Source organism: Fundulus heteroclitus, chromosome 3 (genome assembly GCF_011125445.2).
Source record: "Fundulus heteroclitus isolate FHET01 chromosome 3, MU-UCD_Fhet_4.1, whole genome shotgun sequence".
Taxonomy (NCBI): domain Eukaryota; kingdom Metazoa; phylum Chordata; class Actinopteri; order Cyprinodontiformes; family Fundulidae; genus Fundulus; species Fundulus heteroclitus.
In genome coordinates, this window is record NC_046363.1 from 25,712,292 (window position 1) to 25,784,380 (window position 72,089).

At 40.4% G+C, this 72,089-nt stretch overlaps 2 protein-coding genes across 4 annotated transcripts in view; one reads left to right on the forward strand and one right to left on the reverse strand.

The window, feature by feature from the left end:
- The first annotated feature begins 24,363 nt into the window (after positions 1-24,363).
- On the forward strand, positions 24,364-41,648 carry snx27b (sorting nexin 27b). Of its 3 annotated transcripts, none has more exons than XM_012865811.3 (13): positions 24,364-24,820; positions 28,563-28,794; positions 30,961-31,153; positions 31,507-31,571; positions 31,695-31,799; positions 31,883-31,961; positions 33,791-33,954; positions 34,034-34,123; positions 37,505-37,654; positions 37,749-37,877; positions 38,944-39,003; positions 39,080-39,142; positions 39,235-41,648. In XM_012865811.3, exons 1-13 carry the CDS (start codon positions 24,486-24,488, stop codon positions 39,277-39,279), a joined length of 1,710 nt encoding a protein of 569 aa, XP_012721265.2. In that variant the 5' UTR covers positions 24,364-24,485; the 3' UTR covers positions 39,280-41,648. The 3 variants fall into 3 exon arrangements, with proteins under 3 accessions (XP_012721265.2, XP_012721264.2, XP_021173839.2); XM_012865810.3 differs by having other exon boundaries at positions 39,080-39,128; XM_021318164.2 differs by having other exon boundaries at positions 39,080-39,128; positions 39,654-41,648.
- Positions 41,649-52,289: 10,641 nt separating this feature from the next.
- The window catches only part of LOC105928478 (neuronal acetylcholine receptor subunit alpha-7), a 19,911-nt gene continuing 111 nt past the window's right edge, over positions 52,290-72,089 (reverse strand). The window contains exons 2-11 of the mRNA XM_012865748.3: positions 71,765-71,827; positions 67,331-67,470; positions 65,208-65,252; positions 64,655-64,764; positions 63,263-63,342; positions 62,853-63,020; positions 62,332-62,526; positions 60,000-60,086; positions 59,808-59,917; positions 52,290-55,834 (exon numbers count right to left, since the gene is read on the reverse strand). Coding sequence (XP_012721202.2) covers positions 54,983-55,834; positions 59,808-59,917; positions 60,000-60,086; positions 62,332-62,526; positions 62,853-63,020; positions 63,263-63,342; positions 64,655-64,764; positions 65,208-65,252; positions 67,331-67,470; positions 71,765-71,816 — 1,839 coding nt within the window. The 5' untranslated portion in view covers positions 71,817-71,827 and the 3' untranslated portion in view covers positions 52,290-54,982. The remainder of the gene's footprint in view (positions 55,835-59,807; positions 59,918-59,999; positions 60,087-62,331; positions 62,527-62,852; positions 63,021-63,262; positions 63,343-64,654; positions 64,765-65,207; positions 65,253-67,330; positions 67,471-71,764; positions 71,828-72,089) is intronic.

Sequence of the window (72,089 nt, forward strand, 5' to 3'; positions counted from 1 at the left end):
TTGTAGGAGAATATTGTGATCAACTGTATCAAACGCAGCACTGAGATCTAACAGGACAAGTACAGACACAAGTCCATTATCTGAGGCCATGAGAATATCATTAGTGACCTTCACCAGAGCTGTTTCAGTGCTATGATGAGCTCTGAAGCCTGACTGAAACTCCTCAAGTAGGTCATTATTTGTAAATGTTCACAAAGTTGATTAGCAACTACTTTCTCAAGAATTTTAGATAAGAAAAGAAGATTAGATATAGGTCTGTAATTTACTAACTCATCTTGATCAAGAGATGGTTTCTTAAGTAAAGGTTTAATAACAGCTACTTTAAAAGCCTGTGGTACATATCCATTTACTAAGGACAGATTAATGATGTATAAAATAGTGCCACTGATCAAAGGGAATATCTCTTTAAGCAACTTGGTTGGGATTGGGTCTAACATACAGGTAGAAGGTTTAGATCAGGGGCGTCAAACATACGGCCCGCGGGCCGTTTTTTTTTTTTTTTTTTTCCAGTGTCGTTGCTGGCAATGTGGCAATAAGAATTGTTGTCCTAATTGCCAAAAAGAGCTCATCAGATTTGACTTTCACAAGTGGAGCATTACTGCTTTTGCCATAGTGCTCCGCTTGATTTATGAATGTGAATAGTTTTATTATGATTCATGGGGGGGAATATCTCAAATGATATGGACACTACAATGGGAAAGTAGGAGATGAAAGGAAGAACAAGAATATAATATGATTGATTTTGACTTTGACATGTTTCACGAATTGGCGCTATATAAATAAAATAAAATTGAATTGAATTGAATTGAATTTAATTGAATTGAAGAAAAAAAGAAAAGGTGAAAGAAAGAGGAGATAACAGGAAGAGAATGATAAAACAATTATTGAAAAAAACATGTACTTCGTTTAATTGAAAATCTGCAGTTCCTATATTGTCCACGAGGGCGCTGTGTTTTAATCAGTGACGTGCGGTGAGGTTCATAGCTGGTGAGGCACTGACGTCATCAGAATCAGATTTGCAAATAGATGCATAGATTGACAGCAGTTTACAGGTTATGTTTCACTTCTGCATCCTTACACATACAAACTGTAGCTCACAAAACACACATTTCCTTAAAAAACAAAACAAAATAAATGTTATTACTGTCTTACCTTTACTTATAAATGAAGTCCATGCGTCGCTCCTTCTGCACAAAAACATCCGTCACTTTGCGGTAGAAGTCCTCCTTATTTTCCTTCAGTTTTAAAAGTCTCTCTGTTTCAATGGAGATCACAGCCAGGGAAGAAAGCCTCCCTTGATCCGTCCTGTTCCTACTGTATGTTTTTAGCCTCTTCAGGGCTGAGAATGACCGCTCCACTGACGCTGTTGTAGCTGGCACCGTGAGCACGAGCTGGAGCAACTTTGTCGCCTCAGGAACAGTCACAACAAGATCCTTCTCGGCCAAAAAGTTGAGAAGCTGTCCAGGAGATTTGCATTCATCCCTCACCGTTTTTGAGCTATACAGTCCAATGAGATCAGCCTTCAGTCTGACAAAGTCAAAAAACTTGGCATACTTTGACAGGCTCTGCAGTTTCGTGTCATCAAAATGTTGTGACATTTCATAGAACTTTGCGCAATCCACCAAACCGAGGAAAGCAAGTTCATCAAAATGGCCAAACCTAGCCTTCATTTGATCGCTGATGTTGTCAAGAATGTTACAGAACAGGTGTCTCCGTTCATCTCTAGCCGAATGTCTGTCTGTACCATCTGTCAAACCAAGTGCGCCGCATTTCTGCTCGAATCGGAGGTAGTAACTGTCAAACTCCAGTCTCATGCGCTCCATGACTGAAACTGTGTCCCGGATGCGCGCAACACAGTATTCAATGTCCGTCACTTTGTTTTGCAGCACTCTGAAAAGTGCGTCGGTCTCATTGAAAATGCCATCAAATGTATGGATAAGAAAGCATGTAGATGCTTTTGACAGCCACCGATCATATCCTGCTGCCATCATCAGCGTGTCATTATCCCAGCTATCGGGATTTTCCATAATGACATTGAACACAGCACGCAGATCGTTTTGGTGCATGCTTATTGTCTGCAGCAGCCGAGAATTTGAATTCCACCTTGTCGGCGCTGCTCTGGGTAAACGGCGCTTGACAACATCATCCAACAAACGAGTGCGCTTTGTGGACTTGCTGAAAAACGCCCCGAGTCCCTCAGCTGTTTTAAAAAACGCACGACACTTGGGCATGCACTTTGCTGAATGCAATAGCACCAGGTTCAGCTTGTGTGCGTAACAGTGTGTAAACATGGCCTCAGGCACCTTTTCCTTAATTTTAGCCTGCACCCCATTAAGCTCTGATGCCATTACAGCTGCCCCATCATATGTCTGAGCTACAAGCTTATCAACACAGCCGTATTTCTCCAGCACACTCAGGACATACTCAGCTATGGCAGGTGCACGTCTGTCCGCACTCACATCATCGAACCCCAAAAATGCCTCCTTCACCTTACAGCCTGCTTCAGGTTGAGTCACATAGCGCAATATGACGGAGATCTGAGCTTTGCTTGTGACATCTGTGGTCTCGTCTACTTCTACAGCTACAAATGGGGCTGCACTTATGTCCTGCTTAATATCATTTCTAATGACATCGCCGACTGCTTCAATTAATTCATTCTGTATTCTATTGGACAAGCCGGAAAATACAGTGGATGTCTCCAAATGTCTAGCTAGTCTGTCATCTTTCTCAGCAAGGACATGCAAGAGTTCAACATAGTTGCCACGATTAGCAGAGCCCGTGCTCTCATCATTTCCACGAAATGCTAGCTGCTGTCTAGCGAGAAAGCAGGTCGCATTGATGAGATCTTTTAAAATCTCTCGGTTCTCCTTTACCTTAGCGTTGTGGATGCTGATGTTGAGTCTCCGCTGTTCATCCAAAGCCAAATCTATCCTGGACAGGCCGAAGGTTTTTAGCGCAATTTGGCTTTGAATATGAGTGGTGGACCGCTCATGTTTGGTGAGGGATCTTTGCAAGTTCTTCAAGTCACCAAATCCCATCTGAGTCCACACAGTGCCACACGTTGAAAAAAGAAGGCAAGGAAAGCAGAAAAGACGGTTTCGAGCAGGACATCCACAAAGCCAGTCTTTTCGTGAATACCACTCGGTTTGAAAAGAGCGGTTAACCTTCTGTCCCGTAGTCTGAAACAAACCTTTCAGCTCCGGCGTTGGTCTTCCTTTGGTTATTATCTCCTGCTTCGATTGAAAGTCCACTTGAGAAAACTTTTTTAGTGTTGTAATGTAGTCATCCATGTCGAAAGTCGGGATAAGCGAGAGGGAAAAAAATCACTATCTATCGCTGCACTTGACTTGCTTCCCGAATCATTTAGCCCATAGACATCATATACGTAGACGCGTCATAGGGCGCAGGTTCGCGCGTCAACGTCACCGCCATATTGTATGTGGCAGAAAAAAAGTTGAGTTCTGTTATTTGTGTGTGTATGTGTTATGAATACAAGGATCGATTTCTTAAATCTAAACATTGTGGTCTTCATTATTTCATTAAACCGTGTCACATGTGAACCTTTAGGAACAGACTTTTTGGGGGAGTATTAAAGAGGTAAAATTAATAATATGATAAAAAAAAAAGTCCTAGGTCAGTAAAGTAAAAAAAAAAAACACACAAAAGTGATAATGTTATTAGAAAAACGTCATATTATGAGAATTAAGAGGGAACATTTCCAGAATAGTCACAGTTTGCAGAATTATTTCACTCCTGGAGTAATAGGGCCAGGTTAGATTATTTTAAATATTTGTATTCTTTTGGAAAATAAATTCAGAATGAAGCTAAAGAGATACGAAAAATAAACTTGTAATATTACAAAAACAAAAATACTACGAATACAAAGTATATTCAGAGATTAAAGTCCCTCTGATACTGTTTAAGTGACTAACTGCAGATTTGCCACATTTAAGATGGCGGACGCTCTGACGCATCGCAGCATAGTCAGAACCCGCCCAATGACACGTCTACGTATATAATGTCTATGGTTTAGCCTAGCTCGCTGTCACTTACTCGGCAGTTGAGGAGTGGGATCTTGAGCACCCCCTGCCATGAGGCAAGAGAACTGCCTGCCTCACCTCGAACCTGTTCTCTGCCGTTTATAATCGCTCATTACACGAAACACGTTACACAAACACAGTTGGTGACAAAAAGCACTGTACATTATATACATAAGCTAAATTATTGGAAATAAGTTCACATATTAAACTTGTTTAAACCATTTTATTGACGCCGTACAGCAACATGCTCTCTCCGCTGAGCAGCCAGCGCAGAGCCAGGGGTTGCGCAATCCAAGGTGAGGCAGAGCTCGCTGCTGCCTCACCGGCATCGCTTCCAAGCATTTGAATGGGAAAATAAGAAAATTCAGCGATTTTGAACAAATAAAAATCGAAATTGGTGAAGCTACATGAAAAATGAATATTTTTTAGTACAAACCACCGGATGAATATAACAATTTAAATTACTTTATGATTATATATTTTCTTTCTTTCCATGATGGCTGGTGAGGCACTGCCTCACCTGCCTCCCCTGACCGCACGTCACTGGTTTTAATCATCAGATGTAGCACTGAGTTTCAGATGTGGAAAATCGACTTTAAATAATTTCTTAATTTTTATCTGTTTGATGTATTTTGTCATGCAGGACAGTGTTTTTAAGTTCCAAAAAATGTGAATAAATGTTTTTCAACATTGTACAATCACTGTGATGAGTTCTTGCACAAGTAAATGTTTAACTGAGTAAAAGTATTGTTGAAATTGCACATACTTTTCTTAAAAACGCTGAGGTTATTCATAATGTGTAAAAGTGAAATTCATTCAATATAAAAATCAACAACAAGTCCACTTTTATCAGTTCTATTTAATCTTGCAATGAGTTTACTCGTGTGGCCCTCTTGAGATCAGATTAAGCTGTATGCTGCCCCTAAACCAAAATGAGTTTGACACCCCTGGTTTAGATGAAGCTAAAATTTTAGATAGCTCAGAAAGCCCTACTGATTCTAAACAGTTCAGACACTGCGCAGGTTCTAAAGATTCCTCCAAAGCTGCTTCACTTACTGAGGACGAGGTAATCATGTTTGGGAGGGTGCCAGTTATTTTATTTTTAATGGAATCAATTTTATTTATGAAGAATCCCATAAAGTCATTACTGCTAAGAGCTAAGGGAATGGTTGGATCAACGGAGCTGTGACTCTGAGTAAATTTGGCAACTGTACTGAAGAGAAATCTGGGATTATTGTTATTCTCCTCAATTATTGATGAAAATATGCTGCTCTAACTCTGTGAAGGGTCTTTTTATACAGCAATAGTCTGTCCCTCCAGATTAGGTAGGATTCCTCTTGATGTGTAGCGCGCCATTTTCTCTCCAATTTCCTAACATTGTGCTTCAAGGAACGCAGCTCTGAATTAAACCAGGGAGCCAGCTTCCTGTGAATAATCACCTTCTTTTTCAAGGGAGCTACAATGTCTAATGCAGAACACAATGACGAAGTCACACCGTTAACAAAGACATCTATTTGTGAATGGGAAGAAACAACATTGCTTTTATCTGCAGGGTATTTCTGCAATACTGACAATATTAAAGGCATACTATGCAACATTTTTCAGTTAATTAATGTGTTCCATACCGTTTTAGATGATTAAATGAGTCATTTCAGGTCGAACAAAGGTTTTCTCGGCCGCCCGAGTGGTCTGTCGGGGAAATACCGTACTTGCAATTGCAAGAGCCCTCGGCCCGCACCCACAGGCTCAGAAGTCTCATGCAAGACCGCGAGAGTCGGTTTTGCTTTACGGCGAGAACTCCATGTGTTTTTGCCCTGCCATTCACTATATGCACGCGCGAAAGCAACAACAAAGAACCCTGTGTTAACGTCAAATAAACATGCAACCGTATCAAGTTTTTTTTAAATTATTATTAGTGAGTCACGTGGGACCGCCGAGGAAGATGGCAGCACGCTAGGAGAGCTCCGGAAACTGACAATTTTTTTTCACATTTAAATGATATATATACCTCTCAATCTATCCGGACATAAATACATTCGATACGCTAAATCCTAAAGTCATTTTACAAAACCAGATATTAATAATTCACCGACGAAATGTCAAGCAACAACAAAGCTAACTTTTTCAAAGGTGCGACAACGAGGGGTAAGCTAGCAGCGAGGACCAGCCCCACACCTGAAAGCACTGCTGCAGAATTAAGCTGCGTTACAGAGAAACATACCGACTCCAACTTCATGGAAGAAATACGGAAAATGAGTGCAACACTACAAGTTGTGGCGGCAGATGTTGTCTTGATTAAAGAAACAACTAAAGAGCTTAAAGACTCCGTGGAGAATATTCTAATTAGGCTGGGTGAGGTCGAACAGCGAGTGTCCGACATTGAAGATGCTAGTGCCCAGATGGAGAAATGTGTGGAGGTATGTGACAAGAAGCTGGCGACTCTTTGGGAACGAGTGGAGGACTTGGAGAACCGGAGTCGGAGGAACAATGTGAGAATGGTGGGGTTGAAAGAAGACAAAGAAGAAAAAGGAAACGTGCGTCAGTATGTGGAAAGGATCATTGCTCAAGGGCTCGGCCTCACGGGCGGCGAGTTCGAAGTGGAGCGGGCCCACCGCTCACTGGCGCCTAAGCCTGATGTCAATAAACCACCGCGAACCATCCTGATTCGGTTCCTGCGCTCATCGGCTCGGGACAAGGTGCTGCAGATGGCCAAAGAAAAGCGTGGGCTGGAGTGGGAAGGCTGCAAACTATCTTTCTTTGAGGACCTGTCGAAGGAGCTGGTGGAGAAAAGGAGAGCTTTCAACACTGTAAAGAAACGCCTCCGGGAAATGGAGGTGAAACACCGGCTGCTGTTTCCAGCGACACTCCTCTTCACCTGGAAGGGCGAGAGGAAGACTTTCCGGGATAATTCAGAGGCCGAACGGTTCCTGCAAGAAGCTAAGTGAAAAACGAGCGTTACTATTTGAGGTGTATACTTATCAAAACATTATGTAAAATTGATGTCGGTTTTGTGCGTCGGAGTTCGGATGGCTGTGCTGCCCAAGGACGATTTTCAAGGCGTTTCACGGACCAAGTTTAGAGGGGTTAAGAAAAGGACTAACAGCGGCAGCATGTTCTGTGTCGCCTTGCTTAGTTCTGTGTTATATTTCTTTTCTTTTTTTCTGCACCAGGCCAGTGTTCTTAAGTTTGCGAATGTTGTTAGTATTAGTTATTATGTTGTTGTGTATGTACCTCGTTAAGTGGCAGATTAAATCACGCAAAGTACCAAGTAGCAAAAGATGTCTAAGGGATATATAAACATAATATCGTGGAATATTAATGGATGCGGGCACCCAATTAAGAGACAAAAAGTTTTGACTTATCTAAAATCCAAGGGTGCTGATATTGCACTCATTCAGGAATCACATATAACTGGGGAGGAAGAAGCTGCCAAGTTTAAAAGAGGCTGGGTGGGTAAAGTGTACCACAGCTCATTTTCAAGCAAACGAAATGGTGTAATGATTCTTGTTAATAAAAATATAAGTTTTGTTATGCTTAAACAACATAATGATAAGGAAGGGCGTTTCATATGTATTGAAGCCTTGCTGAATGGAATTAGGACTGTCCTTTGCAACATTTATGCTCCTAACCAGGAAGAACCAGACTTCTTTCATGAAATTAATAATATAATAGGAAACACTGAGGGACATATTATTCTGGGAGGCGATTTCAACCAGGTGATGGACGGATTTATTGACAAAAGTACGCCGGGGAGGAACTCAGCACCTAAGGATAGGGCTGCCATCCAAATGGTAGCACAGGACTGGAATTTGGTTGATATATGGAGACTGATAAACCCAAGAGAGAGAGAATATACCTTCTACTCTCACAGTCATAAGACATATTCTAGAATTGACTTTTTCTTAATATCTAATAAGCTAGTGGAATCCGTAATGGGCTGTGAAATAGGAGCAATTATTATAAGTGACCATGGCACAGTGGAGTTACATATAGACTTCAAGGTGGAAAAAGAAAGAAGAGGACGTTGGAGACTTAATACTATGCTACTTCAAGATGAGGCATTTAGTAATTCTATTCTGGAGGACCTTAATTTTTTTCTTCAAGTAAATAAGGGTTCCACAGATAATATAGCCTCAGTGTGGGAAGCCTCGAAAGCGTACATTCGGGGTAAATTCATTGCGTATGCATCAAAAATTAAAAAAGAAAATAATGAGAAAGAAAAAAAGTTGGAAAAAGAAATTTTTGTGTTAGAGAAAAAAATAGCACAGAAATACTCAAATCTTCTATATCAAACACTATGTAATCTTAAATATCAGTTACATGAGCTATATAATAAGAAAGCTGAATATGCATTATTCAGACTTAAAACAAAATTTTATGAAGGTGGGGAAAAAAATGGCAAATTATTAGCAAGACAACTTAAACAACAAAATAATTCGAATAACATTCCAATAATTAGAAAAGATGGCAAGACATTTACTGCAGTCAAAGACATAAATAGGATATTTGTAGAGTTTTATAAAAACCTTTACACATCTGCTAATGAACCTGACTCAGAAGAAATGAATGCCTTTTTCTCATTACTGAAGTTACCTACCATCTCCAATGAGCAAAGAGAAAAATTGGATTCTCCTATCACTCTAGAAGAAATCAAAGCTACGATCTTGTCAATGAAACCTGGAAAATCGCCGGGCCTGGATGGCTTCCCAGTCGAATATTATAAGAAATATATCGACAGCATTGCCCCAATATTATATGATGTGTATAGAGAAGCCTTTGATTCAGGCTCTCTACCTGGCACTTTAAATGAGGCTCTGATATCACTTATTCCTAAAAAAGACAGAGACATTTCAGATCCATCTAACTTTAGACCCATCAGTCTTATAGGAGTAGATTGTAAAATACTAACAAAAACACTAGCATCGCGATTAGAAAAAGTACTTCCGGATATCATAAATGAAGATCAGGTAGGCTTTATTAAGAACAGATCTTCAGTCGACAATATGAGAAGGCTTACTCATCTAATACATTTGAATAATTCTAATCCAACCCCTGTTGCGACATTTTCTTTAGATGCTGAGAAAGCCTTTGACCGCGTGGAATGGGGCTTTCTTAAAACAACACTTCTAAAATTTGGATTTGGATCCATGTTCTGCAAATGGGTTGACTTATTATACTCTAAACCAAAAGCAGCAATTATGACGAATGGTCAGTTATCTGAATTTTTTCATCTTTCTAGAGGGACAAGGCAAGGTTGTGCCTTGTCCCCATTGCTTTTCACGCTGGTGGTGGAACCACTAGCCGTGGCGATAAGAGTCAACCCAAGAATTAAAGGAATTTATGCAGGAGAAAAAGAGCACAAGCTACTTATGTATGCGGATGACATCTTAGCTGTTATAGCAGATCCAATCGTCTCTGTCCCAGCTCTACTACAGTGTGTTGAATCATATTCAAAATTTTCAGGATACAAGATTAATTGGAATAAATCTGAGTGTATGCCCATATCCCAAACATGTCATTCAAATTATATTACACAATTTAATTTTAAGTGGGTGCCCTCAGGTATGAAGTATCTGGGTATAAAACTTCATCCGAATGTAGAAGAAATAATGCCACTGAATATGGAACCGCTTCTTCAGAAAATAAAAACTCATCTTAATAAATGGGCAAAATTGAAGCTCTCTTTATGGGGAAAGGTGAATGTAATAAAAATGGTGATAGCCCCATTATTTAATTATGTGTCCATGATGGTACCTGTTGACATCCCATCCCAGGTTTACAAACAGTATGACACTTATGTTAAGGACTTCCTTTGGGACAAGAAGAAACCCAGAATTAGTATTAAGAAAATGTGGTGTGCAAGGGACATAGGAGGCATGGCCCTCCCTAACGTAAGGTTGTATAATCTTGCATTCGAAATGTCCAGGTTGTCTAAATATTTTGAAAAGGGAGAAACAAAATTGAGTTGGATGAATATTGAAGAAGAGTTGGTGAACCCATTCAGACCAATAGATGTCCTTTCCCATGGTAAATCGGATAATAGACAACCTCTGTCTGCAAATCCAATATTAGCACATTCCAAAATAGTATGGAAGGAGATGCATAAAATATGTAAGATGTCACATTTAAAACAGTTGTATTCTTCATTGTGGTTTAATCCATCCATTTGTATTGGAAGAAAAACAGTTTATTGGAAAGAATGGCTGGTGAAAGGAATACGTATTGTGGATGATCTATATACAGATGGGGCGTTTATGTCTTTTTCAGATATCATGCTGAAATATAACATAAAAAAAGATAATTTCTGGAAATATTTACAAATCAGAGACTGTATTATTAAAGACAATTTCATATGTAAGGATAATCCGATACAAGAGTTTATGGGCCCAAGCAAAATCAAATATAAAGCATCTATATTTTATAGATTATTCAATAGCATGCCTAGGGATGTGTGTAAAAGTCTTGGGATTGTCTGGCAGAGGGACCTTGGTTGCATTTTTAGCGATGAAGAATGGTTGAAAATACTCTCAAATAATGGTAAATATATCAAAGAATCGAGAGGGAAATTTACGCATTATAAGATGATACATAGATTTTATTTCACCCCATCCAGGCTCCATAGAATGGGCCTGCTGGCCGATAATCTATGCTGGAAATGCAAAATGGAATCAGGAACTTTTATACATGCGATATGGGAATGTATATGCATCTCCCCTTTCTGGAAAGCAGTATTACAACACATTGGAAGTTGGATAGGGGTGGGGATACCCATGTCACCAAGACTATGTTTACTGGGGGATCCAACAGTGATGCCTAATTTGTCTAAACACCAAAACACCGTGGTGCAGGTGGGGACGGTCACGGCTGCCAGAATAATCCTCAGACTATGGAAATCTTCAACTGTTCCGAATGTTAAAAGCTGGTTGGGATTAATGGTGGAAATAGTGTCATATGAACAAATGCTAGCTAAGATAAATGATGACATAGAAAACTTCAAGAAATCTTGGAACTACTTTCTTTCCTGCAATACTGGGACAAGTAAACTTCTTTGATGAACATTTGTTTTGAAAGTATTATTTAATGTAAGCTACTGTTTACTATGGATGTTTCTGCTAACATCGAGGATATTTGTAAATGTCAATTTTCTGTGAAACTTATTGATTTGATATGCGCTGGCCTGGTTGCTTTGCTTTGGTTGTTCTTTGGTGTTTTTGTTTTGTTTTGTGAGAGGGTTGGGAGGGGTTATATACTTTTGTTGTGAAAAATAATAAAAAATTTAATAAAAAAAATAAAAAAAAAAAAATTATTATTAGTTATTTATTTATTTTTTTATGTTGGCGAGGCGGTAGCGTGAGTTTGGCGAGGCAGCCGTGTCGCCAAGATAGCGCTGCGTGAAACCCTGATGTTCATACTTTCACTGTGTTAGTCATTGTTTGTACTGCCGTTTTTTCGACTTTTCGTTGCGTTCGCCTGTCTGCTAAGCTCAAAACAACCGCGCCTGGCTTGACGGAGAAACCAGAACAGCTGACAGTGCACTTTTACTTTCGCCCTCTGGGGGGAGCCTCGCTGGAAAATCAACGCCGGTTGCATAGTATACCTTTAAGAGGGGGACATACTCTTTAAAGTTTGATGCAGCATTGTCCGATAAAGATCTACTATAATGGAACCCTCTTTTGGGGGAGAAGAACTCAGTTAGATTAAACTCAAATGTTATTAAAAAATGATCAGATAGGACAGGGTTGTGAGGAAATACTGTTAATTCTTCACAATCAATGCCATATGTCAGCACAAGGTCTAAAGCATGGAGCCAAGAGTGCATTTTTTCCACATCCTGTGGAAAAGATGCACTCTTGTCTCCATGCTTGTCAAGTCTGTTTCAGAAGAGTCAAATCATTGGTATGCATCAAGCATAGAAAATAGCAGGGACCCATTGTCTTTGAGGAAAAAATGTGGGCGGAAATGATTTACCCATCATTTCCGGCCTAGTGCCTAATGTACAACTCTGTGGGGGCAGTGCTATGATCTGGGGTTGCTGCAGTTGATCAGGTCTACTGTAGGTTCACCAAAAGTATGTGCCCAAAGAATGAGGCCAGCTGACTACCTGAATATACTGAATGACCAGGTTATTCCATCAGTGGATTTTTTTCCCCCCGATGGCACAGACATATTCCAAGATGATAATGCCAGGATTCATCGGGCTCGAATAAACATGTCCCTTCTGTCAGGTGTTTTTCCCCAGTCCCTAAAAACAGCAATTATCAAACCACTGCTGAAAAATAACAATTTAGACAAATTACTACTCCAGAACTACAGGCCTAACTCAAACCTCCCCTTTATCAGTAAGATTATTGAAAAAGCTGTGTTTCAACAATTAAACACCTTCTTATCAATGACCAGCCGCTTTTTATTGGACCTCAGTGCAGCATTCGATACTGTCGATCACTCCATCCTGTTAGAGTGCCTGGAAAACTGGGTCCGCATTTTTGGTACTCAACTTGTTTAAATCCTCCTTAAAGGACAGGGACTTTTTTGTGTCAGTAGGTAACTTTACATAAGAGACGACAAAAACCACATGTAAGGTTCCCCAAGGGTCCATCCTGGGTCACCTCCCATTCAATATCTACATGCTCCCTCTAGCTCAGATAATAAAAAACAACATCAGCTACCATAACTATGCAGACGACAGACAGCTTTACATCATCATGTCACCAGGTGACTATGAACCAGTTCAAGCACTGAGTAAATGCCTAGAAGAAATAAATGCATGGATTTGCTAAAATGGTCTTAGATTTAATAGAGACAAAACTGAAGTAATTTTTGGGCCAATAGAGGAGCAATCAGAACACAGCTTCAGTTGCTTCAGCTAGAAACCACCGATCAGGCCCGAAATCTGGGAGTAGTGATGGACTCAGGTCTGAACCTCTAAAAGCATCTAAAGACAATTACAAGGCTGGCTTTCTATCACCTGAAGAACATTTCCAGGATTAAAGGACTGATGTCTCAGTAGGATCTGGAAAAACAAATCCCTGTGTTTATATTTAGTCAAATTGATTACTGCAACAGTGTTTTCACAGGTCTGCCTAAAAAGTCGATCAGACAGCTGCAGCTGATCCAGAACGCTGCTGCACGCGTCCTCACTAAGTCTAAGAAAGTAGAGCATATCATCCCGGTTCTAAAGTCCTTACACTGGCTCCCTGTATCTCAGAAATAGACTTTAAAACTTCTGTTAGTCTATAAATCCCTGAATGGCTTAGCACCTAAATACATCACAGACTTGTTATCAGTGTATCAACCCTCCAGACCACTCAGGTCATCTGGCTCCAGCCTACTCCGCAAGTAGTTTGTTCCTACTTGCTTGAATTTTGTTTTATTTCCCTATATTTTAATCATGTAAAGCACTTTTCTCTGTACTGAAATGTGCCATAAAAATAAATTTACCTTGCCTTGCCTTGTGAAAGAGTGAATTAGGGAGCATGAGACATCATTTTCACACATGGATTGGCCATCACAGAGTCCAGACCTTAACCCCGTTCAGAATCTTTGGGATGTGCTGGAAAAGGCTTAATGCAACACTGGGTGGAAACAAAACGTGTGATAATGCAGAAGCTTATCCAAACAAAGCCCCAATGAATGTGTGCTGTAAGCAAAGCTAAAGGTGGTCCAATGAAATATTAAACTTTTTTTTTGGTGCAGACTTTTTTGGCTAGGCAGTGTATTACAGATATTATAGATGTCTGCATAAAAATAGGCACGAGAAGCTCTGGTTTATCTAAAAACGTGCATGGAAGCAATATTAGCCCTGAGTTCATGTCTGTAACAAACACAAAAGAGTTTTGTCCTGATTGACAAAACACATCTTCAGTGCTGATGTAACTAAACCTGCATGGATTTGCAACTACTGATCACACCATTTTACCCACAGTCTCAATAACATATACTTTTTATACTGAATGTGATGTTTCATCCAAATGTTAATATTTAAACTATGATGTTCAACAAGGTTTGATTTTAGGTCCCACACTTTATAATTTTCATATACTGCCATTTGGTAGACTCATCGGAAAACAATAAGTTTCACAGCATCACTGATGACAAACAGCTCAATGTTCCCGTGACTCTCAATGTCTCCAAGTGTCTTAATGACCTGAGATGATCTGTGTGAAATAGAAAAGCAACTCAGACATAAACCAGTGCCTGATCAACCCTGGCTGAATCACCTGGTGGATGGTGTGCGGTTGTGAGACCCAAAACACCCAATAAACAGAACCCGAGGAAAGCCGCTGGACCAGACTCTGTCTCTCCATCCACCCTGAAGCACTGTGCTGATCAGCTGTCTCCAGTGTTCACAGACATTTTTAACACCTCACTGGCGACATGTCACGTTCCAGCCTGCTTCAAATCCTCCACCATCATCCCTGTTCCCAAGAAGCCAAGGACCACAGGACTCAATGACTTTAGACCTGTCGCTCTGACTTCTGTGGTTATGAAGTCCTTTGAGAGCCTTGTGCTTTCACATCTGAAAGAAATCACTGATCAGCTCTGCCTTCAACACCATCATCCCAGCTCTTCTTCAGGAGAAGCTCTCCCAGCTGAATGTGCCTGACTCCACCTGCAGGTGGATCACAGACTTCCTGTATGACAGGAAGCAGCACGTTAAGCTGGGAAAACAAGACTCTGACCCACAGATCATCAGCACTGGTTCCCCCCAGGGCTGTGTTCTTTCTCCTCTGCTCTTCTCCCTGTACACCAACAGCTGCACCTCCAGTCATCAGTCTGTCAAGCTCCTGAAGTTTGCGGACGACACCACTCTCATCGGACTCATCTCTGATGGTGACGAGTCCGCCTACAGGTGGGAGGCTGACCGTCTGGTGACCTGGTGCAGGGAGAACAACCTGGAGCTCAACGCTGTAAAAACAGTGGAGATGGTTGTGGACTTTAGAAAGAACTCAGCCCCAGCTACTCCCATCACCCTCTGTGAATCCACCATCGACACTGTGGAGTCTTTCCGCTTCCTGGGAACTATCATCTCCCAGGACCTAAAGTGGGAGCTGAACATCAACTCCCTCACCAAGAAAGCCCAGCAGAGGATGTACTTCCTGCGCCAGCTGAAGAAATTCAACCTGCCAAGGACAATGATGGTGCAGTTCTACTCCTCCATCATTGAGTCCATCCTCACCTCCTCCATCACCATCTGGTACGCTGGTGCCACCGCTAAGGACAAGAGCAGACTGCAGCGTGTCATCCGGTCTGCAGAGAAGGTGATTGGCTGCAATCTTCCGTCTCTCCAGGACCTGTACGCCTCCAGGACTCTGAGGCGTGCAGGGAAAATTGTGGCTGATCCCTCGCACCCCAGTTATGGACTATTTCAGACACTTCCCTCTGGCAGGAGGCTGCGGTCCATCAGGACCAGAACCTCACGCCACAAGAACAGTTTTTTCCCATCTGCTACCGGTCTGATGAACAAGGCCAAGAGCCGCCTGTGACACTGGACACTGCCTCTCTCCCCCGTTCAGGACTTACAAGCTTCTGCGTTACATTAACACACAGTCTACAGAATGTATATTACTTCTGTATATATATCGATTTTATTCAATTTTACTTTATTTTATTGTATTCTTTTTTCTGTCTGCACCATCATCACCAAGTCAAATTCCTTGTATGTGCAAACCTACTTGGCGATTAAACTTCATTCTGATTCTGATTCTGATTCTGATTCTAAAGTGTCTGAGTTGCACCACAGGAGTATGTTAAGAACAATATTCCACCATACATAAAATGGAAAAGAATATAATAGAATACAATAGAATAGAGTACATTTATTGTCCCACAGCGGGAAAATTGGAGTTTGACATTGGCATAAACAAGTAGATAGAAGACACCAGACACACACACAAGATGACATAAGATATATAAAGCACAATTTAAAGTTAAGGAAGTTTTGTGTTTTACATATTATTATTATTATTATTATTGTTATTATTATTATTATTGTTATTATTATAAATTGATCATATTTTACAGTTCGTTGATTGTTGTTGACCAGGGGGTTATTTTTTTAGAAAATGGATAGATAGATAGATTTAATATCTGACATTTAATTTATTTTGGATGCATGCTTTTGCATTGTTATAGACCCTTTTCACATGAAGTCACTCAACTTCCGTTTTGAAGCGGAGCAGGGTATCTTTACTTCCGGCTACATGCTTTTACATAGAAAATTCAGGAGGTGAAGAGGTGTTTCACTGATAATCAGCGCGATTTCATAAGGTAAGACTGAGACCACAATGTGTCGCATTGACTATCTTTATTTTCCTTAGTATTTGTAGCAATCATTGCTGTTATATAGATGCTTTGATCGGGACAGTAACATGAAGATCAAAGCTAACATGCAGCAGCTTGTTAGCTTACCTTACCAAACTTTTACCTATCAGTATTCAGCGTGATTTCATTAGGTAAGACTGAGAGCACAATATTAAACGTGTCTTATTGACTATCTTTATTTTCCTTAGTATTGGTAGCAATCATTGCTGTTATAAAGATGCTTTGATTGGGACAGTAACATGAAGATCAAAGCTAACATGGAGCAGCTTGTTAGCTTACTTTACCTGTCATTAATCTGATGTAGATGTTATAAAATGATTACTGTAGCTTTGCTATTATAGAAATAAATCTTGTTCACTGAGTGAAAAAAGAGACATTTATCTGCTACATTGTTCCCTTTACTTGATTATGGTGACGTGTTATATATATATAATTGCAGTCACTGAATTAAAAAGATCTTATTCCATTTGAATCTTTTTGTTCATTCCTAAAAAAAATTACCGTGGGTCTATTGGACAGTACTTCTGTTTCTGAATTTTCTGTGTATTATAATGAATTTTCTTCATAATATTATTTGCACTTATATTAATGCACTTTTTTTAGTTTTTGTGCAAAATACTGTATATTTTAAGTTGAAGCCTGAAATTGTTTTTATTATACTGTATTAGTAATGACATGTGCTGCTGACCTCTTAGTCAGATCAACCTTTAAAAAAGAGATCTTAATCTCAATGGGAGTTTATCTGGTTAAATAAAGGTTTTAAAAAGTATTATAGTTAATCTATTTTTTTCTCCCCTTGTGTCCATCTCTCAGCAGCATCATATCCACCAAGCATGGCACAATCACAGAGAAACCGCTACTGCAGTGTCCCACAGTGTTCGAACAACAAAAAAAACTTTCCATATCTCAGTGTTCATGACTTCCCGGCTGATGCTGAGACTGGAGCCCGTTGGGTGACGGCAATAAGAAGAGACGAGGGGCCAAATTTTAAAATCCTTCGTGGCAGCACTTACGCCTGCAGTCAGCACTTCTCTTCCGAGGACACCTATGTTTCTGCAAGTGGTCTTTAACAAATTAAACTTCATCTTTCTTTCTTAAAGATAATTGAGTTATAAGTTGATTTAGCTATTCCCAAGATAATTTCAGTGGCTCACCACGTAAAATTTTATTAGAGCTGTCAAAATCAATTTGTTAATGAAAGGAAATTAATCTGAGAAATTAATTAATTTCTGCACATACAAATGGTTTTTAAAAATACTCACCTGTACACTGTGATCGCACACTGTCTCTTTCTCCTGCATTGTTTACATTTCAATTGTTTACTGTTAAATCACTGCTGTAATTTACTGTAATTCTCAAGCTGTATGCAAACGGAATTTCGTTCTGTACGCACTCTGTGCATACATAATGACAAATAAAGTTGTCTAAATCTAATTTGTCCATGGATGAACCCAGAACCACACACAAGGGACTTAAAATGAAAGTCTTTATTGAAGGTTTGATGGGATGGAGGGTGATGTAACCAGCGAGGTAGAACTGCACGGGAACAGGGTGATGGTGTTGGCAGGAGCTGACGGACCGGAGAGAGACTTCTTGGAACCAGGAACAGGCAGCAGGGTCCACACCTCGGCAGAGAATTGACAGTTCAGGGGAGAACCCACCAGAGCTCGGCAGCAGGCTCTTCTGTAAGGCAGAGGGGAACCGAAGCAAGGCAGCAGGATAAACAGGACAGGTAAAAGGTAAAATGGACAGAGCTGCTATGAAGTATCTATGTAATAAATAACTAAAATATATGAAGTATGATGTCTGAAGTTTTTTTAAATCCATGTTTTTTTGGTCAGTTCCTGAAAAATAACAGTATAGGACACAAGGGGTTTGCCCCGACAGCAGCATAATCCATAAATACTATAATGAACTAATTATTAATGTGCATGCAACATTATTGACAGCGTCTTTCTCAGTCTTTGATGTCCTAAACTATCGCAGTTTTAACAGGAATGGGCAGAATTATTTTATTAATTGAGGCTCCAGATCTACTGACGAGACTGAGAAACACACTGTACCCACAGAGGAATTTTGAGGGATACTGCAAAAGTCTGCAACCTCAGTAAAATACTACACAAAAAAAAAAAAAACGGGAGGGAATGAGGCTCCTCATTTTTATTCATATAGCTGTGACCAAGTGGCCAACAGCATTGACACTGTTCCAAAACAAAGTAAGAAAAGGCTCAACATTGTACATCAACTATATCCCTGGTGTGACTCATTGACTAAAAGCTGTGAAACAGAATAGCTGATATAGCAATAAAGCTAGCGTAGCAATATAATGGAGAAATAGAAAACTAATAAATAACAAAAGTCCTGTTGGTAGCATAGCTACCATTATCCTAGCATCTATGCTAACAACAGAGCTAAGAAGACAAAGCTCTTACCTTCATAATCGAAAAGGTACTGTTCCACAAAGAACTTGTCATCTTTGTCGAGTTTGGAGGCTGGTGTGGCCGGAAGCTTTTGTGCCAGTCTGTGCACGTCTCCCAAACGAAATTTGGGTAGATTGGTGAGGGACTGTGTGAATTCCCTATGTAAAAACACTGCTCGCGGAGAAAGCGGAAGTAAAGATACCCTGCTTCACCGCAGAACGGAAGTTGCATGACGTCACTGTGAAAAGGGTCTATTTTGGTGATATTTCCCCAAATTAAATTTAAAGATACATTTTAAAGAAAAACTAAATTACATTGAAAAATCTACATATATTTAAATCCATCCCTTGTAAACGGTCAGTCATGCACTGCGGTCAAGTGAGCCCTCACTTGATTTTGTTGGTCTCGCAAACACTAAGAGGCGGCTGAGACAACTTTTCAAAATAAAAGCAGTATGTTCGCGGTGTATCGACCACGTGTTTCCACACATATTTACATATATTAACAATGTTTCCATGATTAATGCAATACTTTATGTGACACTCTTTAGCCGAAAAAAACACTCAAAAGACTGTTTTCTTTTACAGCTGACTTCTTTCACTTACAGATGACAGATGATGTTCTTCAGAAGGTATTCATCAAACTCCATCTACATCATTTGTGTTTTAAAAATAAAGGCATTTGAAAATCTCTACATTGACTCAATTATAGCTGTTTTATTTGTTGTAAATGTTGCTATACAATTGGGTGTTTTCTGCAAAGACTATAACATCAGCATGACAATAGAAAACCTTCAGATATCGCTCAACCACTTTCATCCAAATGTGGGTTATTTTATTTAAAATAAGTCACTTGAAATTCAAGTAATTTAGACCATAGTTGCTGTCACTATATCAATTAAACCGTAGATAATCAATCGATGGAACCACATCAGCATTACAGTACAACACCCACAGATGTGGCTCAACAAGTTTCAGACATTTCTCATGTGGAATTTCAAAATAAGAGCCATTTGAAATTTCTATATATTAACTAATTTAGACCAAAGTTGCCGTCACTCTAGCAACTAAACCGTAGATAATCAGTGGATGCAACCACTTCAGCATGATAGTACAACACCCCCAGATGTGGCTCAGAAAGTTTCAGTCAATTCTGATGTGGAATTTCAAAATAAGAGCCAATTGAAATATGTATATATACACAGTAGTAATGACCAAAGTTGCTGTCACTACAGCAACTAAACCATAGATAATCAGTGGATGCAACCACTTCAGCATGATAGTAGAACACCCCCAGATGTGGCTCAACAAGTTTCAGACAATTTTGATGTGGAATTTCAAAATAAGAGCTACTAGAAATACCTATATATTAAGTAATTTTCACCTAAGTTGCTTTCACTCAAGCAACTAAATAGTAGATAATCAATTGATGCTGCCACTTTAGCAGGACAGTACAATACCTCCAGATGTGGCTCAACAAAGCTCATTAAGATTTGATGTGGAATTTAAAAAAAAAAGACTGTTAAAACATTAAGTGCATTGGCCATACACTTTATTGCCAAAAATATTTGCTCACCCGTCCAGATTACTGGAATCAGGTGTTCCAATCACTTCCATAGCCACAGTTGTATAAAATCAAGCATCTATGCACACAGACTGTTTTCAAATTCATTTGTGAAAGACTGGGTCGCTCTCAGGAGCTCAGTGAATTTGTATTATTCTGGTTTCTGTTCTGGTTTCTGTTTATTAATTGGTTAAGCTCTTTTCTGTTTAGTCTGTTCGGTCTTGATTTATTATCTTTAGACTTGTCCTGTTTGCTCCCGTAATTATTTCCATCTGGTTTTGGTTAATTAGTCCCTCCCATCCACCTTGTCTGCCCGCCTATTTAAACTCCTCTTAGTTTTCTGTTTGTTGCCGGGACTTCACAATCATCTCATTCGTTTGCTGGTAAGAGCCCTCCTGTATTTTGTTTGGCCTGTTCTTGTTGGTTTGAGCCTGTCCAGTTTTGATGCCTGTACCATCATCATCTTGGATCCTGTCTGTTCGTCTGTCTAATTCCCTCACCTACCTTACAATAAACACCGCAAAGGATTAACAACTGTGTCTGGCTGACCACTGGGTTCACACAATTCATCACAGAATTCCAGCGTGGAACTGTGATAGGATGCTACCTGGGCAACAAATCCAGTCATGAAATGTCCTCACTCCTAAATATTCTTCAGTCAACTGCATCACAACAAAATTAAAGCGTTTGGCAATGACAGCAACTCCGCCACGAAGTGTTAGGCCACGTAAACTTTCAGAGCAGGGTCAGTGGATTCATCCATCTATCCATCTTCTGTCACACTTGTCCCTATTGGGGCCAAGCGTGACAGAAGGAACAATCTGCAATCTACTGTAACAATCTCTAGTATACAAACGTTTACTGTTATTTTTCCTTATGAACATAAAATATTTTATTTTTTCGGGTAAGCTATTTTTTGTGGCAACCACTATTGTCGTGATTAGTCTTGATGAACCTAGACAGAGCACACACACACTCACGGAGCTTATTCCTGAGAGTTTATTGAAAGAAAGATGAGTAGCGGATGAGCAAACCAGAGAGGCTGTACTGGGGTGTAGATGGGAGCTGGAGCTGGAGGACCAGAGAGAGTTCTTGAGATGTAGGGCTGCTGGAGCACAGGGGTACCAGGCAGTCCAGCAACAGAGCAGAGAGCAAACCTGGGGCACAGGAGTATCAGGCAGTCCAGTTAGCAGAGGCCTTACTTAAAGCAGAGAGGTAGCCTGAAATCCAGCAGCTAGCAGAGGCTTCACTTGAGACACAGAAGTGGCAGGAACTCCAGCAACTAAACAGGGAGCAAAGTAGGCTCACAAACATGGAATGAGTGGAGAATGATGACGAACCGGCGGGGAAGAGAAGACTGAGGGAAGCTTATATAGGGAGGCTGGCAGGTAGAGTGAGTTCTGACTAGTTAATGTCTAACAGGTGTGACTGTTTGCTGAGGGAGTGGAAGGTGAGCTGAGTGAGAGGAGGAGGAACTGGAAAATAACAGGGAACAAAGTCGGAGCAACTCTAAACCATGACAACTATTAATTTTGTTAACTGTATTGCACTGCCTCTCCCCTGGACTGCCACCTTATCATGGTGGAGGGGTTTGAGTGCCTCAATGACCCTAGGAGCTATGCTGTGAGGGGCTTAATGACCCTAGTAGGGTCACCCAAGGCAGACAGGTCCTAGATGAGGGACCAGAAAAAGAGCAGCCCAAAGACCCCTTATGATGAATGAAACTAATGAATGCAATGTTCCCTCGCCAAGTCGCAGGTCACCGGGGCCCCACTCTGTGGGCCTCTCTGGTGTACACCGGTGATGAGGAAAGCTGTCAAGCTGAAGGAGTCCTGTCTGGCTTTCTGGCCTGTGGGACTCTGGAAGCAGCTGATAGGTACCAGCAGTCCAAGCGGCAGGCGCCATGCTGGTTGCTGAGGCAAAAACTCTGTACCAAAACTGTGTATAGCGGGGGTAATGTGCTGCTGACCTACCCAGGGCGAATCTCTATGATAGCTTTTATGTTAAAATTTTCTCTGAAAACTTACACAAATGTAGCAACCTCGACAACAACTTGGTTCAGAGTGACAAAATGATGACAGCAACTTTGGTCAAAATGACTTTATATATAGAGATTTAGAATGGCTCTTATTTTGAAATTCCACATCAGAATTGGCTAAAACCTATTGGGCCACAAGTGGAGGTGTTCTACTGTCATGCTCAAGTGGAATCATCGATTGATTATCTACGGTTTAGTTCCTGCAGTAGCAGCAACTTAGGTGAAAATTACTTAATATATACAGATTTCAAATGGCTCTTAATTTGAAATTCCACATCAAAATTGTCTGAAACTTGTTGAGCCACATCTGGAGGTGTTCTACTATCATGCTGAAGTGGTTGCATCCACCGATTATCTATGGTTTAGTTGCTAGAGCTACAGAAACTTTGTTAATAATGAGTTAATATATAGCAATTTCAATTAGCTCTTATTTTGAAATGCCACATCAGAATTAGCTGAAACGTGTTGAGCCACATCTGGTGGTGTTCTACTGTCATGCCGAAGTGGTTGCATCAACTGATTATCTATGGTTTAGTTGCTGCAGTGGCAGCAACTTTGTTAAAAATATGTTAATATATAGCAATTTCAATTAGCTCTTATTTTGACATTCCACATCAGAAATGTCTGAAACTTGTTGAGCCACATCTGCAGGTGTTCTACTGTCATGCTAAAGTGGTTGCATCAACTGATTATCTACGGTTTAGTTGCTAGAGCTACAGCAACTTTGTTAAAAATTAGTTAATATATAGCAATTTCAAATGGCTCTTATTTTGAAATGCCACATCAGAATTGTCTGAAACTTGTTGAGCCACATCTGGGGCTTTTCTACTATCATGCTGAAGTGGTTGCATCCACTGATTATCTATGGTTTATTTGCTAAAGCTACAGCAACTTTGTTAATAATGAGTTAATATATAGCAATTTCATTTAGCTCTTATTTTGAAATGCCACATCAGAATTGTCTGACACTTGTTTTGCCACATCTCGAGGTGTTCTACTATCATGCTGAAGTGGTTGCATCAACTGATTATCAATGGTTTAGTTGCTAGAGCGACAGCAACTTTGTTAATAATGAGTTAATATATAGCAATTTCAATTAGCTCTTATTTTGAAATGCCACATCAGAAATGTCTGAAACTTGTTGAGCTACATCTGGAGGTATTCTACTATCATGCTGAAGTCGTTGCATCAACTGATTATCTACGGTTTAGTTACTGCAGTGGCAGCAACTTTGTTAATAATTACTTAATATATACTGATTTAAAGTGGCTCTTATATTTCAATTCTACATCACATTTGGATGTAAGTTGTTGAGCAACATAAGGATGTTTAATATTGTCAAAACTGGTTAACTTGAGACAATGTAAGGGTTTTTAAATGTTTTTATTTTTCAATCACAAATCATGTAGATGGACTTCTGGAGATCATCGTCTGTCATCTGTGAGTGAAGTAGTCACCTGGAAAAAATAAGTTGTTTGAGGCTCAAGAGTGTGACCAAAGTATATATTTACATTTTGACCAGCAGGTCAGAATAAAGGAAAAAATTACACATGAAGCATGAATATAAATATATCATAAATGATGTAAATATGTGTGAAAAGACGTAGTCGATAAACCGCGAACATGCTGCTTTTATTTTGAAAAATAATGTCAGCCGTCTGTGCCGTAATCCTTAGTGTTTGCGAGACCAACAAAATCAAGTGAGGGCTCACTTGACCGCAGTGCTCAGCTCATGCGGGGTAGCCTGGAGATGTTAAATAAAGGTTTTTGTTAATCTCTGTTCATTTTAACACACAAATATATTTTCAGACAAGGCTGTTAGAAAATGGTTCAAAAGCTCCTATCTCAACATCAGTCTTTAAGCAGAAGTTTAAACGAGACTCTGGAAACAATCTGCTGTGGGAGCTCAGGGATAAACAGAGAAGTCAGAAGTGGAACGCGCCCCAGTCTTCGGGTTCGGCAATCATCGGCAGTTCTCGTATTTTTCCGGCGGACACCCAGTCATTTAGCTAGCCAAGCTGATTAGCCTGCTACCGCAGCTAATGTTTGGCAGCAACTTAACGTTCGCCGAATCCGACTGAATGATACAAACAGCGTAGAAAGATGGCGGACGTGAAGGGACAAGGAGTTTGTTCCTCGGTTCCTCCGCTGCCTCGCCCTTCCTCCCGCAACGGCTCCGGCAGCGGCAGCGTTACGCCAGACACCGGCGGCGGCAGCTGGCAGACGCCAACCACCGTTACTTCAGGCCCCAGGCTGGTGCGGATTGTCAAGTCCAACTCGGGCTACGGCTTCAACGTTCGGGGGCAAGTGAGCGAAGGCGGCCAGCTGCGGAGCATCAACGGGGAGCTGTACGCCCCTCTGCAGCATGTGAGCGCCGTCCTCCCCGGGGGAGCTGCGGACAGAGCCGGCATCTCAAAGGGGGATAGGATCCTGGAAGTGTAAGTGAAAAGTCTTTCTTCGTAAATTGTGAACGAGTTGAGCGGACTGTAATCAGTATTTTTTTGTTTTTTTTAATAATAATCATTATTCCGTGTCATTTTGGGGGCATCGCTGACCGCCAGCCAACCTGCCTGATCGTGAATGCAGAATTATCCCAATGAAAGGAGCGTTTGTGTGAGTCAGGAATTATTAGAGATTCCCCTCACACTGCCTTGAATCTTCCCCTTTTTTTTTACACGTGCACGTGATCCCCAGTGGTTTAAACTCACAGCAATTAGAAGTATCAGCACTGTTACAGTCTAGTTTTGTGTTTAAGTTTTTTTTTTTTTTTTTTTTTTTTTTTTGTATAGAGCAGTGACGTTTCTGCTGCTTTTCGGATTAAAAGTCCACCATCCTCGGTGGTCTGCATGCATGCTGCTGTTGGACTCTGTTGCTATGGAGAAGAGCACACAGCAGCATCAGCATCAGCTCAGCCTGTTCACTGCTTCTGTGGCTGTGGTGTAAGGTGATGCGGAGAAGAAGCCACGCTACCAGTCCAGCTGTGATTGGCTTTGCTCTCCAAAATGCTCAGCCTGATTGGTTGTTTTTTTTCCACTTCTTTTTTTTTTTTTTTTTTTTGTGCACGCTGTTTTGTGAAAGGGTGGCCTGCAGTAACCTGGTAGTTGACCCCATTACTGCTGGGCGCAAAGCACGCCGTCTGGTTTGCCGGCCTACCCCTTCTGGCTCATGTGTGTGCCCGTTACTTTTGTCAGCATCAGCATTTGATTGCTTGTCATTGATTATTCTCCCCTCACTGCACCCTCTCGCTTATAGCAGCGCTTCCACTCCTTGATGTAAGGAGTGGACGTTTCATGCAGTTAATGAGGGGGGAAAAAAAGCCCTAACATAAATGTATAGGTTCATTCAGCAGCTGATCTGAGAGTATTTTTTAGTTGTAACCTTCCTGACAATACATAGTATGCACCAAGCTTGCAGCAGGGTGTCGGTATCGATTGGTACTTTAATTCTTTATGACAGCTTATGTGTATACTTATGCAGGACTGTTGCTTTTTTATTTATTTTTATTTATTTTTTTTAAAGATAATCGGTATATATTTCTTTAAGATTGTTGGTGTTTATGTGTTTAGTGTGCAGGCTAACCAGGAGCTATACTAAAAAATAAAGGACACTAGGACAAAGTGTCTCTTTCAGAAACTACTGCTTTATTTTCCAATTGTTTTTAATCATCTTCTTTTAAAGTTTTTATTCTTTCTTTTTTTTACCCTTTATTTTTTTTAACGCAATCACTAGCAGCAGTTTGATGTAAACAGGAGGCAATACTCGTGCGTCTCTTTGCACACTGAAATAAGTAACATTTTTATTCATTAAAGCAGAACAAAGGGAGATGTGAAACACTGAAACTGTGTTTTTCTCAGCTCGCTCTATCACTATCAAAAGTGCTGACCGTGTCAGTGCAAAGGCCACGCTGATGCTTATTATATCATCGTAGAGCCAAAATGCTCAGTCTGCATTTATCTTTTGTTGGAGACCGTTCTTTCTCCCAAATACACCTGCAAGATGTTTGCGTATGACTCAGTCACATTAAATCTACTGCTTACTGCTATCCAACCAGTTATTTTATCTCACCTGGTATAGTCCTAGCTGTCCTTAGGTTGCCTGTCGGTTTATAGTTTCACACAGATTCTACTTTTTTATTGCTCTTCACATGTTGCTGTTTTTGTTTACAATGGGGTTTTTTTTAAATTGTTATCCTAAAATACAACTCTTCCCTATCAAAACTCCTGTCAGAGAAGATGGCTGGAGCTGTTTTTGTCGTTTTATGTGTTAGGAAATCAAAAATCCTAAGAATGTTTAGTTTTGATGTATTTAATGAAAAGGAAAAACGACTGAACTGGCTGATTATTGATCTGAGCCGATGAACGAAAAATCGTCCGATTTAAATCTCACAAATGAAAACTCCTTACTGTGTCTTTGGAGTCCTGCAGTACCCAGTGGTTTAATTTAACGTGCCGCTTATGTAGTAGGTGAACTAGACACGCTATTTTCCTTGGATTAAACATAGTCTCACGTAGATGAAGTCATTAAACGGGGTCATAAATGACTTAATATTTAATCATCTCATATTTAGCCCTTTTAAAAATGTGTCAAATATGGACAGATTTCTCACACTAAGTCAAAAGTCGAGTTAGATCAATGTTATGGGTCAAATCCATACTTGTAATAAATAGCTTTTTTAATTTTTTTTATGCTTTTTTCTTTTTTACCTGTAGTACTTTGAGATCTTTTGATGGAAAGTGCAGTATAAATTAAATGTATTATTATTATTATTATTATTATTATTATTATTATTCTTATTATTATTATTGTACACAAGAATCATTTTTATTTGCCAGATATTTATACACTGCTTGTACAATACTCACAAAGTCCTTACTGATACAATCATTTGCTGCTTCTTCCATCAAATGATGCTGAGATGTACGATTCTAGCTGAGGAAGTCTTATCATTTACTGACAAAACCACAAACCACCATGATGCAGGGAAACAACGAGTCAAAACAAACGTATTCCCAGATATTCAGCTTTAAGGATGCTGCTCTCATCACTGACTTCCTGGCTTCAATGTTTGTACTTGGATAGTTAAAATCAGAGCAATCTCTTTATTTTATCATCCGCCAGCTGCTACATTTTGGTGAAGCACATATTTAAGGAGGACTGACTTGTTGTCCGTAACCATTCTGTTCTGGAAGCTGGGTAACATTTACATGATAGGAGTCACTTGTTTCGGCTAAAAAGCACCAGTGTCAATTTCCAAAGTTATATTTGACTTCCTAGTTCTAGTTAGTAGCTTTAAAAATAAGCAGCGAAGTTTAGAATTGAAATATAAAAGAGAAAATCTCAGGACTGGGTTATTTAGGCCTGTTTTTTTGTAATCCTTGTAGATCTTAAATTTAAATCACAACATAAATGTGTCTCAGTGAAATCTGTAGAAGCCTTGATTAAATGGGTCAGAAAGCACGCCGGGTATCTGTTTTGTACAACAAACATAATAATCATAGCTTCCTGCAGTCTTGATTTGGATTACATCAGATTCGGCACATCGAACTTACTGTGACGGTTGCTTCTTTAGTCTCAGAAAAATGCTCAGACACGTGTTTTGCTAACTTGTGCTCGTTACACAGTCGATATAAATGCATTGCACACACACACACATTTTTAAAGTGCTGAATAATAAACCGGGCATCACTCAGGATGTCTTTAACTGTCTGGCTTTTAAAAGAGTCCGAAATAACCGAGCTGATGCTAAGACCTTGTATAGGAGACACTGTGGCTGCTCTCAGGGAAGTTAAGCATAGGGGAGGGAAGCTCCAGCTCTGTCATTAGAACGGCCTCTCCTCTTACACATTACAGCCGACGGGTGCATATGGTTTACAAAGAGGGTGACGGCGATACGGGAACAGCAACGACTTTTTGATGAGGGAAAAAAGTGGTCTGACTCAAAATGAGAAACTTTCTTTTTATTGTCATTTGTCGTTCTATTCATTTTCTCACTGGTTGTGTTGAAGTTCAGTTGCTGCTTGAGATGTCAGACGGTTTAAGTGTTGTGGAAAAACTGAAGCGACTGGTTTGGACTTTATTTCGTCACATCTGTGTTTCCCTCTTTAAACTATTTGTTGTCCAATCTCCATATTTAATCCAAAAGGTGCCCCCATTGAGTTTGTGCCTCTCTGCTCCCAACAGCAACGGGGTAAACGTAGAGGGCGCCACGCACAAGCAGGTGGTGGACCTGATCCGGGCCGGCGAGAAGGAGCTGGTGCTGGCCGTCCTGTCCGTGCCGCCGCAGGAGGCCGACTGCCTGGACCCCGGCGACGACGTGTCGGCCTTGTCCTGTTACGACTACTCGGACAAGCAGGCCGTCCCCATCTCCATTCCGAGCTACAAACACACTGAGCTCAACAGTGAGAAGTTCGTGGTGGGTGCGGCATGGCGACGGGGTGCGGTGCCTCGCGAAAGAGTTAAAATCCCTCGACTTTACCCGGCTGACCTAAATGTGCAGCCAGATCTGCAACGCAAGGATATAGGTTAAAAGATATTCACGGGTTTAAATGGTACTAGCGACAAGTTATTTAACCCTAACTGATCCGCAGAGTAGATTCTCATTTCTTAAACAACCACAGCGGTAGATACATTCTCCGGTCGAAGGAAATACGGTTCATCTGTTTGAGAGGGCTCAAATTATTGGCCTGCATCAAACAAAGGAAACTGAACTGAAGGGTAGTGGAGAACCATCATCTTTGTGCAAGAATCGAGGTCAGAAAAAGGTGAGTTAGTTTAAGTCGGTTTGTAAAAAGCGAGAGCAGAACTCACGGCTGGGGTTCAGGAGTGAACGTACGAGCATTTTTGCACAATCACAATGCGAAGGGAAAGGATTGGACTAAACGTGGGCTTATTCTAATGAACGCCACTGATCAGTGAGGCCGATCTGGAAAATAGGCTTTAATTAGCCAAGGAGCATAACCAGCAGACTCTGGAGCAAAGCAAGAAGGTAATTTGGTCTGATGAGTCCAGATTGACCCTGTTCCAGAGTGATGGGTGCATCAGGGTAAGGGGAGAGGCATTAAGGGATGCAGCCATCACTGCCTAGTGCCTATTGTACAAGCCTGTTGGAGCAATGCTTTAATCTGGGGTGACTGCAGGTGGTCAGGTCTTGGTTCAGCGGCGTTATGTGCCGACCGCCTCGTTATCCTGAACGAGTACTGAACGTCTTCCCTGATGGCATATTCCAAGATGACAGCAGCAGGATTCATCGGGCTCAGATTGTGCCAGAGCGACTCGAGAAGCATGAAACATCATTTTCACCCATGGATTGGTCCCCGCAGAGTCCGGGCCGTAACCCTGCGGAGAATCCTTGGTAGCTGCTGGAAAACATTTTACGCAGCGGCTCGTCTCTCCCATCATCACTGCAAGATTGTGGTGAAAAATGGACGCGACCCTGGACAGAAATAAATGCGGCATTGGAGAATCTTGGCGAAACCAAGCCAACTTCAATGCTTGCCGTGATCAAAGCTAAAGCCAGGTCAACAAATTATTAGTATGTGAGCTTTTTATTTTTGGACAGACTGTGTATGGTAAGGTTTGTGGTTGCAACTTGACAGAAGGTATAAAAAAAAAAATCAAAAGTTGAAGGGATACGACTACGTTTTGCGAGGCACTGCACATGTAATAACGATAGACTGAAAATGGATTTCAAACATAACCTTGAAACACTGAGCTATATAATACACTGGAGTGCTAATCACCGTCTGTTAGAACGAGTCGCTTTGAAGCCACCGCCCGCCATATTGATACTCCCTATTTCCCCTCAGTAACTAGGGAATATGTGCGCTACAGCATCGAATAACGAGGATTTTCTCATGTTCAGGGGGGGCTTAAAACTTTTAAAATGTCAAATGCCATATACTTTTACGTTATGTTCTAAAAATATCAAGTACTGAGAAAGTCATGTGCTGAAATATTTTGCATTTTATTCATTTAAATATATATGTTTAACATTTATAACTTTATAAATAACAATATACAAAAACATATATTTACATATGTGTATACATATATATACATATATACATATACACATACTTATATATACATATATATATATTTAATATGAATAACATGTAAAATATTTCAGCACCTAATTTCCTAGTAGTTGATAGTGTCAGTACATCCACTGACTGTAGAATTACCTGTGAAACGTTTTCACTCAGCCAGAAAACTGCTTGTTGTTGCAAGCAAATCCTATGGGATTCTGTGAGAGTAGGGAGTAGCAAGATGGCGGCCAGTGACTTCAGTTTTTCGGCAAAATCAGCACTCCAGTGTATAATATAGCTCAGTGCCTTGAAACATTAATAAGTAAAAAGGTTTAAAGATGAAGAAATGAAACCTAACCTCAGAGAACTCTGTGGTAAAACGTGGTAGAGGTGCAAAGTGGCTTTGATTTAGAAAATATCATCAAAATATCATCTTTATCCTTAGATGGGGGAGCAGAGGGTTAAAAGACGTCACGCAAGAGAGTGCTGAATACATTTCCTACATTTGCATAATCCAGGTGATGGAACAATAACGTTTCCTGTCTCTGCAGGTGTACAATGTGTATATGGCGGGTCGGCAGCTGTGCTCCAAGCGTTACCGGGAGTTTGTGATTCTCCACCAAAACCTTAAGAGGGAATTTGCCAACTTCGCGTTCCCCAAGCTTCCTGGGAAGTGGCCGTTTTCGCTGTCGGAACAGCAGCTAGACGCACGGCGGCGAGGCCTGGAGGAGTACCTGGAAAAAGGTGAAGGAGTGATCAATATCTGCAACGTTCTCTGCAGGAAAGTTACAGAAAAGTTTTTATTCTCACCTCCGCTCTACTTTATTGGCAGCTCAGCTTTTAATGACTTGTGGTTAGAAATGTTCTTTTTTTTTTTACGATGGGTGGAGTCGCATATTTTCACAATGACTTCTCGCTTTTGCACCAAAACCCCTACGGGCAAATTCAACTTTATTTCTTTTTTTTTCTTTCTTTTTTTTTGTCCTTCAAACGACTCTAAGTGCGTGGGAAAGTTTGTCAGATATGCTACGTTTCAAATTATTCCTTACTTTCACCGACAGAACTTAACTCCAGAAGTTTGTGTGTTTTATCTGCAGTCTGTTCGGTACGGGTAATTGGAGAAAGCGACATCATGCAGGAGTTCCTGTCTGAATCAGATGAGGTAAAAAGGGAGACAAAAAAAAAAAAAAAAAGAAGTCAAAACTTTTATTGCAACACATATTTTCTTGTCCTCTTGTTCGTGACAGTTTCTGCCTCTCTGTTTTTTTTTTTTTTTATGGCCTAGAACTATAACGGCGTTTCAGACGTGGAGTTGAGAATAGCCATGCCAGATAAGACTACGCTCACTGTCAGAGTTCGCAAAAACTCCACCACAGACCAGGTTTACCAGGTAAACACTCACACAGGCTTTTTTACAGCCTCGTTTTCTTGTTCCTTGTCTCTGTCCCATTCCATCTGCTCTCCCTTTCCCAGGCTGTGGTGACGAAGCTCGGGATGGACAGTGTAACGGCCAGCTACTTCGCTCTGTTTGAGGTCATCAACCACACCTTTGGTGAGTCAGGGGCGAGCCAAACTGTAGCCGTTCCTTTCCTCACTAACAGTGCTGTGTTGTTGTTTAATTGAGTTGTCCATGACAGTTCTTCAACTTCTGCTTCTTTGCCAGAGGAGAAATCCCCCGTTTAAAGCAGAGTCGCTCTGGCTGGTTTCACTTCCACGACTGCCATGAAACCAGCCAGATTTCATTTATATGGGAAGGGGAAAAAAATTGCTAACTAAAACTGTACTGGGAAGATATTGCTGTAACTGTACTAAATGTCTTTTACATGATTGCGTGATGCCTGAGGATATCTTCAGTGTCTTGTACATATAGCATGCAGATCTCGATGCTCAGACTTGTTTCTGTCAAGCACACAGTATGTAATCTGTTTTTATGTCCCACAGTTATTTATGTCAGCAGCAGATTTAAATCCCCACTGTCTTTTTACCCTCTGAATCAGTCTTGTGATATTTTTTCTTTAGATCCATCCATCCATATTCTATGCATTTCTCCATCCATCCACAATCCATGCATTTCTCCATCCATCCATCCATCCATCCATCCATCCATCCATCCATCCATCCATCCATCCATCCATCCATCCATCCATCCATCCATCTTCTTTCTTTCAATAGTTTCATTGTTTATTCCTATCAATGGTTTTTACATGGTAAATATTTAAAGGCATACTATGCAACATTTTTCAGTTAATTAATGTGTTCCATACCGTTTTGGATGATTAAGTGAGTCATTTCAGGTCGAACAAAGGTTTTCTCGGCCGCCCTGGTGGTCTGTGGGGGAAATACCACACTTGCAATTGCAAGAGCTCACGGCCCGCACACACAGAAGTCTCGCTTTACAGCGAGAACTCCATGTGTTTTTGCCCTGCCATTCACTATATGCACGCGCGAAAGCAACAACAGAGAACCGCGTGTTAACGTCAAATAAACATGGAAGCATATCGAGTTTTATTATTATTATTATTATTATTTATTTATTTTTTTTATGTTGGCGAGACGCTACCGCGGCGGCCGCGGCGAGGCGGCCGCGGCTTGGCGAGGTGGTGGCGGTAGCGTCTCGCCAACATAAAAAAATAAATAAAAATAATAATAATAATAAAACTGGCGAGGCAGCCGCCGCGCCAAGATAGCGCTGCGGGAAGCTTGATGTTCATACCTTCACTGTTAGTCATTGTTTGTACTGCCGTTTTTTCCACTTTTCGTTGCGTTCGCCTGTCTGCTAAGCTCAAAACAACCGCGCCTGGCTTGACGGAGAAACCAGAACAGCTGAGCATCTTTACGACAGTGCACTTTTACTTTCTCCCTCTGGGGGGAGCCTCGCTGGAAAATCAACCCCGGTTGCATAGTATACCTTTAAAGCTTGACTAATATCTGTAGTAATTTCATAGTGAACTTGCATGTTGTTATTTATTGTGTTTTGTTGATCATTTTGTATTGATACTTTACAATTTAGCTGAAAAGGGCACTGGAAATTTATTGCTATCGTGTGTCGACTTTTCACTTGCTGGAGATATTTTTACATCGAGGGGGAAAAAAATGACAAAAATGAGCAGCTAAAACCTCAAGGCAAGTAAAAAAAATGAATATTTCATGTGTCAAACGACAGCAAATAGTCTGAGGTTCAAAAGGAGCATCGTTAAATGAGCAGATGATGCAACACGATGGTAAACATAGCCCTGTTCCTACTCCTACATATGTCACCAGCAGTATCCACACTGGATTTACTGTGTTCTACAGTTTCAAATAAAAACAGGTCTCGTTACTATTTACTGACATTTTTTTTGTTTTTTTTCCCTCTTTCTGTCCTTGGGCTTTACTCCCCAGTGCGTAAACTGGCTCCCAATGAGTTCCCCCACAAGCTTTATGTACAGAACTATACCTCAGCCATCCCAGGAACCTGCCTCACACTGCGAAAGTGGCTCTTCACCACAGAAGAAGAGATCCTGCTTAATGACAACCAGCTTGCTGTCAACTACTTCTTTCACCAGGTTGGTGCACATTAGGAAAACCTGGATATTTTAAAATGTTTTCTTTGTTAAATGTTACGTTGTCTGACCTTTTATGCAGGCAGCTGAAGATGTGAAGAAAGGCTTCATCAAAGTCGAGCAGAAGTCCTATCAGCTCCAAAAGCTGGCAGAGCAGAAGAAAATGTCCATGGTTAGTCTCACACGGCACTTTCACATCATAATTACTTATCGTAGTTCAGTGTTAAGCCTCTTTACATTTTATATAGTTAAGTTAACCAGAATGTGCATAAATGCAGTGAAACATTGTCCTTCAGGTCTGAAATACTCTAAAGACTTTAGATTCTTCTGGTAGTAATAAATATGCAAAATCAAGTCTCCACCGCATTTACACCAATAATTCATGAAGGGATTTCCTGCCTTTCCCATGTTGTCAGGGTGTTCAGCGTGTAACGTGTGCAAGTGTGAGTCATCGAAAGATTGAAGTTTCTGAGCTGATTTTCAAGTACATTTAAAAACTGCTGCAATGCGCTGTACATTAAGTTAAAAAAAGGACATAAAGATTAACAAGATGTTAAAACCTGACAACATTTAAATGGACAGTAAATACAAATGTGTTGCAAATGAGATTTAAAAACAGCAAGAGTTGAGGAAAAATAAAGGCGTGTGATAATTAGCCGTGATATACATGGAGGAGAAGACAGCACCAGTTTTTCCTTCCACTTAACTTTCCAATATGCTCGCATACCCTTTGTCGCTTGCCCTCCTTGTGGACTGTCCCAATGGCTCTCTGCTGGAAAAAAGTCCGGTCAGCTATCTTCCCCAGGATTGTCTAGCATATACAACATTTTTATGAAATAACCTTTTTTGAATCTTGTGTAAATATACACATTTTTTCTGAGAAACTGACATTTTGGGTTTGCCTTAGCTACAAGCCATAATCATCAAAATGAACATAAATGACAGTCTAACATATATATTCCTCTGTGTGATGTAATAAAATGAGTTTCAGTTTTTGGAAGTCGTGACTGGAGTAAGAAAATCAAGAACACTTTAAATAATGTTTTAATTTTTGGAGATGCAGCCATTAAAATACGGATTACTGTTTAAAAACTACTAAAAGCTAAAGGGTTGACCTTTCCCAGCTGAACTAATCTGTTTCTCAAAATTAAAATCAAGTGTCACATAGGGCTGGGCAAAATATCAAGATTTTTTTCTTAAAGAGATGTAAGATGAGACTATATCGTTTATATCGAGACGGCCTATGTTGCGTTAGAATTTTAGTTTTATGTATCCCAGTAGGTTATTCGTCAGCCATTTCTCATATTTATCTATAGCTGTTTGTTTAAAAAAATGTGCCTGTGAGACATTTGGGATAAAGCTTTGATTCAGAGACTTGTTTTTTGCAATTATCTTCTGAAAAGAAACACGTATGGAGATAAATATTGTATATCGGTATTTGGAGATATTATTTTTGGCCCATATCGCCCAGCCCTGAGTTACACAGTGTCACAGTGAAACCATTATTACCAAATGGTGCGCAGATCTAAATAGGGATGTCTGTCATTTCCACCGGGTCAAAATGCTGTGCTCATCAAAGATCGTAGCTGCCCACTCTCTGCTGCCTTTTTATTCTTACTTTTCATCCATTCTGTCCTCAATATTTTCAGATACAGGTGGTGTTAATAGTAACACAGCAGGGGATATTTTATTCTGCCTCTTGGAGTGCTGTGGTACCTCCTCACTCCCATTTAAGGACATGTGTGAGGAACAACTTTTGAAATAAAGCACCAGATTACATTATCTGCACTTTCTGCAGAATATTTCTGGTGTTGCTGTGTTAAAAATGTCTTTAACCCAATAACCCCACATCTGTAATTTTTGATACAAATATTTCTGAAACCTCTACCTCTTCAACAAAGTCAGTATTTGTCTGAACATACAATTCACAGCATACGAAGGAATATATTTTACACACCCTAGATAAAAATGCAGAAAACAAGAGGAAAATGTATTTTTTTGGTCTAATGTATCAATTATGATACAAAGAATATTTGAAAGCCTGACATTTTATGTTTTTTAAAGCAAACGAAAAGGATTTTCTTTTTTAAAAATGTGAAGCTTCCTCACAATTACCCGGCTTTAAAGGGTTAAAGAGTCCCAGACAAAATAGCCCCAGTAATATAGGCCGACTGAATCTAATTGTGAACTTATGAAGTGAAGGCAGTAGTTTAAGGATTTTAAAAGGCTCTTTAGGGCTGCGTCTGTGGGCCAATGCCTGCAGAGATTGAGCCAGTGTGAGTCTGAGCTGCAGAGCTCGGAGGGAGCAGCGAACCCCGAGTTGGGAGAGGATGATTAGCTTCAGCCGTTCTCACACAGAAACTGGCATCTCCCCACAGGATTGTGCTGAGGTGTGAACTCTCTGGTTTGTGCACGAGAATGAAACTGTTGCGAAACCACGGGAAAATGTTTTACTTCTCTGTTTCGCTTCTTTGTTTTCCTGATCGCCGTTCTCTGTCACGCTCCGCAGAGGTAAAACTGCATGAGACGACTTCTGCTACAAACCTGTGGGCCTGCAATAGTGCTGCTGTATGATCAGGGACGTTTTGTTAGGATTTGGGGGGGAGTGGAGTTCAAATATCCGGTTACACTTTATTTGAAGGGGTGTACATAAGACTGACATTACACTGTCATAAACATAACATAACACCTGTTATGAACATAAATGACTCTTTATGAATGTTTAGGACTGATGTCATTAATTGTCATTCGGTAAATTATGACACTATTAAAGGAAAGTTGACATTGTTTAAAATGTCTTTGTTATGACAACTTGACATTAACAGAGACAAGGTTAAGTTTAGGGCTTGATTTAGGATTAGGTTAAATTTAGGGCTTGATTTAGGATTAGGTTAAATTAAGGGCTTGATTTGGGATTAGGTTAAATTAAGGGCTTGGTTTGGGATTAGTTTAAATTTAGGGCTTGATTTGGGATTAGTCTAAATTAAGGGCTTGTTTTAGGATTAGGTTAAATTAAGGTCTTGATTTGGGATTAGGTTAAATTAAGGTCTTGATTTAGGATTAGGTTGAATTAGGGGCTTGGTTTGGGATTAGGTTAAATTTAAGGCTTGATTTGGGATTAGGTTAAATTAAGGGCTTGATTTGGGATTAGGTTAAATTAAGGGCTTGATTTGGGATTAGGTTAAATTTAGGGCTTGATTTGGGATTTGGTTAAATTAAGGGCTTGTCATAACAAAGACATTTTAAACAATGTCAACTTTGCTTTAATAGTGTCATAATTTACCGAATGACAATTAATGACAACAGTCCTAAACATTCATAATGAGTCATTTATGTTCATAACAGGTGTTATGTCATGTTTATGACGGTGTAATGTCCGTCCTATGTACACCCCTTCAAATAAAGTGTTACCAAATATCCTCTGACAATTTGAATGTCAGAGGATTCTCACCACTGTTATAAGTTTAAGCAGTTGAAAAAATCTTGCAAGGAGTTTATTTGAATAAAGTTTAGTAATGCTCGCAACTCTTATCTGCTGTGTATTTGTTCTCAGTACCTGGGTTTGTTGCGTGACTGTGAGGGCTACAATGAGATCGTTTTCCCTCACTGTTCCTGTGACTCCCGACGTAAAGGCCACGTGATCACAGCCATCAGTATACACAACTTCAAGCTGCACGCCTGTACAGAAGAAGGTACACTCGAGGTAAGTGCATCTTACCGTTTTTTTTGTTTTTTTTCTGTGCATTTCCTTCCTGTGCGATGAGGTGAGCCAATCAAAGGGCTCTTTGTTGCTTCAGAACCAGGTGATTGCGTTCGAGTGGGGAGAGATGCAGAGATGGGACACGGACGAAGAGGGCATGGCTTTCTGTTTTGAATATGCACGGGGAGAGAAGAAGCCCCGCTGGGTGAAGATCTTTACTCCCTATGTAAGTTTCAAACAGTTCGTACCGTAGAACAAGGCAACGGCCGCATTATGGGGTCGGGGTGCTTTTCATCGTAATGGAAGCTGGTCAGAGTTGATGAGGAGATGGGCGGAGCTAAATACAGGGAAATTCTGGAAGAAAATCCTCCTTCAATTCCTTTTAAAGTGAAAGCAAATCCCCATCCACCCCATTTTTTTTAAAATACCACCAAAGTGGGCAGTGCCAAGAGACCCCAAGGCCCAGGGCTAAGTTTGGGGATGAGCGGTGGTTTCAGCACCCCCCACGTCACCGGAGGGTGAGATGCTTTTATACCCGAACGCTGGGCTATGATGACGAAAGAACGTACCGTTTGAACCAATAGGAAAATTAAACTGCAATAGCCACCGTTCAAACTCTAGCACTAAGATGGTTTTGAGAGAAAATATTGCAGAACTAAACAAGTACCTATAAAAAAATATATATATTGCACAGTAGCATTGAAGTAGCACCCCACGGCCCAGTTTATACAGTTTACCTGAAAGAAAAGTTCCTTTTGGGGTGAGTTAAACTTTAAGTTTGAGCTTTGCAACCATTCTCCAAACAGTGTTGAGACCAGACCAGAGGTTCGTCTTCCCACAGGACAATGAGCCTAAACAGAGCTGCAATAGATTCGTTTAACTTAAAGCGCTTTAACGTGTTAGAAGGCGCCAGTCAAAGTTAAGGCCTGAATACAAATAAGAATCTGCGTCAAGGCTTTCCTACTGCTGTTCATAAACGCTCTGCTTTAGCATTTTGGCTAAAAAGAATGGCGTCAAATTTCAGTTTTTATGCGTGCAAACCTAACTGAGACATACTGCAGAAGACTTTGTAGCTGTAAAAGTTGGTTTAACATAGTCACAACCGCAAAAAAATTTTTTAAACCATGTATTATTGTCTTTCCACTTTGCATGTATTTACCTTTTTGTGTTGAATTATATGATAAAATCCCAATAATACAAGCGACTTGTGCGTATTTGAAAGTGACATGAAAATATCGACCGTTATAAATCTGTGTTTTTCTCTGTTTTTGCTTTACATGGACAATATTTAGTTTAACTACATGCACGAGTGCTTCGAGAGAGTCTTCTGTGAGCTGAAGTGGAGGAAGGAGGTAACCAGAGTCCACGTATAGCTACCTCAGTTTACAGACTTTGTTCTAGCGTCCTTCATCCTTGGTGTGTTTTCAGCTGGAAGAGGAGGCCACGGACAAGGACAACAAGAACTGCAGTAAAGACGGTATGTGTGGAAAGGTACGGCTCTGAATCAGCGAAAGCCTTTTTTTTTTTTCTCCGCACCCCACAAGTCGAGCGAGACTCGGAGCTGATTAATGTTTGTGTTGCAGAACATTTTCCAGCTGCTGAGGCACAGAAGAGATGGAGGGACGTAGGAGGAGGGGGGGATCGTCACCGACTCGGCTGAGTGTTTACCCTGACCCGGTCTCGCTCAACCACGAACTGACACGGTCGTCATTTTTCACTCCATTACCTACGACACAAGAAGCTGCTCCCTACATGTTAACCAACGACCGTCCGCTGAAAAGACGTGAAAACAGAAGCATTAACATTAAAGCCACATTGACTGACGAGCCAGAACTTGTGAATCCAGCACTTCATGAACATGCGTTACACTTTAAGCTTCTGCAGACCCAAAGCCATGGTTTCATGCAAGCCTCTCCTCCTTGGTCAGGACTCAGAGTGGACCGTGGCATGCTAACCAGGATGATTTAGACGTATCTTTTTTTTTTTTTTTTTTTTTTTCTAGCTGAAGAACAAATGTTCAAGCGAATCTTTGGTGCACAAACGAGGACGAGTGAAAGCATCCAGAGGGAGGAACAAAGACGAGACTAATCGGCAATCCTTATCCGCTTGTGGATGCATGATATCCACATCCAGCGGTCGAAGAGTCGAAGCAAAGCGACTTCCTGGGAGGTAACTTACAGTTACAATCAGGTTACACGTTGGTATTTCTATCTGTTTTTTCGCTAAACTTGCTTTAAAAAAAATAATCCAAAATACATGAACGGAACACACGAGATGAACGCATTTGTCATCTTTAATATTTTGGGATGCACATGGAACAGAAACTTGGATTTATACTAATGTTGCACTTTATCAACCGGTATGAACAGCTTCAAGATGTGCAGAAGGAAACATGGGGGATTGGCACATGGGCTCATAACTGGACGAAGGTTAAACTAAATATTAATATTTGACTAAAGCGGAATCATACAATGCATTCCCGACTTGGGTTTAAGCCATTATTTAAACCTTTATGTAGAGGCTCTTCTCAGTAAATTAGAATATCTTAAAATAGTTATTTTATTACAGTTCTTCAATTAGAGAAAAATGCATCTCAAGCACTTATACGGATTTTATCGAGAGAGTGAGGCTTGAGAGGTGTTTGTTTCTGTTATTTTTTTGATGATTATGGCTCAAAAACCCAAAGTTCAGTTTCTCAGAATGTTAGACTACCATGTAAAAGATCATTTTATATGATTACAGCAATTTTAAAGCATGGTCTACAAAATCAGAGCTAAAGAAGCTAGCGTTTGAAGCACTGACTCCAGCTGCAGTCCCAGCCTTTTGAATCCCCTCCGAAGCACTTGAACAGGCTTTGGGTCACAATCATTTAAAGGTTTTGGTTTTCCCTACTGCTTGTGTGCTTTTTTTATTTATTTATTTATTTTTTTTCCCACATCTTTTCCTTCCATTAATATGATTGGATAAAGGACTTCCAGCTTCTTTAAAGACAATTGTGTAACCCATAACGTTTATGTTTATTGACATCCTTTATATTGGGCTTATGGAGCATACAAAGTTTCTGGGTAGCAGATTTTTAAGGTTTTAGTAGCCGTAAGCCATAATGACCAAAATTAACTGAAATAAACACTTGAAATATATATTGTTGAGGCTTCACTGTTCCAACTGAGTTACTGAAATAGATTTTACTTGCTAAGGAGCCTGTAGATTATTTAGGCGCACCTCTGCCCGCGGCATTTTGAGAACTGTCCATGCAAATGTTTTAGAAGTGCAGTGTTGTAGAAAACTGTGTCCAGGGTGCGTTACCCAGAACAAACAGCAGGGGTCCTTCTGTTCTTGCCTGCTCCCTGGTCCACAGTGCTCATTTTGTCTCTGGAATGCTCCCACAGGATTTATCTTAGGCTTGTAATTCAAGCGGCCTTTCCACGCCGCAGTGTTTATCTCTGAGGGCGGTCCTTTGCCTTAATGGTCAGCCACCCGTTCACAGCAGAATCCAGCCTCAGCGAAGCGGCAGTCGCTTATCAGAAGGACGTGTTTTCATCTTTATACAATAACGCTAATGGGTTCTGTCAATTAAGGCCTTTTAGCAAATGATCGTTTTGCTGCAATTTGATAATGAGAATGTTATGAAGTTTAATGTCAAAAGCTAATAATGTGACCCTCCAGTACAAACATCGACTTGAAAAATGAATAAACTGGAATGTAATTATATTTTTTTACGGTGTAAGAATCTGATAGTATTTGGTGATTATTAAGTTTTGTCTCCCCAGTCTTATATTGGTCTGTTTATGTTGTATTTTATTTAAATATTGTTGATTTTTTTTTTTTATTGCAACTTTAAATCATTCTGACAACTTTATTTTGTTTTAGAAGTTGATGCTTCCAGACATTTGGCACTAGCTTTGTGCAAAGGTCATCACTCCGTACCTTCAAGGAGTCAGACTTTGTTGTATTCTTTAAAAGTGATGTTAATTCCCTCAACATGATTTTCCTTTAACTTTGGCTGCTTTTCATACATTTTCAGTCTAACACAGGTATGTCCGAAGTAGGGCTGTACGATTTTTGCCAAAAAATCAAAATTGCGATTTATTTCAACCATAATTACGATTTAATTTTGACTTTTCTCTGCATTAACCACAAGCAACTAAAATGGCTTGTAGATAAAGATGTTTGTAAACAAGGACTATTTAAAAAAAAAAAATCTGTTTTTATTAATCCAAATATTATTATTCAAGAGAACAGCTTGTTGAGTTGGACATCCATCCTTGTTGAACATAAAGTGCAAAGTGAAACCAACAAACAAGTCTATGTAATAAACAGTTAGACCGTTACTTAATGCTATGGTCATATTCCTGAAAGTTTCTGGTAAAAACGTTTTGCTTATATAAAGGCTAAGACAAATAATAAAATTAGATTATCTCACTGCTGCAACTGTCTTCCCTTCCATGTGGAAGCAAACCCACTTTAAACATTTTACCAACACCTAAAGGACGTGTTTTATCCATAAATTGTTACAGAGCAAAAAAAAATACACACCTCTGCAATTTGGAAATTGCGTTTTTATAATATGCAATAAAATTGTAAATGCGATTAATTGTCCAGCCCTTGTCCAAAGTGCAGGCTGGGGGCCATTTATGGCCCCTGGATTAATTTTGTACAGAAGAATGATTTCAACTGAAAATGTTAGACTCAACACAAAGTATTCCTTGTTTATTAAAGCTATGGTCTGTGATTTTTCCAGAAGTTTCCTCAAGTCCCTTTTTGAATAACTGGGCACGCACAAGACCGTCTTAGCTTCCTCTTCCGCTCTTCAGGTGGATCGCATGAAAAAAAAGTCTCCCAAATCCACTCTGGTCTTATTTCTTTCTACTGAGGCCTTCCTCTTCTTCTCATAAACATGAACACGGTTCGCTTCTTGTGACTCTCAGCCATGTTGAAAGTGTACAGCGAGAGCAGCGGAGCTGCAAAGAACGGCTAACCGCTAACCTAGCCGCTAAGCTAACTGGATACATTTAAACACTAGAAGTGCGCAGTCAGCAAGCGGAAACTCAGAAGGAACGAGCACACACACTGGTGCTATGTGAGCGCGTCAGAATGATTGGCATGTGGGACAACCTATATATAAGGCGATTCCTCCAGAACTGGAGGGACAGAGGGGGATTGGAGCAGGAACAAAACTCTGACAAATGCATGCCATTCGGACCGAATGACAGAGATTGTTTACTTTTTACAGGCCTGCAGCTCCCACAGAGAATGAGTTTTTTACCCTACTTTTTGTGAATACATAATGTATTAACTACTTTCAGGATGGAAGGACAATTTTACCCAGTATAACAAAAATTATTTTTGAACAGGATTACCAACTGTAGCTCTAACAACACGTTTTGCACTCTCTTTAATTTAATAGTAAATAGGACCACATCTATCCAATGACCTTTAATCAAATGCAGTGCACCAAAATCTGATTAAAAGTTATTTATTAAAATTGTTTAAATACAGCAAGCATTTTGAAAGAAAGACTGACCCAAATCCTGTTCTTAATGCTGAGAATAGACAATTTTGTTTTTCAATCGAGCCCAAAAGAACTTGCAAATTGGTGACTATCTATTAAAAAAGCCTAATTTGTAAAACCGTTTTTAAGTTTTAGATCTACTATGATTTACGTGTCCCTTTACTACAGAAAATCTGACTACTTAATTAGAATATTTCATGCTCATATTATGTGAAGTGGGTAATAAGAAAGAAACTTAAATATACATATATAATTTTTTGGTGCTATTGGTTTTTTTATTATATGTTTTGACTTGAGAATTTTGACCCACTTTACGAAAAGTTTGGGCACCCCTGGTCTAGCATCTAAAAATTTAGATGAGTGTTTTGTGTTAGTTGCTCAAGCAACTTCATTTCCACCTCAGAGGTATTCAGGTATAAAAAGACGGATGATTTCAGGGGATGAAACAGAGAATCTGTTTACATGCGGAGTAGAAATCAGATAAATGGGGCAATCAGATACCCGTTATATCAGATCTAACGCGTTTACATGCACTACACAAATGCAATATTCGCAAATTCCTTGTTTACACGTTCCAGTTATTCTTTCTTTTGGAGTATGTACGAATGTAACTACGTAAGACACATGCTTCCTGTTTCAAAACATCTGGTAAAGTGTTGAACATGGCAAAATAGACAAAACATCTTTCAGCCTTTTTTTGTTTTTTCTTTTACTGTCAGTTTTTTTTTCCTCTTTGTTTGGTTTGAACCAAAATAGCCAGCAAATTGGCACATGTACAGGGTACCTGCACAGTCTCAAAAGCTATGTCGTTTTGTTTTATGTTTAGCAATATAGAAAAAGCAAATACAAGTATAAAGTATTTTTTTTTCTAGACTCAATTCCTTTTTAACAAAATACCAGCATTTCACAAAACAACTATGTCCAACCCAAACTTTTTTCCTCAGAGGTTTGCCTCTACCTGAGACACAAATTCTACAGTTTTCTTTATATCTATCTATATCTACCAGTTTACAGATTTAAAGCCTGACGACTTTCAAAATACTTGTTGTTATGTATTAAACCTTCTAATTTTCATGTTAAAAATAGGCTGAAAACAGACAAAGAATTTAGGAAATTTTAAGTTGTAAGAAGTAAGGATTTTTTATAACCCTATAATAATAGTATGTTATTACAAGCATGGTGATCCCCCGAGATCAATGAACTGAGAACTTTGTCATACAGTAAATGATCAGCCATAGGATCTCTCAGGTCCTGTGTTACATCTTTGCTGGATATCTGTTTTTAAAGAAAACATGAATGTCATATACTCTGATACAAGTTTTCTTTTTAGGTCTGAAGATGCTTCTTCGGTCCTTTATTTGTTTACTTTTCTTATGTGCGTATTGCACAATTACTGTGTACAAAGGCTGGACTAAAAATTATGAAAAAGTAGCCAAAGTCCAAAGGGAAAAACTTGTGGTTTTTAGCCCTTAAAATAACAGACTCTGAATCGGTGGGGTCAAATCTGTTTAGGCCAATAAAAGCATGATCGGTGCATCTCTACTTTACATGATTAGATCAGTCATTAAGATGATCATTTTAGTTACATATACATATGTCCCTGATAATCATCAGTCGGTGTTACATTTTTATTGCGGCTTCCTCCCCGTCTGTCATTTCTTAACAGATTTTAGATGCTAATTCTCCTGCCACTAAATGAGGTTAAATACTAATAAGCAGTTGTTGGTCTGCCCGAACCCGTCTCCAGCCGCTAATCAGGACATAAAAAGTGTTTCTGTTATCTACGAGCATTTGTACAGTCCACATCAGTGGCTTTTTCTAAGAGTTTGTTTGTTGTAGCGATAGCGCTGTTCACAAAAGCCATCCCAGGTGATTAATGAGCTTAAGCAGACCTCGGTGAGTTCGTACAGGGGCTCTAATTGAGAGTGCGGATCCTCCGACCGAAAGATTGAACGTGCAGTCCTGAAGGCCGAAAACATTTTGTTGGCTTCCCGTCTGTTTACCGAACCATGTCTGACATAGTCGATTGTCTGACACCTTCAAGTGTGCACTCTACAGTACATCTCCTCTCTGGTGTTCTGAAAACAACACAATGTTATTTACTTTATTTATTTTAATACAGCAGTGTTCACTTGAGATGAGTTATGGAGATCGACGAGCTGCAAATCTTTTGACATGTTGCAATGTAAAAATAAAAAAAAAGATGCATCAGTTACTGTAATAAATTGTAACATATTCTTTTAAATAAACACATTTATTGATGCAAATGTAATTCTTTTTTTTTTTTTTTCTGAAACGTGAGAAAAAAGCTGTAGTTTGGAGCCACAAGTGAAGCACTTTAATCCACCCAAAACGATGCGCCGTTTTCTCCCAGCGAGAAGAGTGAGTTGCTTTTCCACAGACTCCCCGCTCTGAGTTGCGTGCCCACATCTGTTTTCTCTTTTCCTTTCATCACATTGCCCCTCCCTAATTTCTCCCAATCCCGCGGACTTTTAATGAGATCTGGGAGACAATTACCCAGCAGGCAGCGAAATGGTTGTTCCACATCGATCTGCATCAAGTGTCTGCACCCGGTAATTAATAGCTATTGACTGTTGGTGGTGTGGGATGTTATCCCTAAAGATCTGAATTTTGATCAGCGTACGTCTCCGGTACGGAGGTCCTGTACTGCAAGGCATTGTGTAAGTGATCCAGATTTGGATCGATGGATTCCTGCAATTTAACTGCTAAGTATTATGAATAAAACTTTTTATATAAGAATTCAACCCTCAGGATTTAGATAATAGTTTCTAGGGTCTGTAATCCTGATGTTTGAATGTCTCCTGCTCTAATTGATGGAGGGAAAAATCAGACTGACAAGTGGCTGGGCTGCAAAACTACTGCATTATTGCTGCAGGCCCTCGTTATATTCATCTTTTGTTATTACATGTCAGATCATCTAACGTTCTTTACTCCAATTCGGTTTGAAATGTGTATATTTATAGTGCCACTTCCAAGTAAATGTTACCTGGTCCTGCAAAGGCACTTCACAGGTCAATCATAAATTTAGACTCACACTAATTGACATAAAATCCAATTTATTTAAAATCATAAAACCAGTCAAATTCTATTGATAATTTAATGCTAAGTGGTAAAAAAAAAACTTGGGAAAACCTAGAGAATTTCCCAAGTTATTGACTTTACAGCAATTCCTCATTCTAAGCATAGATGAAAGGAGCAGCTCTCTTTTATCGCAAAGAAACCTTGAGCAGAACCCGGCTCAGTGTGAGCGGCTGTCTGTCGCAACCAAATGGGGGCTGAGAAGACCCTAATGGAAATAGAAAAAAAACATAGTGAAACACAACACAAAAGCAACGAGCAATGGAAATCGTTTTTATAAGAATGAAAAAACAAAGAGAGCACATTTGCTGTACTTAATGGCAGCTATAGCTTCCATCAACATCTTCAACAGGGAAAGAACCAGAGCTAGACGCAGAAGTACTGACCCAGGAATAGCTTTTCCTATTGGACAAAAAAAATTATATTACTTAGAGTTAATGGCAGAGTTCAAATACAAGGTTCGATCAATGACAGCATCCAGAAATAACCCCAAACTAAACAAGCAGGCTTGAGGGTTAGACACTAAGGAAAGAACGACAGAGCCCCAAATGGCTGTCGCAGAACGGGACACAGCTAATCAGAGACGCACTGGGCCAAGATTATTTTGTATGGAAAGAAAACACAAGGCGAAAAGGGAGCAATAACTGTAGAGAATGCATAAATGGTGGGTAAAGCCAACAGCAGGAAAAGGTCATCATGATCAATAACCTGTAAAACCGCTCTTTGAACACGCTTTATTAGAAAGGACCGTTTTAAGTCGTGTTGCAAATGGAGGAAGGGTATGTGCCTCCTCACAAAAGAGCATCCCTCAAATTCTACCTTTAAAACAAAAACTCAAGGAAAACTAAAAGTAACTTTAAATAAATGTAAATCAATTTGAATAAAAAGATACATAAAAAATAACACCAAGAACCAAAAAACTCAATTTTAGAAAAGAAATTAAGCATTCATTTCAATTCAATTCAGTTTTATTTATATAGCGCCAGTTCATGAAACATGTCATCTCGAGGCACTTTACAAAGTCAAAATCAATCATATTCTACAGATTGGTCAACAATTTCCTATATAAGGAAACCAGTTGATTGCTTCAAAGTCCCGACAAGCAGCATTCACTCCTGGAGAAGCGTAGAGCCACAGGAAGAGTCGTCTGCATTGTCCATGGCTTTGCAGCAATCCCTCATACTGAGCAAGCATGAAGCGACAGTGGGAAGAAAAACTCCCCATTAACGGGAAGGAAAACCTCCAGCAGAACCGGGCTCAGTATGAACGGTCATCTGCCTCAACCGACTGGGGGTTAAAGAAGACAGAGCAGAGACACAAAAGCACAGAAGCACACATTGATCCAGTAATCTGTTCTACATTAGATGGAAGTAGCGGGTGAGCCGTCTTCTCTGGATGATGTCACAGTTAACAGAACGCCAGACCAGGTGTACCTACTATGAAGAACAAAGAGAGAGAACAAAAAGTTAAAGCTGAAATGACAAGCAATGCAAAACTGGAGAACAGTAGAACTCAGTAGAGTGAGAAAAATAGTTCCTGATGTCCTCCAGTAGTCTAAGCCTATAGCAGTCAGGCCTATAGCCTTGTGTCATTTTATAACATAACTTGTAAAACAAGGGGACCCTGTAACAGAAACTGTTTTTTTTTTTTTTTAACTAATGTATGTAACTGGACAAAATCTTTGTCGAACTACACAGCCGAAAATAGTTTTTTTAGAAAAACCTTAAATGTTGCGGGGTTGGCACCTTGGATCATGTGTCGTTTTCTTTTAAACCCCCTCCCTGTCTTTCTGTTCTCCACACGAACGGCAGCAGCACCAGCACTGACGGCAGCCCCAGCAGTGAGTTCACAGGTTGCGTGCGTGAAATGTGGAGCCGGCTTCAGGACTTTTCGCGATTGCCGCAGAGTCTGCAGCAGGTTTCCCCCGCTTTTACCTCCATCCCTGAGACTCTTGTTTGTGTTTGTGCAAATGAGCGCGACATCTGCAGCCACAGATCACAGCGGGCCGCTGATACCAAAGACAGATGTTCTGCAGCCCGCCCTCCTGCTTGTTGGACTGTGTTGCACGACTCGGCTCACTTCTCCTATGAGAAAAAAAGAAAAACAAAGAGAGAAAAGGAGCTCTGCATGAGCTGTCGACGGAGCAGGTGGATGACAGGGTCTGTGGAGGAGGAGAGCCTCTGAAAATTTATTACCTCTGCCGTGGTGCAATTCTCGGCCGCCGCACTAACCGTTTGCAGACAAAAGGAGTTCACTAGGCCACTGACTTCCTCGGGGGTATCTCTTCGGTTATGGAGCTACCCGTCTGACACAGCAAGCTTGAAATAAAGAGCTTTAAAGTCAAATTAATGGCCTCAGAGTCAAAGGTATGTAAATGCCTCTGCCAAGACATCAATTAGCCAAATTCTATCATCATAAAGGGTTTGCATTATTTCATAGTCAATCATTTTAGAACGGGGAATGTTTGCCAGTGCTCATTTCATAAATCCTGTTAAAGACATCCTCATCCAGCTCTGGATATATGTCCAGTCACCCCTAAATGCTGGTGTAAGCGTAGTTCAGCAGCTGCAGCATCTATGAGGAGACAGAGGAGGAGGAGGAGGAGGGGGGATTCACTCCTCTTCCCTTCCACCTCACCACTCCTCCCTCTCTCATTAATGACCAATCAGTTAAAAACTTTATTGGTCCCAACCTGCTCCGTCAGCACATTTTTTTTTTTTTTTTTTTTTTTGCTCCCTCGTCTGTTTCTCTCAACCAACCCATGAAAACACCTCGTTCCCTCCTTTCACTCTGCATCATCTCTGTCTGTCTCTGCGAGCCGCTTTCTTCTCTCTGCCTCTCCTCTGCTGCTGCTGCTGCTGCGCTTCACATCCTCTTTCCTTCCTTTTCCTCCCTGGCTCATGCTCTTCTCCCTCGCTGCAGCTGTCCCCTATTTCTATATCCTTTTTTAAAAAAAAAAAAAAAAAAAAAACTTCCCTCATCGGGGGAGTCGAGAGAGAAGATGAAACTTTTGATGCGTCCGTGGAGAATTTAAAGAGACAGTGTGTTTTGAAATATTTGCTGTTCAGTCTGTCTCCGTCTGTATTTGAACACTCCTGCTCCATATATAGGCCCTTACAAATGTAATGATAACCCTCAAACTTATTTCACAGCTTGTCACTTTGAAACCCCAGTCCTTGGTCGTCGTAATTTCACGTGACAGACCAACACAAAGAGGTCTATTACTGGGAAACGGAAAAACGTCCAGCTTTGTAAATCTACAGACTGCAATTTTTGCCCATTCTTCTTTGCAAATTAGCTCAAGCTGTCAGATTGGATGGAGAGCTTCCTGCCACAGATTCTTCAATGGATTCTTAAATCTAGCTCTGACTGAATTTTTAAAGTCGTCCTTCTGGAAGGTGACTCTCCACCCCTGTCTTAAGTCTTTTGCAGCCTTTAACAAGTTGTATTCCAGCATTTAGCTCCGGTCAGCTTTCTCGCTCCTGCTGAAGAAACGCACCCGCACAGCATGGTTCACAGTTCCAGTGCCGTGCTCAGGGTGATGGTCATTGTTGGTTTTCCGCCATAAGTTACATTTTGCATGTGGGCTAAAATGTCAGATTTTAGTCTCATCTGACCAGAGCACCCTTTTCCAAACGCCCACAGCATTCCCTACCAGAAAGAAAACCGAAGCTTGTCAGTCTGATTCTTCCACAAGGGGTATACTCATAAAATGCAAAGCTAAGAAAAAGTCTGGTTGCCTCCGATTAAAGCCTGATGACCCGGATGACCGGGAATTTGCACAGGCATGTAAAGCTAATAGTTTTCCTGTTGTCCCTCATGAGCTGTGGATCTCAAAAGCTGCCTTGAGTAACCCAGATTTTTGCTCTCGTAGTCCAGCTGGTCAGCTGAGGTGGTGGTCCATGTCTTGGTCGGTGTTTGCAGTATTGATGGTCTGAACAGTGCTGTGACAGGTGAGAGTTTGGGATACTGTTTCATGAACTAACCCAGCTTTAACTTTCTCCACAACGTTCTCAAGCAGTACCTACACTGAGATCAAAATGACATTTACCAGTTAGATGACTTCTGAACACAGTTGGTTGCGCTGGGTTTTATTCAGGGCTATCGTAGTAAATGGGGCTGAATACAAAAATCAAATTTTTCTTAGATAGATAAATTGTGAAGCTATGCTTTAATTTGTGTTGCTCTATCACAAAAGTTTCACAACGAGCAGATGTGGTAAAAAGTGGATATTTCAAATGAACTTGCAGGGATAATTATTTGCATTTATTTTGAGCTAAACTCATGATATATGCCTTTATTAAACTTATTAAACTTTTTTATTTTTATGTCAATCAGCACCCTCTACAAGTACTGGCACTGTTGACAAAGGCATATAAACGCCTTAAAAGTGTTGTGTATATTGTGTTTTCTATTAGACGAATACACTAGAAAATCCCACACAAAGTTTAATTTTTTGACAAAATCACACAATTCCACGCTTATTTTCGCCACTAACATTACCTGTAAATAAAATATGATTGAATCAATTGTGTTGATTATTCTTTAAGTTGATTAAAGTGTCTAGGAAAGTTTATTTGATAATCTAATTCTTCTTTCTTAGGCTACAATTAAGATGTGACACTGAGCCCTTTTATTTTTTTATTGCTCTTCAAAATAAAAAAGACAAGATAACATTGAAATAAAGTAAAGCAGACATTTGTTGATCTTTCCAAATCAGGAAATTGAAATACTAGTTATGTACCTGTTTTTTTTTTATTTGTTTTTTTTTTGTTTAAAACCACCAGAACCGTGACAAACAACACTGAAAGGACCCAACTTTGACACACACTGGCTCAATCCGGATACCCATATAGAATAAGGACTTTTTAGCCAAAGTGAAAGTGTGTCAGCGGTAGCCATGATAAGTGCTGTCTGAATAGTGCAGTCAGTAAGGAAGGAGGTAGGAAAATTTGCCTGTATGCTCCCTCCTGCGGCTAGTTTTGCCAAGGAACCCATCAGCGTCCCTTACTGGTGCTAAGAACCTTCAAGGTATCTCACAATCTTTGCGTGACATGACGTACCAGCACAGCCCCCTTACGTAAATCAACGAACATGTATGGAAAGAAGAGAGCGAGCACTTTGTAGTTAATTTTCAGAAAGCTGTAGGCTCAGAATTGACTCGCGTCATCCATGTGCGTTTCTGTCATGTAATGACGTCGGAGGTAAAGGCTGTCCAAAATCCACACAGCCATCCTAAGCTCCTTTCCTCCCCACGATAGAGTTCTTACTGTTGATCCCGTGAAAGGTCAAGGAAGAGGAGCTAGAAGCTATTATTAAAGGTATTCGGATGTATACAGTTCTCCACTGTAAGGAGAACAAAAGTCTGCAGCAAAGATATGCTCCACCGAGGCTTCGTGACAAATTTATTTTAAGGCTTTTGCACACAGCTTTTTCCGGCATGCCAATAATAGTGACGGGTGCTGTATCGCATTAATGCATAGAATAAACAATGCTTCTGCCTCCTGCAGCATGAGCAACCAAAGTGATGCAAAAATGTTTTCCACTCTCATCTCACCAAGCCTTTACTTTCACAGGAATAACCTCAGGGCTTTATAATATCTGATGTGTTTTCAAGAAAATAATTTCCCCTCCGTATGAAACCAAACCCAGACATGTCGAAGAGGGCCTATATTTTATCACTGTGGACAGATGAAATAGAAATAGAAATATCCTTTACTGTTCCACAGTGGGGGAAATTTAGGTGTACCAGCAGCAAGTAACGGGATGTTTACAACCAAGGAAAATACTGTACAGTTATCAAAAATAGCATACTCAGATTAAATGAAATGCGCAACTGGGTAGGGTGGTTTGAACGCGTACAAAACGTGTATGTATGCCTGTACATATCAACGTTGGCAATTTGGTGGCTGGCTCTTTTATTATTCACAATCTATTTTTGTGCAAATGCATTTAGACTGGTCACATTCTACCTTTTTGGAGATCACTGTTCTTATTTCTGTGGAATAAAGCGACATGGCACATATCTTGCAACGATTGAATCAACGTGGCATTGTATGCAGTTTTATTTTATCTTTTGTCTTTTTTTAAACAAAAAGTCATTTGGTAAAACATGACATGTACACTCCAAAGCAAATTAACCTGTAAACTCAATTTGACCAAAAACGTTCGAAAAATAAACACATTTCATTAAATCAAGACCAGATCACAGGGTCTTAATCAAATATGATCCACTGTGATTATTTCATCAGCACTTCAGAGCCCTTATTGGACCCACTTTGAGCAGTAATCTAGAGTGTTGACAGAGGTCTCATTCTCACTTTGTTGACGATGGCAGAAGCTGAACCTATGAAGAGATGTCTGAGCTTATGTTTGCCCATGGCTGTTTGTACCCACATATTTATGTAAAATGTTGCAAAAAAAAGAGTTCAAGACAAGTTTTTTTCTGGCAGAGCACATCCAAACCCCACTCTCTTGGCACTCAGACAGCAATAGTTTGGTTGAAATGCTGTGATAACCTCATAAACTATTGATAAATGTACCTGTGGATCAAATATTTATAATTCTTTTCACTGGGAGGATTGAAAATATCACAGTTTTCAAATATATTGCCAATGGGCCTAATGACACGAAATTCCCACCGTATGTTGTTAATAACCAGCATTATCTACACATACAAGGACATAGAAAAACAAATGGGTGTTAAAAACATGAAGAAACTTTCAAAATGCCATAGAAAGCCAGGTCTGGTCACTAAATGCCATCAGTATCTAGAAATCAATCCTGCCTCCTCTCAGTATTGCTTTATGTGGACTTCTTTAGTCTTAATTAGGCCATCATTGCCAACCTTTTGCACAAAAAGCATGCTATGACGGGCATGAGCAAAGAACTCTCTTAACCCTTTCGCAACCTTATTGTTGCTAAACAGACGAATAGCAATCATTAGAAACGTATTTCTAAACATCCGAATGTCCCAGTGAGCACAGTTACAGCCGTAATCCAGGAGTGAAAACAAGTTATTTTCACCATTTGCCAGGTGCTTTATTCCAAACTTTCTCACTGAGCCATTAAAATATTCAGAAGTGCTGCCAGACAATCGAAACACACTCCCAGAAAACTTCAGAAAGACCTGGAATTATTGTTTCTCCATGAAAACAACAAGTAATACACTCAACTGCAAAGCCCTCTGTTCATGGTCATAGCACAAGACTGCACTGCTGAACGAAAAGCATGCTGAAGCTAGTTCAGCATTTGGACAAGCCAATGAAACACTAGGAGATTATAGTCTAGTCAGATAAAACCAAAGTTTAAAACACCAAATTTAAAGGAAGAATGGCATATCAGCGCCAAAACACCATTCAGACAGTTAAGTTTTGAGATGGGGAGATTTTTGTGTGGGTCTGTTTTTTACTACGCATATGCTACTGAAAGATGCATAACTGCAGGAAGGATAAATTGAGAAATCTAGAGATTTTAAGAAAGTGATATAACATGAAACGAGGGTGGACGTTTCATCAAGGCAATGAACCAGAACCCACAGCCAAGAAAACCATCAAATGGTTTCAGAGAAACTTAATAAAGCTGTTAGAATGGCTCAGTCAATAACTTGACCAACTGAAAATCAGAGTGCATAGAAGAGGTCCCCAGAACCTTCAAGATTTTAAGAGAGTTTATGAGGAAGACTGGGTCAAAAACACATCAGAACAATGCATGCAACTAGTTTCTACCTACAAGAGACGTCATGAAGGTTTTCATGACCGAAAAAAAGGCCTTTTTGGTAAATTTAAAACACATTTCAGCAAGCCCCCAACATGCTTTTTTCAGTAAATCAGTTTTGTTTTTTTTTTTTTTGTTTGTTTTTTTGTCGTGAGCGAGCAAAGAGACCATTGCTCTTTAAGGACTTTACTTCATAGTAAAGCTGTATCAACATAATTCCAGGACTTTCGGAAACAATCTGTAAGTGGCCTCTGGCTCTTGGACAACTCTATGATTGGTTTCAGCAGATGGGCACCAGCTCCTCTTACTTTGCTGAGAAAGAAGTTTTTTCCAACAATTATTTTCGTGCTGTCCCATGAATCGTTATCTGAAGAGTCATCAAGGCACTGGGGATGTTCATTCATTCATCGTCCCAGATGCATTGAGACGTTACACAGTCTCTGCACTTTGACTGACGTTTTCCACCCTAATGGGACAAAGCTCTGTTGTTCATGAGGGAATGTAGTATTATTGGTGTGTTTAGCTAGTTAGTGTGAGTAAGAGGTGTGAGAGCTGCTGCTGTTGGCATGCTTTGACATGGAGATTGAACCAAAACCTTCAAAAAAAAAAAAAAAAGCAAAGCCCCCGTGGAAATATCGGTAAACAAGCTGCATGATTTCATCATTTCACAGTTAATAGTTCAAATGCAGATACACAAGAATAAATGTAACCCTGTTCTGCTTTCAACTGGGCATCATCTTACAAATGCAACACTTTACAAATTTAGGTTTAAGTCAGATTGTATCATTTTCACGTGAGTTCTGTTCAGAGTTCTCCTCTTTAAAAGTAATTTATTCTTCGACTTCTTTTCAGCCTAGTGTAAGATAGGAAGGTTTTAATATGTTCCATAAGAAAATTAACTGTCAAGTTTCTGTCAACAGTCCTTCCTCGCTTTAGAAATCAAAATTGTGCTTCCATCCTTGTCTCATCCCACCGCTCTTTCTCAGTCTTGCTTCTTTACCCTTTCAGAGGAAGTCTTTTGACAGAGCTATTCCAAAGTTAGGTGCAGCCATGAGGATAGCAATGGTGCAGATGATGTTGAAAACACTGAATCCGACCAGGCATAGGCGGTCGATGACGGCGGCAGCAAACTGCCACTGCTCAGCTAGGTTCAGCTGACGGTCCTGCTCGCGAACGCGTTCCACTAAGAACTGCACTTCTGTCAGAAGAGCCTGTAGCTGGTTGTCCACAGCGGCAGACCGGATCATCCCACTGTGGCTCTGCAGGGCGGCTGATCTCCCGTCTCCAGGCTCTAAGCTACAGGGTCCAGTGGCTGTACCTGCTGGCTCAGGGTCTGGAGATACTAGAGTTTCCAGCTGGGGGCTCCCAATCTTTGAAGAATGGAGATGTTGATGTACTGGTATATCTCCAACTGTTCCTCGCAATGCAGCCCCTTCATCGCCTTCTCCCCCACCTGGTGCTCTGTTAGCCCTCCCATGACTGGTAGTTCGGCACCTCTGAACAGGTTCCAGTTCAGCAGTGGTCTGGAAGGTCTGAAAGCCCATGTAAGGCAGATGACCATTGGGCTGAGGCGCTGGGTTGGAGCTGGGATGAGGCTGCATATTAGCCTGGGAGTTTGGGCGGTGAGGAAGTTGGTGGGACAGAGGGTGGCTGAGCTGCGCCAAGGTGGCCTGCAGGGAGCCGAGACTCTGCGGCAGGATGGAAGGAGCAGGGATGGTGGTGGTGGTGGTGGTCGGAGAGGACAGGGTCTTGCTGTGAGAGTCTGCTTGGCTCCTGGCAAGAGTGGGTTCTGCTCCCTCTCCCGGTCGCTTCATGCGCAGAAACCAAGGGACCCACTGCAGCAGAACCAAATGCACCTGACGGTCAATGACACCAGAACACAATCAGAACAGGTCGACAAGGAGTCACATTACAGCCCAAACAGTAAACGCGTTCTCAAGCCCACGGCTACTGCATGTAGAAAAAAATGGCTTAAATGTATGTGGCCGCTAATAAGTGGTGGTTCTTGTATCAATGGCGCTCTAGGGGAGGCACTCCGTGCCTCCAACCAATTGAAACGTAAAAATAGGATTCTTGGGCAAGACAAAATGTGGTGGAATCTAGCAAAAAACATATAGCCCCCTGTCCCAAGGACCTACTCAACTTCTTTATTTATTTTTCTACCTGGATTATTGAGATGCTTCAGGACATGTAGGCCCCCCTCTTCTCTGCAAGGAGCAAGGGGGACTACTCACCAAAGAAATATTCCCTTGTAGCGTAATGTATAAAAGCAATAGAACTTGTTTGTGGCAAAACTGACAGATAATCTTTATCTGGTGCTGATGCCGCCCCCTTTCTAATACTGCCCTGGGCAACTGACCACATAGCCTTTATCCAAATCTGCATCTGTCTGTTGTGCCTTTTTTATTTTTGACCCGTACAAATTATAAAACATACCATCCCCAACCAGCTGCATATGACTTCTTCATTTTACTGTTAAGGAAGGCCTTGTGATTATAAATTAGAGAGCTTTACATAATAGCAGAGCAGCAATATTTATCAGTCAGCAGTTATGGGTTCCTCTTCACTCCTGCCCTGGATGGCACTGTAGAGTAAAATAATTGATGCCCATCAGACCAGGATAATAAGTGTTTTCAAGTGGCCATTTCCAGAGGTTTTAATGTAATTAGGAAATGGCCACTAACAGGAACTGTGGAGGTCAATGAAAGAGCAAAAGCCTTTTATGAGAGAACTGCTCTTATAAGATGAGGAAAATTAAAAGACGCAGTTTACTGGAAATAACCCGTCTGAAGATTCAGAAGACGCTGAAGTGGGGATGCACTTATTTCTGCATTAACAACTGAAAATGCTGGTCTTTTAAAATTATTCAAACTTTTTCACATTTTGTTCAAATTCATTCATAAACTTAATTGTATTTTATGTGATGGGCCAACAAAAAGTAGGGAATAATATATATATATTTTTTATTAAATATATCCAAACTATTGTGTGCATTTGTATTAAGTCCCCATTACTTTTATACCTCTAATAATATCCAGTGCAGTAACTGAGACTTGATAACAACATCCTGACCTTTGACCACTCAATGAACCACTGTTGAGTCTCTCGTCCAACGTGAAACAAGCTAGGCACACCTGCCAGACCTACAAGACTTGGCCCTCAACCTAAAACAACAGGCCGGGCCAAGGACCACTTTCATTGACGAAGCAGCCAAGAGGCCCACGGTAACTTGGGAGGAGCTGCAGAGATTCACAGCTCAAGCAGGAGAATCCATCAACACAATGACTATTGATTGTGCACAAATCTGGCCTGAATAGAAGAGTGTTAAGATGAACGCCATTGTTGAAAGAAACCCAAAAGAAGTCTTGATTGCAGTTTGCTACAAGTCTTATAGAAGAAACAGCTCTGGTCAGATGAGAACTGGATTGTTTTGACTACATGCTAAATACTACACAGGTGAAAACTATCACTGCACTATACCCTAAACACAACATCCCCACGGTGAAACATAGCAGTGGTGGCATCATGCTTTGGGGAGGCTCTCCTTCAGCATAAACAAGGCACCTCATCAGAGTTGATGGGCAGCTGGGTGGAGCAAAGCAGGAGGCATTCCTGGGAAAAAAAAAATATAAGTAGCTGGAAAAAAAGATTAGAGCCAAGGTTCCTCTTCTAGGAGGAAAATGAGCTACAAACGGACCAAGAAGGGAATGGTTTATGTCAAAGCATAGTAATGTGTTAGAATGGCCTAGACAAAGTTCAGATCTAAACCCATTTCAAAATCTGTTGCAAGTCCAGAAAGCCGATGTTCAAAGGCACCCTGAGTTCCATCTGACGAAGCTTGAGGAATTTTGCAAAGAGGATTATGCAACAATGTTAGTGTTTAGCTGGTAGATATTTACCCCTAAATACTGGTAGCTGAAAATATAGCAAAGAATTGTTCTGCAAAGTATTGACTCATAGAAGCTAAATATAAATGTAGGCCACAGTTGTTAGAGTTTTATTTTTATACTATTCCTTTAAGCCATGTATTATTGTCCTTCCACTGCATAATTATATTCTACGTTGATTGGTCTAGCTTGACAAAGTAAATACATTGAAGACTGTTGTTGTCATGTGAGAAAATAAAAAAAAGTTCCAGGAATATATGGTTTTCTAAGGCACTGTAGCTGAAAAAATGCGGAACTCCTTAGTGGTTGATTGTCCTTGGTTTTAGTTTTGTAAAAGGAAGGTATCAGTTCATCTAGGTATAACCAGCTATGTAGTCTAATGTAAGTGAAAGGCTTTCTTAAAAGGATTACGACCCCAAACACACTCACAAGTCTACCACAGACTGCCAAAGAAGACAAGAGGAGAAAGTTATTTACTCACACCTCTTTATTTTTAGCTGTGACTCTTAATGATTGAATTAAAGGTGATCTCAAAGGAGCAATAAGATGAATTTTATTATTTTAGATAGAACTAAAAAACAGTGAGGTGAAAAACTAAAGGCATCTTTTCAGATGGACTATGGTATGGCGTCACACACCATCTCTCTGCTGTTCTCTACTGTGTTGTTTACAAAGCCGGGCCGGCCGCGCGTGCGTGCATGTACGTCCATGTGAACAGCTGCCACTCAGGGCTTAGCCCCTCCCTCCGCATAAAATGCCACTGCCACATTCAACTGAAGGCGAACAGGACACGTTATTACCACACACAAAAAAAAACTGCCTTCAGCAAAGAAGTTGTCAGATAAGGAAAGAGACAAAACGAGGGTTAACGCTGGCCTCGCGGTTCCAAGGTGGAGAGCATTTCGAGAGCAGAAGCAGCTCCAGTTTGACTGGAAGCTCGCTTTTCTCCTCCGGTCAGGTTAGTAACAGCATGAAGTCAGATGTTTGTTTCTGTTGGTGTTACAGTCTTGTTGGACTTGAGTTGCTCTGTTGATTCAATTCAATGTAATGCTATAATTGTGGATTAATTGTTGGAGTTTGACAAGCAATGGGCCACGCGTTACTGTTATGTAAGGGAAGTAGCTGTCATACCCCAGCTAACACAGTTGGAGTTGTTTAATGCAGCACGGTGGTCCGTGAGCTGCCTACCGTAATCCTTGTGTACATACAGGGCATGTAAAATTTAAATGGATAACTGTTGGTGCTTAGATTTTGGAGGTAGAGAGAGGCGTGGCTTGCTACACATCTTGTTTTAGTCAACAGACTGCTCAACAGCAGGGGCGGTTCTAGACAGGGGCCAACAGGGGCCCATGCCCCTGTAGAAATGGTCCTGGCCCCTGTCATGGCCCCTGTACTGAAGACATGATAATAAATACACTTCTCATAATTATTTCCAATGGTAAAGAAACCATAACTGACTGGTCCCTTTGACCAATATTATTTTTTACCTATGCAGTTTTACACTAAAAAGAATTTAAAACTTAAGATGTTCCATGTTTAGCTTTAGCCGTATTGAGCTGGGGGCAAAGTTTTCAACTGCTAGATCAGGGGTCCGAAACCTGCAGTTCCAGAGCCACCAGTGGTTTACCTAATATTATTACACATTTAAATATTGCCATTTTATTGTTTTTTATTTTTTTTTTGTTCTGTGCCCCTGTGAAAAAACACTGGCCCCACCTTGGCCCCCCTGGTAAATTTGGTCTAGAACCGCCACTGCTCAACAGTACACCTACTGGTGAAATTGTGCTTATTGCTTCTATAAAAGAAGAGGAACATGTATTATTTCTGACCTTGTTAAGGCAATATTTGGTTCCTTTTGCAGCAATAAAAGATATTGACAATAAAATCCCCTCCTCGCCACTGTAGACACCCATCAAACGAGCTAATGTTTTATAGAACTCACCCAGCGCGGCATTTGTCCGCTGTTTAGACTGTGGTGGTGGAACTGGAGGACGATGACTGTGGCTACCACCGACATCCCAACAATCACCATGGTGCTGGCAAAGTACTGACCTGAAACACACATGCTGGTAACTATAAAAGATAGCAACCTCCAGACATAATAAGTGTGCAAACACAAGGAGAAACAACTAACCAATCAGTGGTACTGAATCGGAAGTGGCGGGCATAATCTCTGCAACCATCAGCATGAAGACAGTTAGAGAAAGCAGAACCGTGATGCCTGAAGGCAGACACAGGACACCAGGGAGTCATGGCGTGAGAGACAAAGAACAGACGTCTTGTGAGCGTGGAGGTACAGGAGTCCCAGCACAGTAAATTATGTATGATGTGTTTGATTTCCTGCCTCATCACCCATCTTTCTGACACTCGAAAGATCACACTTTGTTTTATTCTTTATCTTTTCTGTCTTTATCACCACCTTACTTCCAGTTGCTTCCTTCTGCTTCATTAAAGCACTGATATAAAGTTCTGCTTTCACGTTACTGAGGAAAGAGTTCAAGAAAAACACTTTAACACAGGTCAATATGTGGTTAAAAGTATCCATGCTGGTTGTTTTCTTTCCAACCAAAAACCAGTATTTTATTTGGGATTCCTATTGTTTGATCAACACAAAGTAGTGCATTGCTGTCAAGGAGGACAAGGAGATATAATTTTACAAGCATTGTACAAATCTGGAAATCTGAGAATGACCTCCTATTTTGCAGAATCACCAATTTTTGCTGCTGTGTGTTTTCTATATGTCAGTTCTACAAATTTATGTTTTTTTTTTCCCATTCTTCCTTCTGAAATGACTCAAGCTCAGTCAGATTGAGTAGAGAGCATCTGTTAACATGGGTTTTCAAATATTACCACAGGTTGGTGATTACATTTTGGCCTAATGCATGAAGAGGCGTTGATCTGATCCCTGCAACTCAGGCTGCTTGTCTGGGGTCATTGTTCTGTTGAAAGCACCATGTGCCGGGTCATTCGCTGCCTGTGGCAGAATCTATTACAGCATTACACTGTAACAGCTCCACCCATATTACCATTAACCCTGATTGTTTTTTCTGTTCCTGGTACAAAACAAGTAACCCCACAGCAAGATGCTGCCACCACCATGTTTCATAGTTAGGCTGGTGTGTTCAAGATCCAAGTAGACCAGATAATTCAGTACTGGTCTACTCAGACGAGATCATGATCTTCCAATGGCTATGTCTCTTACATCAATTGTACCAGACTTTAAAGGGGACATATCAGGCAGAATCAACTTTTCTAGCCCTTTAATACATTTTATTTTATACTTGGAGTCGTAGGAGTGCAGTAAATTTGAATTTAGTCTTTCCAGAAGCAGTGTAGATGTCCTTATATTCTTTTTGGGTCATATTTTTCACGCCATTCAGTTTTCTTTGTTCCCTATTACATTTTTCAATAATCACATCACAGTATTTGCTGCGGAACTGCTAAACAAGGTCATGGACTTCAAGCGTACCAGTCTCGCGAATTTGCTATTTTTTTTATTTCTCGGAGCGATTTTGTAGTCCAAGCTAAAGCTACAAGTGGATAAGTCATTGGTTGTTCATTACACCGTTCCCAAGCATACTACAAAAATGACAAAACGGGAGGAAGTTGATCAGTCTGCAACCTGTAGGGTGGCGGGGTGTGAAGGGCCTCCCTTCAATTTAAAGAGACATGCACCAAAACGAGTTGCTTTCAGACGCACCTCAGCACAGAGGTAAAAAGGGGGAAACGTGGGGGTTAGATTACGAGGGATTCAGACCAAAGTATTGCAGTTCCACTTTCTATAGACCACAACTGAATGATTTCCATGTAAAAAGGAAGGTTTGAAAAGCACTATGTGTCCCCTTTAAATGGGACTTCTTTTAAAAAGTCAAGGCAAGATTTTAGGAGAAGACGACTAACCGTGGACATGCTGACAGATTTTTCTCTGCAGCTCTCTCTCCAGCATTGATCATGAGCTTCCTACGTGCTCTTCTGATTACTGCTATCTGTGCTCGACCTGCCAGTGTAGGTGGATGGTCATGTCTTGGTAGGTTTGCAGCTATGCTATACTACAGAAGTGTTTTCTATTAAACCCGTATTTTGCCTTCAGATGTATTTTAGCTTCTGAAGGAATTTGCTTGCACTGGATTTTATGTTGTGGAGTCAATGTAAAGGCGCCGTTATAGAAACCCTTTTCAGATTTTTATTTCTAAAAATACAAAAAAATTGTTGTTGTTTTTTAAGTCACAGTTCTGCACTGCTTTCTGTTGGACTATCACATAAAATCCCTGTTGAATACATTATAGTTTGTGGCCTTAACCTGACAAAATAATCAAAAAGCTCATGAATACCACACTTTTACAAGTCACTGAGTGCACAGCAAGACACGAAGAGATAAGATATTATATCCCTGTTCTCACATACAGCACGTCCCTTTCCTTTCATCACATCATTCTTACCGCCTCTTTTCAGTTCTAATATCTCACCGAGGCTGATCTTCTCGCCCGAGTTGGCCGGGAGCAGGAAGACCAGCAGGGTCATGGAGGAGAGGAGCACACATGGGACGAGCAGGTTGAGCGCGTAGAACAGAGTTCTCCTTCGAAGTGTTACCACGAACGTAACATCTGGGTACGGCTCGGCACAGCAGTCGTAGAAAACCTCATTACGACCTCCCGGGACCTCTGAGCAGACAGGGAAATAAAAAGATGCGGCACAGAAATTTACTGTTCTGCAGCAGAACGTGACTGATGTAACTAATAAAATGTTTTTGTGTTTTGGCCGTGCAGTTACAGGCGGGGTGTAAGAAAAACCGGACCGGCGTCTATTAAAAAATACAGCTGCATGTAAATCTTTATTTAAGATGCTGTGCACGCATCAGGGTTAAAAATGTTGCTTTTTGTAATTAATGAAGAACTGAGAGAAGACGCTTTGAACTCTGGCAGGTTTAATTAATCTGTGAATATTTGCAGATACATTGCGTTCTGGCCCAGTTTCTATGCATTCATACCCATAAGGTCCCACTCTCCGTTGGACATGTACCCCGACACGTCTGCCTCCTTCATCTGGATGTCCAGCAGCCAGCCATCAAAGGTCCACGAGCCGAACTTCAGCTCACAGCGCTGGATGTCAAACGGGAACCATTTCACATCTACATTGCATGTGCTGACGAATATCCCTTAAAATCCAGAAATAAGAAGGAGAATTAATTAACAGTGAAGCAACATACCCCCTATATGTGACACAGAGAGGATGTGATTAATAATTAACTAATGGCAGTCATGTGGAAGGAGGGGAAAATTAGAAATATCTGAACGCAGCAGACGTTGTTCTAAATACATTTTCTGCAGGAGGAGTACACTTTCTGAATGAATAAACATGCAGCGTTTAAAATCGGAGGCTCCAGCTGTGGAGACGTACCTGGAGGCAGATACTCACAGAAGCCGCTGGAGTTAACCAGCACGTTGGTCTTAAACGTAGCGTCAAATTTATCGTGAGCGCTGGGTAAAGACAGGAAAGTGATAAAGGTTTAGGCAGCACCAGCAGCGAAGGTTTTATTTAGATTAAATGTTTCCATAGTCAAGCAATCCGACTTTTCCACATTTGTAACATTTTGGAAACTGGTCTTGGTAAAAATTATTTTACCACACAGACTGAAATTTAGAAATTTGACTCTAGAGCTGGTTTACGAATCACGGGTCCAGTTTAAAGGCTGATTGAGGAGGATCTGAAGGAACGTTGTGAGAAGTAAACCCTTCGTTGATTGCATTTTTCTATGGGGTCTGAAACTCAAAAAATTAAGTAAAACTTAATTTGTCAAAGCAAAGCTAAAGTATGGCATGCAAAAATAGACTGGGTCACAACACGATGCATTTTGTTTTTTCCACTGTAAAAATTTGGGATTTTTCATTTTTGCAGATTTAAGTGTTGCAGTTTGTGTTCATTTTTGTCCCACTTAATTGTTTCAGATCATAAAACAAATTTTAATATCAGACAAAGAGACAATGATGATGAGACAATAGTGATGGTTTTGGAGTGGCCTAGTCAAAGTCCAAAACTGAATCTGATTAAGAACCTGTGCTATTTACAATCCAAAAAAATCTCCCCTATTTCTTTTTAGATGTGAATCTTTAGGACAATGGTCTAAGGCAGGGGTCTGCAACGTTTTAGAATCTAAAGAGCATTTTATACCTCAGTCCAGCTGAATAAAACTCGTTTAGAGCTGCAGATGTCACATGATATTTCAAAAAAAGACTAGTAATGTTTGATTTCTGTATCTATTATAGGAAATGTGTTGTAATTTCTGATATAAAATAAAGAAAACTATAACACTTTTACATGGATTATACAATTTCTTCAACAATATGTTGATATTTGTTGGAAATTTAGTAAACAAAAGCATATAGTTTCCAGTCTAATGACAAGAAAAATTTATTTAAGAAAATATTGCTAGTACTCAGTGTTGTTTTTGTGGAAATTCATTGCAATTGTTCTATGGAAAACACTGCTAAAACCTACCATTGTTATAGCATTTATATGTAAAAACATTAGTTGGTTCTTTGGTATTTTCAACCAGCGTTTTTTTAAAGCCATTGTCAAAAGTCCAAATAGTCAATTGTAGCTCCGGAGCTACAGGTTGTAAGCCCCTGGTCTAAGGAATGAAGTATCAAAATTAAAACAAAAGAAAAACATGCTCGGTTTTGTTTGTTTTTCCAGATTTGGGTAACAGTAAAATCTATTTCTACACATTTCCAGACTTTGCCGAGCTACAGGAACCATTTATGGGTTTGTTTCCATGTATGAGTCACATACCTGTTGTAGAGCAATATGTCAGGGGTCCACACCTGGTCAGGGGTAAAACGAAGGTTCTTGACGCCGGGATACTCTGACTGGTTCCACTGGAGATAGTGGTCATACCACTGCTATGAGACAGAAACACACACCTAATCAAACTAATGTAAGAGTTTGGTAAGTTCTGCACGTATAACCTTTGCCGTGTCTTTCTTTGAATGCAACATGCTTGTTCTCAGCTTACACGCTTTGAGAAGTTTACACTGTAATATATCGAGGCAACGTCTTCATTTTAGCTCAGGCTTATAAAGATTTAGGGTGCATAAATTGGGATTTGGGATTTTGAGCTATAATAATAATAAAGCAAAAATAGATTCATCCAGCTCTCATAAGACCATGTTTAGGGAAGAAGGAAGAAGCTGTCATCCTGCTGAGCAAGCCATTACCATGATAATGAAAGCCAAACAGCATCCGGGATGACACTGAGCACAGTACTGCAATGTCAGGCGGCCTGCAAAAAGCTTTCTGCTACACAGATCAATACCACATTATTAATGTTATCTATTATACTCACCATCTGCAGCCAGGCGTTTGTGGTGAGGATCTGATTCTTCTCATCCTTGCATGACACAAAGCAAATAAGATGATAAAGGAATTTGCAATTCAGAGAATAATTTCTTGCTCTTTTAAGACTGTCTCAAAAACCTGCTGCATTTGTTGTTTTGCGTTGTACTTTGCATCAAGATCTGAACGCACAGTAGTTGTTTGGAAATTTGCTGACTCTTTTTCACATTAAACAAATGTTTTAAACAAATAGGATTATTTATCTATTTACCCGTAGATATAGTCAAAGTATGCTGTGTTCTGTAAGAATGCCTTATTCTGTAAGGTGTAACATGAAAAGTCCAACTTGCGAATGTCTTTGAACCTTTGTTCAGACACCTGCTGCTCAGTTTCACTGCACTGTACTCCGGGTTACCGGTGATCATTCAAGCTGAAAACAAGTAAGGGACTGGGAATCCTGGCCAATACTTGCGAGGCATTACAGCGTCCAGACCATAACCCGGGGAAGCAAGCTGAAATGCCTTCGCCTTTCAACGTGTTCAAACACTTTTTCTTTCCCTATTCTGCATTTGGATGAAGTTTATAATCACCACCGGACGTCCTTCCAATGGCTGCCTGACTGAGAAATCAGAGATTAAAAAGGCTTCTTATTGATGCACAGCTCACAAGCCAATAGCCGCTACAAATGAGATCAAGAGGATCTCCTCTAAGTGGGAACACTTTGCACAAGGGCACTAATCACAGCAGCACTTCACCAATCAGTCCTTTATTATAAGGTGGCCAGTGAAAAGCAGTGCTCTGCCTCGAGGCGCATCGCAGCTTGTTGAGAAAATGCCAGGGGCATTTGAAATGTTCTCCAAACCACGAGAAGAAATATCCTCTGAACTCGATAAAGTGCCGCTTTTTTCCACCTACAGGGCTATCAAAAAGGATTTACTCCCTGACAGGGTTTTTTTTTATTTTTCTGTTTTGGCTTTTTTGTCTCAATGAAATATTTCACATATTTAAAAATAAATACAAAAAGCAGTTTCCATACTGTATGTATGATTTGTTTTCGTTATTAATGTGCATAGTTCTGACGTGTGTTGCTGTTGTCTCAACCAGGGCTCCCTTGAGATTTCTGATCTCATCGAGACTTCCTGGTCCCATGAAGGTGTCAGAATAAAGCATTTTCATACAATAAATTAACTGTTTCAGCCACATTTTTTTGGTTTTAATTTCGCCAGCAGGTCTGATCGAGGCCCGACCTCTAGAAGCTCATACAGAACCTTCCCAACAGTCAAACATGGCGGTGGTAGTGTGATGGTCCGCTTTTCCCCTTCAGGAACTGGACCATTTACCGAAATTGATTAAAACCACCTTGGAGAAAATCCTGAAGAAAAATATCCAGTCATCAGTTAAGATGAAGCCCACTTGGGTTATACAGCAGGACAACGATCCAAAGCACACCAGCCACTCCGGCTCCATAACGGCTCAATTAAACCAAAATGAAGGTTCTGGAGTGGCTTACTCAACGTCTAGGCTAATATTTAAATGAGATGCTGGGGCATGATCCACAACAAGGGTGCTAAATCTCAAAAGCCCTCCAGTGTGGATGAATGAAAGCAATTTAAGACGAGTGGGCGCGTTGCCATCTAGCGCAAATTCTCGGCGGCAGTCTGATGACAGATATTAGTTTTAGGGGGCAATTACTTTTTCACAGCACCTCGTGGCCAGCAGTCAGTCTCTTTGGTTTCCTTATATAGGACATTTTTGACCAATCTGTATAATCTGACCCAATCTGTATAATATGATTGAACTTGACTTTGTAAAGTGCCTCGAGATGACATGTTTCATGATTTGGCGCTATATAAATAAAATTGAATTGAAATTGAATTGAATTTGTATGAAGGTTTTTGTGGATAAAGGGCGGGTTGCCTGAACAGATAATTGATGGGACTACGTGGAGTTCTGCATTTTAAAAAGAAACCCAAAACCCCCCAAAATAACAAACTAAGCAAGCACTCGAGATGTCTAACACAACATTTAAGAAAAGGTTTTAAAAGCCACATAAACAACCTGATCTTTTCCCCCTATTTTTTTCTTTTTTAAAGGTATTTTCTGGGCTAACATAGAAGAACTATTGAGGCATACCACGTCCATGACCTGTATCAGAGTGAAGGAGAAGTGGACAGTTAGGGCCTGGGAGTCGTTGGCCACTGGTCTCTCCATGGGGTTGTAGTCCCTCAGCAGCTCCTTGAGAAGAAAACGCTGGTGTGGACCCTGCTCTGACCCTGAACAGAGGGAGGTGGGCGGGAGTGATGAAAGGGAGAGGCAGGGGGGAAAAAAATGTCCGTCAGATCACGAAATAAAAGAAAAGTGACAAAAGAAGGACAAGTACTGCAATTACAGTGACGGATGCAAAGAAATAAGATCCACGGGATCATTTGGAAGTTTAGCGGATAGAAATGTGAACGTCTGCCCAGGCAGGGGGAGAAAAAAAATACGAGTAGGAAGACAGAAATAGTCCTGCTCTTCTTAATCAATTACGTCTTTGATTGATCACAAGCACCCAGTAGGAGTCTTCCTTCTTCCATAAAAACGTCAGCTTCATTTTATTCAGGAAATATTGAGGTCATTAAACACTGAAACACCCCAGACAGAAACACACACACACACACACACACACACATGGCACTCACAACAATGAGGGCTAGAGAAGCACTCGCTCCTTCCCCTGAAACTGCGCCAAGAGCCTAAAATCACCGCCGACTCATACTCGCCTGTGTAATCCTGGTTGATTTGGGGAGACGTGTTAAAGGTGGGCGTAAGAAGCGCTCTAAATATGCTAAAAACAACTGCAGAGTTCACAAAGTAGTTGTACTCTGTTCTGCAGCCAGCCTTCCCAGCGGGAGAGCTCCTGAAACAGTGTATGATTAATGTCCCTCACTGTGGGGTGTCAAATCTATATTCACTAACTGAACCTTAAATATCAGGCTGACTCCACAGACGGAACGCCTTTGTGCAGGTTAATAGTCTCTCGGTGTTCGTAATGCCCCGCTGTAGGTAATTTGCCACCATAAGTACCATTTCTTTTACCTTTCTGATCTACGGCGTGCTCCACGTTTATCATCACACCTTGTGTTAAAAGCCTTAAAATGTATTAATGTTTCATTGCACTGGTATAACCTCTTAACAGAAAATAAAGACTCGACACTTCAGTCTGAGCGCATTTATTCAGCTGGAAAGAAATCTAACCACAGGAAATGCTTGTGTTCATCAAAACCATTGCCGCCATAATAAGTGGCATCTCTAACAAATCCTATGAAATAAGCATTCGGTCTTACTTTACTGTTTGAGTTGGTCAAAGTGTTGAGTAATTTATATTCAGGAGGCTATAAATTCCTACTTCACTGCCGTCATTATTATAACGTGACGCAGAGGTCTGTTTCTTTTTTCCACAACTCAAATTGGGGGGAAAATGAAAGCAGGTAAAAAGGAAAGGGCCACCACAAAATAAAAAAAACCTCTTTACCTACAGTCAGAGAAATAGTTTAAAGACAAGACAACAACTGGAACCAAGGCAAACGGTTGCAAGAATGATGAAAGTTGATCATTTCATCACACAAACTCATGAGGAAAGTAAAAACGGCAGAAACAAATCTCAGAACGTCTTCCACGATCCCACAATCACAAACATAAAAGTCTGCTGCGTGCTAAATGACAATAGGACTTTAGCGTTAAGCAAAGGATGAATACAAGGATGTAAAGGTACCTGGAGCGTGGTGGAGGGTTAAGGGTGCCAGGGGACTAGGATGATGATGAACTTTATTGTCCCAAAGGAAATTTGTCTCGGGTAAAGATTCAGGCTGCTGGAAAGTCTTGCAATGATTTCTTTAGGATGCCAGAATATTAAAAACTGAAACCTTCTGGGCTGTCACTAGGCAGGGTAATGACCGCATCGCCAATTACATGAATTAAAATGAATTAAACACAAAATCAACCTGACAAAATCCCCAGAGCTAAAACTTATTTAATGTAAAGTTAAAGTTCCTTTCAAAACATATTTAGACCCTTTGAGCTTTTTCACCTTTCTTGGAACGTATTGCATTTTTTTTTTTGTTTTTTTGACAGACAAGCACGATGTGAAAGTGTACTTGTAAAGTGGAAGGAGAACTATCCATTGTTGTCATTTTTAATAAGAATCTGAAAGGTGTGGGATGCATTTGTATTCAGGCCTCCTGAATCTATTCTGTGCATAACCATATTTCATGCATTTGCAGCTACAGGCCTGTTTGGGTACCTCTCTACATGTTTTGTCCATCTAGACACTGAAGCTTGTGCCCATTCTATTTACAAAATAGCTCAAGCTCAGTGAGATGGGACGGAGAGAATCTGTGAATGTTCGTTTTCAAGTCTGGTCACAGATTTTCAGTATAATTTAGCTTTGAACTTTTACTTGGCAACTCTAACAAACAGACATACCTTCATCCAAACTCTCTGTCTGTAGCTCTGGCTGTAAGTTTAAGATTGTTGTCCTGCTGGAAGGTGAAACTCCATTTCTTTTTCCACATACCTTCTGTTTGCTTGTTGTAAGCTATAAACTTATTGTAGCTTTCTTTCAACAATGGTTTGCTTCTTGCCCATCTTCCACAATGGCCAGATTTGGCGAGTTTAAAACTAATAGTTGTTGACAGCTTTTCCCACCTAAACTATGGATCTCTCCTCCTCCTCCTCCAAAATAAGGGTCTCTTGGCTGCTTTTCTGTCTGTGCTCTTGACCGAACATCTCAGTTTAAGCAACATTTGATACCTTGGTAGGTTTGCAGTTCTGTGAGACTCTTTTCAAACTCAGATGGTAGATGGACCATTGTTCCGTGAAATGCTCAAAGTGTAGGTTATCGTTTAATATCTTTAAATCTTAGAAAACCAGGTCTTTCTACTTTTCTCCTTGGTCTTTGTGATGCTGTTTGTTCACCAATGTTCTATAAAATACCTCTAAACTGAAAAGCTGTGTTTTTTTTTTTTGTCTCACACCAACTACCTTTATGTTCTCTTTAACTCCATCTATGAATCTCCTTTTTGGTCTTCCTCTGGGGCTCCTGCTTGGCAGGTCCATCCTAAGGATCCATCTACCAATGTTCTCACTATCCATTCTTTGTACGTCTCCAAACCATCTCAGTCTAGCCTCTCTGGCTTAATCACCAACATATTTAACATGAGCTGTCCCTCTGAGGTATGCATTTGTGATCCTACATATCCATCTTTGTCACTCCCAAAGAGAACCTCAACATCTTCATCTGTGCTACCTCCAGCTCTGCCTTCTGTCTCTCTCTCAGTGCCATTGTCTCTAAACCAAACAACATTGCTAATCTCACCACCGTCTTGTGCACCTTTCCTTTTATTCTCTCTGATGCTCTTTTATCACACAACACACCTGAGACTTTTCTCCACCCGTTCCAACCTGCTTGGACGCGTTTCTTCACCTCTTTTCCATATTCTCTGTTGCTCTGGACTGTTGACCCAAAGTACTATAAATCCTCCCCCTTCTTTAGCTCTGCTCCATGTAACCTCACGGATCCAATTGGATCCCTCTCATACTCATGTTATTGTGTCTTGCTACGGCTAACCGTCTTTCCTTTTCTTTTCAGGGCTAACTTCCATCTCTCTAGATTTTCCTCCACCTGTTCCCTGGTCTCACCCCAGATCACAATGTCATCTGCAAAAGCTGCAGAGATGAAGATACACACACACACACACACACACACACACACACACACACACACACACACACACACAGATTCTTCACTAATTAGGGGACTTAGGGGCTGTTCTTTGCACCAGATTGTATTTAGGTGTATAAGAGTAAAGTCGGCTGAACAAGAAAGCAGACCACACTTGTCAGATTAGTACTATTAATATTATCACAGCTATACTATTTTAGGTTAGTCTATTAGGTTCAATACAAGTATAATTCAAATAACAAACACCGAATTTTGTAGTTGAAAAATTCAGAAAGGGTGTGAATATTTTTGCAATGTGTGGTACTTTTTTTTTTTAACTATACAGCTTCACAGTCTCGCAGATCTCATCTTGACCACAATCTTCACAGTTAAAGGGAATGTTTGCATCTATCTATCTATCTATCTATCTATCTATCTATCTATCTATCTATCTATCTATCTATCTATCTATCTATCTATCTATCTATCTATCTATCTATCTATCTATCTATCTATCTATCTATCTATCTATCTATCTATCTATCTATCTATCTATCTATCTATCTGTTGTACAATATCTTACTGTCTCATTGTTACCCTGCGGTCGGGAAAGCACACACAGGATGCTTTCTTCTATATAAACTGCAAAGAGTATAATATAATAGTGTGGCTGGTTCATCATGAAAATGAATCTATTTTCTTTGTGTGCATTGCTGCACACAAAGACCCACTTTGTTTCTAACTTACTGAGAAGACATTTTTTTTCCCCACACCAAATCAAGCATGTACAAAAATCACATTCAGAAGACACACTCGCACTTGTTCATGCATGGTCCCGCTCAAAAGCGCCGGTCGAAGTCACTCACCTGGGAGCAGAGTCGCAAGTATCAACAGCCAAAGAGCCACCGCTTGCCTCATGCTGCATTCCTCTATATGGGCGCAGAAAGAGTTGCAGTGGGAGAAACGGAGATGGAGGGAAAAAATGGGGAAAGTGAGGTAAAAATTGGCATCTGTGTGGAAGAGGGAGCCCACAGAAAAGAAGCAGAGGTTGCTTGTATAGTCAGCGGTGGCGGAGCAGGAAAAAAAAAGAGGAGAAAAGGAATAGGAAGAGGGAGCAGCAGACACAGAGTGGGTGAGACATGCAGTGAAATGAACACTCCAGTAAAGAGGGAGATGCTGTGTGGGAGTCAA

Excerpts from the sequence above, each read along its gene's own strand:
- snx27b (XM_021318164.2), top strand. The coding sequence starts at position 24,486 with ATGGCGGACGTGAAGGGACAAGGAGTTTGTTCCTCGGTTCCTCCGCTG. Across the intron at positions 39,004-39,079 it reads AGCTGAAGTGGAGGAAGGAG|CTGGAAGAGGAGGCCACGGA; the intron begins GTAACCAGAGTC and ends GTGTGTTTTCAG. Across the intron at positions 39,129-39,653 it reads CAAGAACTGCAGTAAAGACG|CTGAAGAACAAATGTTCAAG; the intron begins GTATGTGTGGAA and ends TTTTTTTTCTAG.